At 41.2% G+C, this 72,089-nt stretch overlaps 1 long non-coding RNA gene across 1 annotated transcript; it reads right to left on the minus strand.

Annotated features, from left to right (window-relative positions):
- Nucleotides 1–31,348: 31,348 nt before the first annotated feature.
- Nucleotides 31,349–59,705, minus strand: LOC141118476 (uncharacterized). The gene is made up of 4 exons (XR_012237899.1): nt 59,350–59,705; nt 37,003–37,148; nt 36,822–36,909; nt 31,349–31,496 (listed from the first exon to the last, which is right to left on the minus strand). It is a non-coding gene; the product is annotated as an uncharacterized lncRNA (long non-coding RNA).
- Nucleotides 59,706–72,089: the final 12,384 nt, after the last annotated feature.

The following is a 72,089-nucleotide window of genomic DNA, read 5'->3' on the forward strand; positions in this document are numbered from 1 at the left end:
AAAAAAAATATAATGAATTCTTTAGTAATTAGTATTTTATTCACATTAAAATCTTCCCATTTAAAGAGATGCTGTCACCTTGCTCATTCAGGGCTACATGACAGAGTCAGGGTATAGCCCACCCTACAAGCATTTTATTTTAAACTTTCCAGCACCCCCCCCCATCCCCCCACTCTTTTTTTTGTCGCAAAATGCATGATGATTATTAGAATGAGTGAATCTGTGTGGGATTATTCCATTAACAGTTTTGCAAACCTTGCTATTCAGTACTGGTCGTTTACAGGGATTGTAAGCAAGCTATTGTCAAATAAAGTTATGGGAAGCTGGGCACTGCCATTAGGGACATGCACCAAAGCTAAAAAAAAAAAACACTATGAGGTCTATGTATCAAAAATTTACTTTGCAAATGTCTCTGCAATTACACAAAAGGCATAAATAATACGCTGAATATTTGTAATATGTATGTGATATCAGTTTCCATTTGTTGCCTTCCACTGGGAGAATGCAATATTGTTTTACATTTTATCCTTATCAAATATGTATTGCTGGGCCTGTTTTGATTGTTGTTCAGATGTGAAGGAGTTTTTCACCTCATCTTCTATGTCGAACACGCAGTGTTCCAGCTCAGAGTTCTGTTTGGTGTAATCTCACAGCTCTTTTCTAAGCTGTGTTATTCCCGCAGCTATAGCCCTTTCCACCGCCGCCGTTATAGTGGGGGAAAGTAAAGCAGAAACTGCCTGTGCCAGCCCTGCATACTGATCTTCGGGTAGGAGGGGGTGCCATGGCCGTATGGTGCACAGTGTCAGCAGCTGCAGTAGATGTGCTAGAGGCGTCTGATCAGTCCGCCATGTTGTCTGCGTGGGGGCCTGGCAGGGAGAGCTCTAATAGAGAGGCTGCTGAGGCGTCTCATGGGCCGTGGACCACAAATCTGTCCATTTGCTGCAATCACCAATCCGATGTGAGGGGGACTGAGGGTCGCTGACCGTTCTCGGGCGTGTAAGGCCGATTTTGTATAAGGGTAAGTCCCGGAGCCATCGTTCCTTGCTCCCTCACATGTGGCGCTGAAACCGGAAGTCCAGATGTAGCACTTTAAAGGAGAAGTACAGCCAAAGCTCGTTTGGCTGTACTTCTCCTGTGGATCACAGGAGTGCAGTTCGTTTTGCACTCCTGTGACCCATTTTCAGCAGAGAGTGGGCTGAAGTCCGCTCTCTACTGATGTCATAGAGTCGGTCCAGGCTCGGGCATCATCGGGACCACAGAGTCGGGATTCGCCCAGATCCCTGGACTGTCACCCGGCTCAGCCTCTCAGTGAGCCACTGAGAGGCTGAGCTGGCCGCTCCCCCCACTCCAAAAGCACTTTGTCCCTATGTTGATGGGAACAATAGCCTCTTCCTCACAACCCTGGGCTGTGGTTGTGGGGTCTGTTGGCAGGGGGCTTATCAGGTTCTGCCCCCTCATGTGAACGAGTATGGGGTACATTGTACCCCTACTCATTCACCAAAAAAGTGTCAAAAAGAAATAAAAATGCACACTGGGCCCCCATACCTGTTTTATAGCCAATAACTTGCATATATGTCTTCAAAATGGGGTCCCATTGACTTCAATGAGTTTGGGCCTGAACTTTTGCGATGTTCGAGAGTTCTGGCGTGAACCGGGGGTGTTCGGCCCATCTCTGTCTAGGACCAATGCTGCAACTTACATTCCAGACACTTCCGGATGTACAGCGTCATTTCTGAATATTAACATCGGGATGGAGTCACTTCCTGTAGCTCCGCACTGACACGTTTTGTTGTAATAACGTCTTCAGGAGGCATTACAGGAAGACTCAAGCCCACTTCTCATATGCTAGGCAACCAACTCTTACTTTACCAAGCAAGACCATACTGCTTTCTCTGTTAGTTATTCCAGGGGCATGTACACTTCATACATTCACCATTTTTCATACATTGCATGTCACCCATTTACCACCATAAGATGCACATTTAAACCCCCCAGCCAGTAATGGCTAGCTGATCTCATCACAGTTGAAACACGTGTCCCTATATCAAGATTTACTCTTAATTTCAGTTCCAGTGACAGCGTACCATTTTGAATTTTTCCATTGCTTTCTACCTCTGTGAAAATTGTCATCCATATAAATGGGGATCTTGAATCTCTACACTAGAGATGCAGACAACTATAAAAGCCTCACAGAGCTTCTAATCTTGCAAAAGGATGGGTATCAAATGAGCACCAATTAAGGAGAGCCCTTCTGAACCGGGTGATTTTCAATCAATGTATGACCAGCTTAACACCCAAGGCTACACAGCTATTATAGAAATCTACTTTTTATAAATTTCCAGTGGTTGCTGGAACTTGTAGAATTGTCATAATGAAAATGTTTTTGTTTTTATGCCATTGTTATCAGGCTGATCCATCCTCCATTATGTTAAAAGAATGCTCAGGGGTACAAGGTGGGTTCCTTAGTCTGACACTTTAGTTGGGGGTGTCAGGATCAGTTGCTGCCTGACCTTACACACTATACATCCCAAAGACAAGAGATGGTATGTGGCAAGCAGTTGTCTGACATCAGGTGACCTTTGACCTCTAGTTTTTCAAAGCAATTGCAGTTCTCAGCTATTCTGATATAGTGGAAGTATTTGGATACACTCAAGATATAAAACTCAGCCAACTTTGTTTAAAACACAAAAGGAGCCAGTGAACTGATGACACAATACAGCATTTCCGTGGACCTCTGACTCATCCTTTCTGTATGTTATTGTCTCCTTTGTACCACTCTAGTGATTGAACTTTTAGTTCTTTTTTAATTAAGATAATTGGATGTTTGTGTAAAGGATGTTTTGTCCAGTCAATGATGATCTCTAATTAGTTCTTCTGACAATTACATTTTACCATTATAGTGGATGTTATTGTTCCTTTATAAAGATGTGATAATTGTATTTGTTATGATAAGAAGGATACTGTGAAATCACTTGTTGCTTGTACTGTATTATTCATTACATGATGTGTTCTACTATTTTCTATACAGGTGTTTCATTTATTAGGGTGGATAACAAAGAAAAGGTGCAATATCAAGTAGTCAAAGTGGATGTCTGTCCAGGATATGTGTAGCTGACAATGAACTGTCCATGCAGCTAGCAAGCAAAACCAGAAACCTTTCCCACTAGGAAAAATCCAAATTGAGTTTTTAATCAAAATAACAAAAGGATCACCATTAACTGCAGTGAAAAGCATAGTAAGCATTCAAGGAGCAAGGCCCCTGGCTGACTACTAATAGAGTACATAACAGATGCAAATTTCACATAGTACTTTTAAAATGCAGAACCATAAAGCTAAAATAATTGCAAAATTATTTTTTTAAAAATAACAAACAGGTTTATTTTGACCTGCTCTGTGTAATGGAATTACACAGAGCGGCCCTGAACCTCCTCTTTTTGGGTCACCCTCAGCGCTCTTTGCGCTTCCTCTTCTGTGAGTGCCCATATAGCAAGCCACTCGCTATGGGGGCACTTGTGCAGGCACGGTCCTGAGCCGCACTGCGTGCCTCTATTGACACACATAATGTGGCTCAGCCCAGCCTTCTGCTCCCTCCTCAATAAATTTGAATGACAGCAGTGGGAGCCAATGGCTCCTGCCTGTTAGTCCCTGAGGTAAGTATAAGGAAGGGGGGGGGGGGTGATGGGGCCAATTCTGCTATCTAAACATTTTTACCTTAATGCAGGGAATGCATTGAGGTAAAATAAATTTAGGCTTCAGAACCACTTTATTGATATACAAACATGCTAGTCGTATGCTATTCGTAGACAGTATTATTCAGACAGGACAGTTGTATGAACAGATTGCCCAGGTACACACAGACATCCTGGATATTAAGGAAGATATTCAATAACATATTATATTAAGATTTACTAGAAGAGGATTCATGTCTGATAGTTAGTCATAAATACTGGACTCATATAATGCTGCATATAATGCTGTCAGTATCCACCCTCCTTTATACTTTGTAGGGCTACAAACCGCGGCCTGAATTTTACAGACCATTAATCAATGTGTGGAGTCTATGATGTCCCACAGAGTTCTCTCTGCTTAGCGCAGGAGAGAAAGCTCTGTGATTTGTGGAGACCCGGTCATGTGACTTTGACAGGTCATATGTCCAGGATCTCCTCCTGGCCTTTGTTTTTTTTTAACTAAAGCTAGATGAATGCAATGCACATTTGTAAAGCACATTGCTATACTTTTTAAACGTGCTGGTTTTTTTTTTTTTTTTTTTTTTTTTACAGCAATGTGGTACTACCATACTGTTGCTTTTGAAATCATTGAGTTTTAAATGGGCTATTGTCAGTTAGTAAACTGAGGCTTGCAGGGTGAGCTTTTCTTTTTTTTAAATGTAATGCTTTTTATTCATATTCATACAAAATACATCACAATATACAATATATATGTGTCATCATAGTAATAAAACCACCAATATTAGATGTATATATCTGACCTAGAAGGAGTGCTCTTCCACTTTTCTCCCATTTTTTACCCCGTATTACCCTACCCCTAACCCCAATATCAAACCCTCTCTATGTCATGGTTCCTTACACACACTTATGCTCTTATCTTGGAGCCTACACCTTTCCCCATCCTCCTTTTACACTATTCTTGCCTAGGATAGTCCGGCTTCTCAAGCCAGGGATTCCAGATTTTTTTAAATTCCTTTATATTCCCTCCCCTTACATATACTGTCTTTTCTTTCCCCACTGTTTCTGACACCGTTCTAAACCAATCCACTATGGAAGGGGGTTTCTCTGCCTGCCATCTCTTGGCTATTAACTTTCTTGCCTGATATAGGCATCTCCGCACCGCTTTTATTTTATCCCTCCCACTGCCTAGATTCCCCCCCACCCCCAAAATACACAACTTTGGATCTACTTTAAGATTCAGATTAAAGATGTTATTTATAGTCTCAACTACATCCGCCCAATATCGAAATAGCTTGGGGCATTTCCATAACATATGCAATAGGTCTCCTATGTTTTGACACCTAGGGCAGTTAGCATCCACCCTTCTCCCATACTTAAAGGGGTTGTAAAGATAAAAATTTTTTCACCTTAATGCATTCTATGCATTAAGGTGAAAAAACTTTTGACAGTACCGCCGCCCCCAGGCCCCCCGTTTTACTTACCTGACGCCTCGAATCTTCGCTGCTCGTCCTCATTGCAGCTCAGCCTGGTCGCTGATTGGCTGCAGTGGATGGATTGAAAGCAGCGCAGCCATTGGCTCTCGCTGCTGTCAATCACATCCGATGACGCGGCGCGCCGGGGGCGGGGCCGAGTGATACAGCGAGCGGCTGTAGCCGCCGGCTGTATCACGGGAGCGCGCCCGCAAGCACTCACCACCATGCGAGGGAGCTCGCATTAAGGTGGTAAATGCTTGCGGGGAGGAGCTGAAACAGCCGCCGAGGGACCCCAGAAGAGCAGGTTCGGGGCCACTCTGTGCAGAACGAGCTGCACAGTGAAGGTAAGTATGATATGTTTGTTATTTAAAAAAAAAAAAAAAAATTACCTGTACAACCCCTTTAAACGGTTTTTTAGGGGTATAGTATGCCCTGTGTAGGAGCAATAGATGTGAAAATTTCTGGGCCGGTGAGACCAAGACCTGGTGACCCCCCTCCAATATCTCCTTCCATTGCGTGTCCGATATAGCCCCCAGGTCCCTTTCCCACCCCCTTCTACACTTAAGTTTATCTGATCCCTTCCTGCTGTTTTTACAGATATGCTGATAGAGTTCTGTTATTAACCCCCTCGAACCCTCAGTACTTTCTATTTTTTGGGGAATGGGAGATTGGCTCCAATTCGGGCCTTGTTCTCCAAATTGAGCCTGCAGTGCGTGCCTGATCTGTATATAGTTAAAATATGACTGACTCTGAATCCCAAATTCCTCTTTCAAAGAAGCAAAGGTTTTTAACATATTACCATTATATAGTTGTTCTAATTTAACTATCCCTTTTAACTCCCAAGTCTTAATTTTACCTATCTGTGTCAGTTCTTGATAGTTCTTATTATCCCAAAGGGGGCTATACCTCGCTTCCCCCTCCATACCTTTCAGGCCCTTAATGGCGTTCCATACTTTTAATATTAATTTAATTGTGGGGGTCCTGTAAGCAAACGAGTTTGCCTCCAGTACCTCCAAAACCAGCCCATGGGGCGCTCCTGTAATCATTATTTCCGTGTTGTTATTACCCATGGGACCACTACCTGATCTCAAATGTTGCAGCTGGGCTGCCAAGAAATAGCTATGTGGATGTGGGACAGCCATGCCCCCCCCCACACGTTGCTAACTGTAGTGTTTGCAGACTTATCGTGGAGTTCCCCCCCTTCCATACCAGTCCTCTAAACAGCATATCTATCTTTTTAAACCATTTTCCGTAAATCCATACTGGTGAATTGTGTAGGATATACAATAACTGGGGTAGCCACAGCATTTTAATCAGGCTACACCTTCCAGCTACCGATAGTGGAAGTCTTCTCCATATGTCAGTCTTCTTTTTAAATTTCATCAACAGTGGGGCTAAGTTATTGTTTATAAAGTTATCCGGTTCTTTTGTTATATGGATACCAAGATATTTTGTTTTCTCCACTATCTTTAGTGGGGTTTCCTCCAGGAAGGTACCTTGCTTAAGCGGATCTATTGGCAGCAAAACCGACTTCTCCCAGTTTATGGAGAGACCCGAGATTCCCCCAAAATCTGTAAAGACCTCCTTCACCTGCCTAAGTGATCTCTCTGTATCTGCCAGGAAGATGAGTACATCATCCACGTATAACGCGATCCTCTCCTCCCTGGTCCTTCTCCGGAAACCCTCCATAATCCTATTTTGCCTTATAGCGGCGGCCACTGGTTCCATTGCCAAGGCAAAGATCAGGGGTGATAACGGACACCCCTGTCTTGTGCCTCTCTGCAGACAAAATTCACTAGAGAGCACATTATTAACTCTGATCCTTGCCTTAGGGTTATTGTATAGAATTTTTACCCATTTACTAAATGAAGGGCCAAAACCAAATACCTTCAATATCTGCCAGATAAATCTCCATTCTAGACTGTCAAATGCCTTTACTACGTCTAACATCACGACAGCTCTGGAGCCAGAGTTTTCTGTTGGAATTTGCGAGTTCAAAAAGAACCTCCTAATATTCTCACTTGTTGACCTCTGGGGAATAAACCCTGTTTGATCCGGGTGGACCAACCTATGAATTATTTTTTGCAACCTGGTGGCAAGAATCTTTGCTAAGATCTTGGCATCTGAACACAATAACGAGATAGGTCTATAAGATGCGGGTTCCAAGGGGTCCTTTCCTTCCTTAGGTAGCATTACTATTGTGGCCTCGGTCATTGAATCAGGTAGTTTCCCCTCCTGATATGCCCCTTCAAACACCCTAAGAAGCTCCGGTAGCAATATCTCCCCATAATTCTTATAAATCTCAGCAGGGAGACCATCCGGGCCCGTGGATTTCTGATTGGCCAGTTCCTTTACTGCAATTTTGATATCTTCTAATGTGATCGGGGCCTCCAGTATCTCGATGTCCAAACCTGACAGGGAGGGCAACTCTATTTTCTTAAAAAATCCATCCATTTCCACCCCTTCCACTGATCCCCGGGATTTATATAATTCCTCATAATATTTTTTAAACGTTACGTTAATACTATCTGGTTGAGATGTAATCTCACCATCCCTAGTTCTAATAGCGGGAATCGTCGGGGGGGAGAATCTGACTTGACAATATGGGCCAATATCTTCCCCACTTTCTCCCCTTCTCCAAATATTACTTGTTTTTGGAATAACCTCTTATTTTCTGATTTCCTAGATATTACTTCTTTATATGTTAACTGTTTATTCTCCCACTTCTGGTGATTTTCCGGGGCTGGTTCTCTCACAAGCTCCCTCTCTGCTGCTCGTAACTCTTCCCTGGCCTTCTCTTCTCCTGCCAATGAGGCTTTTTTTATTCTTGAAACCTGCTGAATCAATAGACCCCTCAGATAAGCCTTCAGGGCATCCCACATTACCCCTCTTCCTGTGGAGTCCTCATTTAAACATATAAACTCCCTCAACCTGGTTGTAATCTCATTAGGGTCCTCAAATAACTCGATCCATATCGGGTTCAGCTTCCATGTACCCCATTGTTTATTTGTCCCAATCTCCATCCTGGCTATCACCAATGAGTGGTCTGATACCCCCCTAGGTTGGTAAGTTATATCTCTAACTATATGTGCAGCCAGGTAATTGCCTAATACGAGGTCTATTCTTGAGAGTGAGGTGTGAGTGCCTGAATAACACGAGAACTGTTGTACTCCCGGATTACTCATTCTCCAGAGGTCAATCAACCCTGCCACTTCAAGAAACTGGCCAATTCTAATTCCATACAAACCCTGCCCCTCTTTTCCTGGGGGAAATCTATCTATTTCTTTATTTATTGCAACATTAAAATCCCCAACCGCAATGACAGGGATATTCGGTTTGTCCGCTATGAACTCCAGTAAGCAGTATAAAACATCTAGTTTAAAGGGTGGAGGGTTATAAATATTCGCTAATATGCATTCTTTATTCCCTATTATGCAATGCAAAAAAATATACCTACCCCCAGCATCTATATTGCATTGCCTGCAGGTAAACACAACCTCTTTCCCAATTAGCACTGCCACCTCCCTTGAGTATGAGGTGTGTACCGCATGAAATTGACACCAGTATTTTTTTTTTCTTATTTGCGCTTTAGTGTCCCTTGTCAGGTGCGTCTCCTGCAGACAAGCAATATCCACTTTAAAAATATCTAACATATCATAAACCAGTGCTCTTTTTGAGGGAGTACCCATCCCCCTAACATTCCATGAACCTATTTTTAATCCCATGAATTAATCTAGGGTAAAATTATCACAACCAGGAAGACGGGGAGCAAATAGTAACCCGGGGTGCACCCTATATACCTTAAAGAAAAACTTTTACCCAGGTGTCGGAATATTGTCCCATATACAAAAAATAATAATTCTATTTTCACCCATAACAAAAAAACGCTTTTTTTTCCCATATCATACATATCCCTGTGTTTAACCAAGTGTCAATTATCTCACTACAAATATTATCCCCATATTTATCTGTATCCTTTGTGTCTTTATATAATCCAATGTGTTATATATTATCTTAACATTTAGTGTGTGGCTTGATACCCTATATTGTATTCTGCTATACCCATACCCTGTCCCCCCACCCCCCTTGCCCCCCCTCCCCCATTTTCCCGCCCACCTTTCCCCCCTGCCTTCCCATACCACTCTAGGTTATCCCTAGGGGCTTTTTTAATGACCAGCCCATACTCTCCTACCCTTCCATTCCTCACCCCCCCTCCAACCTCCCCAACCCTCCCCTCCCCCCACCTCCCCCCTTCCCACCTTTTATTAAAAAAAAAAAAAAAAATTATTGTGATCACACCCCCTCTCAAATCTAATTCCATTTATCTACTCACAATACATCCCCACTCCATATATTGTCCCTATATACCAATAAAATTAAAATTGTGCCCTGTTTATGTGTACTATTTCCAACACCATTCCTTTACTATTTCCTGGGTAATTGGTCTCTCTTTTCCTCCAACCATGCCAACGCACTGTCTGGGGACTCAAAAATCTGACTTCCCCCCAGTGCGTTAATCCATAATTTAGCTTGATAGAGGAGAGCATACGTGACGCTGAATTTCTGGAGGCTACGCCTAACCCCCAGGAACCCAGCTCTACGCCTTTGTAGGTCCGGGGAGAAATCGGGGAATATTGATATCCTGACATCTTTATATAAGACCTTTCCCATTTCTCGAGCTTTCCGTAAAAGTCTTACTTTGTCCTTATAATTTAAGAATTTCACCATGAACGGTCTTGGGGGGTTTCCAGGAGAGGGGGTCTATACGGAACTCTATGCGCTCTTTCTATTGAAAACTGTTGAGTGAATGTCTCACCCCCAAACACCCCCACCAACCAGTTCTCCAAGAATGTGATCGAATCTGGGCCTTCGCTCCCCTCAGGAACCCCCACCACCCTCACATTATCCCTGCAAAGTCTGTTTTCCATCTCATCAAACTTCCCCGTCAGCTTATCAATTTTTTCTCTCCAGATCTTCACTTCTTGTTTCAAAGGGAGCAGCTCATCCTCTATCAGACTTATTCTATTTTCCGCTTCAGTCACCCTTTCTGCTGTTTTCTTAAGGTCATTCCGTACTAGGGTCAGCTCCTCTTTAATGTCTTTCATTTGGTCTCCCAGTACCTCTAAAGAGTGATTGCATGCGTTTATTGCCAAAAAAATGTCTTTAAGGGAGGGCTCTCCTTCTGCCGTACACACTGGGATAACTGAGGCCTCCTTTTCTTTACTAATGGCTCCTGGGCCTTTTATAGAGGGAGTTTTTGTACTAGATGTACCGATATGCAGGCCCGATTGACCTTGACTTTTCCTGTCTGCTGCTGACTTATTCTGGGCTTGCTGCCCTCCTTTATTTGGTGTATGCTCCGCTGCAAGGACCATTTTCTCTAACTTAGCAGAAGTTAGAGAAGTTCCAGGGTGAGATTTTCAGCTTGGCCATTGTCAGCTTATATATACAGTATCTCACAAAAGTGAGTACACCCCTCACATTTATGTAAATATTTTATTATATCTTTTCATGTTACTGCACTGAAGAAATTACACTTTGCTACAATGTAAAGTATTGAGTGTACAGCTTGTATAACATTGTAAATTTGCTGTCCCCTCAAAATAACTTAACACACAAAGTGTCCATATTTTGTGTGACCACCATTATTTTCCAGCACTTCCTTAACCCTCTTGGGCATGGAGTTCACCAGAGCTTCACAGGTTGCCACTGGAGTCCTCTTCTACTCCTCCATGATGACATCATGGAGCTGGTGGATGTTAGAGACCTTGCGCTCCTCCACCTTCCATTTGAGGATGTCCCACAGATGCTCAATAGGGTTTAGGTCTGGAGACATGCTTGGCCAGTCCATTACTTTTACCCTTAGCTTCTTTAGCAAGGCAGTGATCATCTTGGAGGTGTGTTTGGGGTTGTTATCATGTTGGAATACTGCCCTGTGGCTCAGTCTCTGAAGGGAGGGGTTCATGCTCTGTTTCAGGATGTCACAGTACATGCTGGCATTCATGGTTCCCTCAATGAACTGTGCTTGACTGTAGGCAAGACACACTTGTCTTTGTACTCCTCGCCTGGACATCAGACCACAGGACATGGTTCCAGTAATCCATGTCCTTAGTCTGCTTGTCTTCAGCAAATTGTTTGTGGGCTTTCTTGTGCATTATCTTTAGAAGAGGCTTCCTTCTGGGAGGACAGCCTTGCAGACCAATTTGATGCAGTGTGCGGCATATGATCTGAGCACTGACAGGCTGACCCCCACCCCTTCAACCTCTGCAGAAATGCTGGCAGCACTCATATGTCTATTTCCCAAAGACAATCTCTGGATATGAGCATGTGCACTCAACTCCTTTGGTCGACCATGGCGAGTGTAACCTGTCCTGTTAAACCACTGTATGGTCTTGGCCACCTTGCTGCAGCTCAGTTTCAGGATCTTGGCAATCTTCTTATAGCCTAGGCCATCTTTATGTACAGCAGCATTTTTTTTTCAGATCCTTAGAGAGTTCTTTGCCATGCGGTGCCATTTTGAACTTCCAGTGACTAGTATAAGAGAGTGAAAGTGATATCACCAAATTAACACACCTGCTCCCCTTTCACACCTGAGACCTAGTAACACTAATGAGTCACATGACACCAGGGAGGGAAAATGGCTAATTGGGCCCAATTTGGACATTTTCACTTAGGGGTATAGTCACTTTTGTTGCCAGTGGTTTAGACATTAATGGCTGTGTGTTGAGTTTTTTTGAGGGGACAGCAAAATTACACTGTCTGTCTATCTATCTATCTATCTATCTATCTATCTATCTATCTATCTATCTATCTATCTATATCTTCCTGTAATGTTTTTTCCAAGAAAATTCTACCATTCTAAAATTCTATCATTCTACCTATTTTATACATTTTTTATTTTCCTTTTATGCTGACCATTTTTGCACTGCAGATGGTATATATACACCCAGCGTTTCACACTGCTGATTCTGTATAGTGTCTGAAAATTGGATCCAATGGATGGACTTGCTGTATAGTTTTTTAGTATCTTTCCCCATCTCAGTCGTTACCCCTAACTGAACTTGAGCTCTAACCAGTTGCAGACGTCAAGTTCATCACTCTGCCAGAATTACATGATTGCTTAAACAGTTATTTACTCCCACCAGAGTTTAAATGTATTCATGTAAGCATTGGATTGATTTCGTAACCACCTTTGTGAGTCTAACAGACAAATGTCTGTCTGCCAGAAATGCTTTATTCCAGTGTATGTTTTCTATGTTTCCCAGTAGTGACTTGTATCATCATACTATTGGTGAGCTTTTATATCCAAATACTTTGCATTTAAACTTTTTGAAGCTTTGGCTAACATTTTTTGGATTTTCTTTAGCTGCACATGTCAGACTGAGATCAGTCTGATGTAAATTATTGGCCAGTTTGTATTTTCATCAGTCTTCTGAAAAAAAAAAAACAAAAGCTACTGAGTCATTCCGAACAGTTAATCAGTTACATTTTGATAATCTACTTGGTGTAACACTACACAGTACAAGAAACTGTTCAACAAGCCATCAAAAGCAAATTTAAAGATGGAGGCAGCCCATATATTAGTAATTTTTTTTGTTCAACTAACGGGTTGAAAAAAAAAAATTAAACACAATTCCGCCATCCACACATTCAATATGGATGGGGAAACCCTACCCTCTGAGATATGGTATTCTTACACTGGGGAGACCTCCCCATTATCAGAATACACTGATCAATGCTGCCATCTATTGCCAGTGGCACTGATCGATTGGGAAGAACCTGACAGGCTGTTTGTACAGATGTCATGCCTGTACAACCAGCCTGCCTGTACTTGTACTGAAATGCGGTTGGTCACTGGTGAGCCAGCTAAATTTTGATCCATGTATACCAGCTTTAGATGCAGTAATTAATAAAAGTAAAAATTTTTAGGCTATCATGTCTAAACTGATAAAAGCTTATATCTTACTGGTTGATATAACATGGATGTGGTACATAATTTTACTTAGCAGTCTGTTATTAAAAAATCCAGTATCTGTTTACATTATGTCATCATCTTTTTGGGGGAGTGGGGTTATGACAATTGGGCCTCACCATACTGAATATTGCACTAAATCTGTAACGAACCAAAACCTTTGCTAAGTAGAAGAGTGAGTGTGATAATAAAGTTGTCAGTGCCTCCACCAAGGAGAGGACCTCTTAGAACAGGAGTTATGCTTCCTGGGGAATTAAACAGTAATCTATTAAAAATAATTGGGAGCAGAGGAACTACTGCCACCCGTATATGCCATTAACCATAAGTATATAGATGCACACCAGCACGGAAATAATTTAAGCTTTATATAAAAAAATGAACGGCAGTATATTTATTCAGGGTACAATCATGTATTACCAGCAAAAGGCCAAACTAGATCTATTGAGAAAGCCCAATCAGAGGGCAATACACGTGTAGAGGGGAAAAGCCGAGCTTGTAAGGTCACGCAGCCACAGTGGTGAGCAGGACTATACAGAGCTGGTTTTAACTGAATATCTTGTAGTAATATCTTGTAGTGTTTTTTAATTGGGGTATTTTAATAAATGTTGCAAATAGAGAGCACTATGTATCCTCTATTTATTGTTGCATGAATGTGGAGCTATATCCTAGCAGGAATACCAAGTAATAACACTGGTGTGGAGAAAGGAGAAAAGCAGTGGGGCAGTATATATGAGAGATCTTTCTTGCGGTCCCCCTGGGAGATTACTGATTGAAAACTGGATACAGAGTAGCTGGTTGTATGTGAAAGAGATGAGACCATAGCTGAAAGAAAGAAAGAAAGGAATTGTTTTGAGTCTTTCTGACTTATGTATGAGGCGAGCAGGTATAACGGCTGGTGAAGGTGTGCACATAATCTGCTGAAGACACAATTTGCACAGTGGTGGATGATATATGAATTGAGAAGACACAATAGTTCAACGCAGAAAAGTTTCAGCATATGAACTTTAATTAAAGACCAGGCCTCTTTTTCAGACTCGGTGTTTACAATTTAAAAACAAGTTTTTTTGCTAGAAAATTACTTAGAACCCCCAAACATTACACATTTTTTTTCTAACACCCTAGAGAATAAAATGGCGGTCATTGCAATACTTTTTGTCACACCGTATTTGCGCAGCGGTCTTACAAGCGCACTTTTTTTGGAAAAAATTCACTTTTTTGAATAAAAAAATAAGACAACAGGAAAGTTAGCCCAATTTTTTTTATATTGTGAAAGACAATGTTACGCTGAGTAAATTGATACCCAACATGTCACGCTTCAAAATTGTGCCCGCTCATGGAATGGCGTCAAACTTTTACCCTTAAAAATCTCCATAGGCGATGTTTAAAAAATTCTACAGGTTGCATGTTTTGAGTTACAGAGTAGGTCTAGGGCTAGAATTATTGCTTTCACTCTAACGATTGCGGCGATACCTCACATGTGTGGTTTGACCACCGTTTTCATATGCGGGCGCTACTCACGTATGCGTTTCGCTTCTGTGTGCGAGCTTGTCGGGACGGGGGGCTTTAAAATGTTTTTTTTCTTATTTATTTTACTTGATTTTATTTATTTTTCACTGTTTTAAAAAAAAAAAAATGAGTCACTTGTAAACATCCCTTGTAATAGAAAAATAGCATGACAGGTCCTCTTAAATATGAGATCTGGGGTCAAAAAGACCTCAGATCTCATATTTGGACTTAAATGCAATGAAAAAAAAAAAATTGCCATTTGAAAAAATTACAACAGAAAAATGGCCCTTTAAGATGTATGGGCGGAAGTGCCATCTTCTCCTTACTCGTCTCCATACCCAGCCATGGACAGGTCCCGGTCGCCTCCGCCGCTGCCGACGGCTCCGGTAAGCTGCAGAGGGTGCGGGAGAGTGGCGGGAGGGGGGTGGACCCTCTCCCACCGCCGATAATGGTGATCTCGCGGCGAATCTGCCATAGAGACCACCATTATGATGAATAGAACTGCCGGCTCTAAAGATGGATACCTTGGTTGTGGCAGCAGCTGCTGCCGTTATCGAGATTTCCATCTTTAAACTGCCGAAGTATATGTACAGGAGCCAGTCGGCAAGTGGTTAATTGAACTCATTATTATATTATTTATTTATTTGAATATAATTTGATATCACTGGATATTTCACATGACAGATTAATAGCACTGCACTTATATTTTTCATTTTATTTTATATGTTGTATGGTGAGGTGAATTCACTGGAAGTGTACAGCAGCTGTGGAGTACTAATTAATATACTTTATAGTTTATTTATAGCACATAACACTTTAGGTAGGTGGCGCTAATTGTCTTTTATACACAATTCATCTCATCACTCTTCATAAGTGGAGTATATGCTAATTGCCATCAAAAAACAAAATTCAGCAGACTTTGCGAAAAATAATATATGTGTAATTCTCAAAATTTTTGGCTAGGACTGTAAGCTTCAAGTGAGCAAACATATCTTGATATACTAGATCTTATTTTAGGGTGGCATGAAGCAGCAAGACTTAAAGGTATTGTACACTTTCAAATGTTTATGTTGTTTTATTTAGGTATTAGTGTAGTTACAGTCCATGTGTAATTTCATTGCCTTTATTCACTAAAGGGACAAGAAAAAATCCTGTTCTGGGTCACACTACTCCCAATGCATGAATTGCCATCCTCTCTGTGTCGCATCACAAATGAGGGAGTGCTACTGTAATAAAAAAAATTTTCCTGCTGTACCAGTGAGCTCTCTGTGTGTCTGTGAATGCTCTGCCTGCTTGTGGCTGTTAAATGTAATTAATGTGTAGCTAGCTCTCACCTGCACCAGCACTAAACTGAGAGACCCAGGGGTTATGGGATATGTAATTTCTTTATAGAAGGGTCTGTTTCCATACTACAGACATACTGTTGGTCATGCATTATGTAGTGCCATGCGGCATTGAACACAAACAAAAATTGCTGGCAAAGGAATGTGAAGATTTACTCTACTGTGTAAACTGTTCAACAAATGAAGCCGTGAAACTAAATGATCAATGTACATCTTACGCAGGTGAAAAACACAAGGTCCAGGTAGGAAAGTTTATAATGCCTTCAAATATATTGGTTTTAAGTGAATACTGGTGGGCTCAATCTCCCATTGGGTTTCAAACATCTGGGATCCTGGAATTAGAGATTCCCTTTCAAAGATCTTTACAGTTACCCTTTTTCTTCCTCTACTTTGGTTAAAGCACATCCCACAGTTTTAGCATTTCTTGTGTGAGTGTGATGTGGTTACTGATAAATGTTGGATTGTCTATAGAAATACATAGAGTATGGGCCGCAACACTGCCAAGTAAAATATATCATGGATGCAGTGAGGGGAGTAATCTCCCCTTCAGGATTTCAGTGGATGACTGACATGCAGTTGTTTTCCCAAAATGAGATAGGAGTTCTTGCAGACTTAAACAAACACAAAGAATCTATTAGTTAGTGCCAAAGCACTTGATGGCTAAAATATAAAATATATTTTGTAAGATGGAAATTATAATATTTTATTGTAAATGTGTAATGTTTTTTTCATAGAAAGTAAATATTTATTACAGGATACATCCATAACAATCTGTTTGCACAGCATGTGGAGAATTTTCTAAGAGGAAATCCAAGCTCCACATGCATGCTTGATTAAATCCTGTGCAGAATGACTATTTAAGATATGCCATTCTCTGTTAAGAGGTTGGAGAATGATATGTCCCTCCTTTGACTCATGGAAATGTATGCCGCACCTATCCCTCCTTCAATACCCAATTTACCTTCAATAAATAAATACACTCACGACGTACTTGGAATATAATTGGCCGTGGCACGTTTATTGGTGTAAAAAGTAAATAACTTAAATCCATTCAATAATTTTATTAATTCATAAAATTCTCACTTGTAAATAATAAATATAAACAGCTCAGTCTTCAGGACTCGAGCAATACCGTATATCAAAAAACAAGTCCCCCCTTTTAACTTTGAAGGGTGACAAAACCACATAAAGTGCCCGCGACAAGGATGGGGAGCTTGTTGCTGTAATCTGACCAACTGTGAGGAGATTCCCACGGAGGAGCCTTTTATATAACCTTGCCCCACTTCCAGAATGTTCTCACTGGTCATGTGACCTTTTGAACCTTCCTGGTTGGATCAATTACATTCCCTACCTATACTCCAGTGTTACCTGACCCTATTTTCCCGCCTGACCTACTGTACATGTTTCTTAAAGTGACATGACTTTTTTTTTTTTTTTTTTATTAATATATAAAAATTATATCTGTCCAGGGGGCAGCCACATATCCATGCTGTTCGGGCCATATTCTTTAGCCCTCTCAGGCCATGGATTTGTATGCCGCACCTATCCCTCCTTCAATACCCAATTTACCTTTAATAAATAAATACACTCACTTGGAATATAATTGGCCGAGGCACGTCTATTGGTGTAAACTGTAAATAACTTAAATCCATTGAATAATTTTATTAATTCATAGAATTCTCACTTGTAAATAATAAATATAAACAGCTCAGTCTTCAGGACTCGAGCAATACCGTATATCAAAAAACAAGTCCCCACCAGCCGGGCTTGAATTATCAAGTCCGGCCTACCCCATCGCCACGGCCAATTTGATGCTATTCTGAAATCCCACATTGAAAATGCCTAAACCTATATTGCATAGATGAACTCCATCTGCCCTGTATAAGCTTTCATAACCTCCCTCTAAATCCCTATGTCTATATGAAAAACCACCGATAAGTGGCATGAATTTTTCCATGGATCTGTTTACCCGACACCTGATTTTTTCCATATTTTTAAATTAAGCGTCTTGAAGCCATATTAGTCTTGGGGCTATTTCTGAAAATATTATAGTTGTATTTGGGGAAGACAATTTAAATGTATGTAGATCCCATTTCATCGCAAACATAAGGTCTAGGGATTTAGCTCTACCCACATCATTTCCCCCCAAGTGGACGATTAGGATATCTGGGACTGGCCACAATTCCAACAATCTAGAGAGATAAAAAGACAAATTTAACCATTTCAGACCATTCCTCTCCATAAAACTTGAAATTTCTGAGGATCCATTGACAGATTATGTGTATAACAATGCAACCTGGATCTTTTGCTCAAAATATAAAGGAGTGGCCCAGAATCCAAATCATTCTTCTATCACCTATAAGAGAAATTAAAGAGAGAGATCAGGTGTAACATATATGTTAAATCGCCGTGAATCCCATCTTTCTATTCTTTTAATTATTGTTGCATCAAGGCCCATTTTTGCAGCTTCGGTTGCTGCACCAATCCTAAATGAATGGAATGTGAAATTAAATGCTTGTAACCATAACTTCAACATGCATTTTTTGAGAACCATGTTAAATTGATATCTTGTAAGGGGTGACCCATCCAAATGAACCAAAAAACGGCCTTCACCGGATGGTCTAATTGTGAGTTACTCCTTTACCATTCTTAATGGACAAATTTTCACTGCTCTGCAACTATAAAGAGTAATCCATACACCCTTTCCTGATCTGTCTGTTTTGGAATGTGCAATTAATATATTAAGTCCTGCCCTGCGAACCAATACGTGATGGGTTAACAGGCCAGACACAGATTTTTTGCTTCTGGGTAACAATTCTGATATTCTCATAGCGCCAAAAAATGCTAATACAAAAGCGGTTTTAAATAATATCGACTCAAATCCAGAGAAGCATACCATTTTTGTAACGCTACAAATGTCCTTAAGCAATGAGACAGAGATGGGCCTTCTAGTAACTGGGAGAGAATTCTTCTTTTTGTAACCATGGCTTTTTTTATAGAGAAGATTCGTTCATTCATTCATTCATTCATTCAGAAGAAGAAAGATGTACACTGAGGAAAACCTTGCAATTTAAAGAAAAATGACACCCCTGCCAGTATCTTAGGGATCTGGCTATAGGATAGCTCTGCCTGCATCAGTGTACATAAAAATATTTGAATGTTTGTTTCTGAAGGAGACTCGAACTGCACCTCAAATTCCCTGATGAATTTATTCCACCTCTGCCATGCAGCCATGTATTCGGCCCATGTACTGTTAGCCACCAAATTCTTAATTGACTGCATCAGAATTCCTAGATCAGGTTCCAAAGATGTTTGGGCATTACCTGTCCTTCCTTGTCCGCAGTTGGCAGTAGCTGCCGGAATTTTTGTATCTGCAATTGAGATAATGCTTCCGCAATTTGATTATCCTTACCTGGAATGTATTTTGCTTTTAGTCAGATATTAAAACGTAAACATAAAAATACCAGATACCTAAGTAATTTAACTACCAGAAGGGATTTTGTTGATAGGCAATTTACTGCGCATATTACTCTTTTATTATCGGATTTAACTAAAATAATTTTATTGGAAAATTTCACCCCATATTTCCAATGCTACAACCAATGGAAATAGTTCAAGTAGAACTATGCTCTTGCTGGCTTTTATTTGAATCCATCTTTCTGGCCATACACTACAGCACCAGTGATTGCCCCATATTGCAGCAAAACCGAAAGATCCAGCCGCATCCGTGTATAATTCCATCTCTGATGAGCATACAAGTTATGTTTGAAAAAACGAATGGCCGTTATACAAGTACAAAAATTTAATCCATACCAGGAGATCCTCCTTAAGATCTGATGTTAACCTAATGTGTGAAAACGGGCATTTAAGCCCTGACATAGCTATATATAACCTTCTAGAGAATATCCTGCCCACTGGCATAACTCTTGTTGCAAATGCTAACTTCTCTAATAAAGACTGAAGCTCTTTTAATAAAATCTTTTTTCTTCTTAACATCCAAGAAATGGTAATTTTAATATCGTTAATTTTATTTAATGGCAGCTGGAATTCCAATAATTCCATGTCTATTTTTATGCCTAGGAATTGGATGGATGTGGAGGGCAACACAGTTTTTTCTTCTGCAAGGGGAACCCATTTTTTGTGATTATGCTAAACAATTCCAGCAAAAATAGACAAATTGGAGATTGGGCAGGGCCAAAAAATAGGAAGTAATCAAAGTAGTGTAATATTTCCTTATGACCAGATTCTAATGAAACCACCCATTGAAAGAAAGATGCAAATTTTTCAAAATACGCACATGAAATTGAACATCCCATTGCAAGGCACATGCCCTAGTAAAATTTGTCTTCAAAAACCATGCCAAGTGAATTGTAAGAAGCTGGGCTAATCAGAAGCAATCTAAATGCTGCTTTAATAACTTTTGCGAGTAGCGCAACCTTCCTAAATTCCCTGATATGGCAAACGGCTTCTTCAAATGTACTGTATGAGACGGATGCTAGCTCTTCATTTATTTCATCATTTAATGATGCACCTATCGGGAAGGATAAATGATGTATTAGGCAAAATGCTTGAGTGATGAAATAAGTGATCTTTTTTGGGATAATTCCTAATGGAGATACTCTAAAATTTTTAAATGGAGGGAAATTGAATGGTCCCACTATTCTACCCTCATTAATTTCTTTATCCAACTTTTCTTTAACAATGTGTGGAAATTGTAATACTGATTTTAAATTATTAACCAATTTGCATCCTATACCTTTAAAAACTGGCAAAGGAAAACCTCTGGAGAAACCTTCAATTAAAAACTTGGCTATCTCCTGGTCTGGATACATTTCCAACCATTGCTGCATGTTTTGTAGGTTCACCGATGTGCAAGCTTTTAAAATGGTTATCTCTTTGCCCGTGTGTGTTGGTATTCCTTTTAAAACATTTGAGCAATGGGTGGGGGCCTGAGCAGTGCAAGCACTCATGCTTGTACTTGCATGACCCCCCGATTTGCACTGATTCTCATTAAATGCAAAACAGTAACCCCTTTTATAAGGGGACACTGAAACAGAGGGCTGTTGAATAGGGTAAGCCAATTTTTGCGGCGCTATAAGGTTTAACCATAAACCTATATCTTTATTACCCCATTTCAAAGAAGGATATATGGACAATTTTTGTCTAAACGACTTGTCGTACTGGTACCAACCTAAACCAGATTTTATATGCTTCAAGCACATGCTCAAGGTGTTGAAAAAGACTGCTACAGTATTCTAGGTGTTTTTCTCCTAGCACACTGGCATAAATGCTAAATGCTTGTACCCAATTATGAAAAGACCTTGCCACGGGTCTACACCTATCTTCCTCAGGTTTATCCTCAGATTTTTTGTCAGACTTGTTAATAAACTCTTTTGCTGAGGGCAGTAAGGACAAAATGTCAATGAACTGACAGACAAGTGATACCCGAGTGGTGACATTTCACATGGTAAAATCTCCTTTAGACAGGATTCAGGGACTGAAGAATTATTAATATTCATTTCAGCTGGGAAAGTATTAACGCTATTGGTGTTAATTGCTGAAATAGAAGAAGTACTATTAGTATTAGACACATTTCCACACCTATTCCCGGATTCATTAACCCATACATTAGAGTAATTAACATTATCATTGTTATGAGTGTTAATGCTCTCATTAAGCCTGTTAATAGAAACCATTATATTATTTAATACCTGAGCCAACTCACCCTGACCATTAGATGCCGCTGTTGCATTAGCTTGCCTAGGAGAACTCAGCAGCTGCTGCTCTTTTGAGCCTCCAGTGGTCACAGTCGGTATCACTTGCTCTTGTGTATGAGGTAATCTTGAACGACTGTCGCTCTATGTGGAAGCAGTTGCCACCTCAGCCATCACAGTGGATGCTGATACCTAAGCCTGCCTTCCTCTGTTCCTGGGAGGCGACGGCGATAGTGTTCTCCCCCTCTTCTCTCTGAGGCTGGTTCTTCTGGTCCCCGCACTGGAAGCCGCCTCTTCTGGCGGTGCCGTGTCTGGTTCCCTTAGGTTTGAGGGGGGGAACCCTGTGGTGGGCAGCGCTGATTTTGCTGCCGAAGACACAGGCTGCGACAGACAGGTCTACCTCTCCTATTAATTAAGTCAGGTACCTCTGCCACTGCCGGTCCTTCCTCTTCAGGTACTTGCTCCCACCGCACGTCCTCTTCTTCCCCAAACTCCAGGCATCCTTCCAACCATTCTTCACCTCCTCTGTTCCCTGCCCGCTCCAGCACTCGGTGCATTAGTGTCTTAATGGTCAGGACAGCCCTCACACAAAATATAATAGCTCTATTGAGCTGAGCTTGTTGCTGTAATCTGACCAGCTGTGAGGATATTCCCATGGAGGACCCCTTTATACAACCTTGCCCCACTTCCAGAATGTTCCCACTGGTTATGTGACCTTTTGAACCTTCCTGGTTGGATCAATGACATTCCCTACCTATACTCCAGTGTTACCTGACCCTATTTTCCCATCTGACCTACTGTACATTTTTCTTAAAGTGACATGACTTTTTATTTATTTATTTTTTTTTATTAATAAATAAATATTATATCTGTCCGGGGGGCAGCCACATGTCCATGCTGTTCAGGCCATATTCTTTAGTCCTCTCAGGCCATTCTGCCATTTTTAGTGCAGGAGCTGAAAGAAGGAGCTTTCAGAATGCTTAGAGCTTGTACAGTGCCTAGTGACTACAAAGGGTAAATATAAAATATTAATAGAAAGTGTTTCAAAAGCACCTACATAAAACTAGATTTTTTTCTGTTTAATTTTTTGAAAACATTAAATAAATAAAATGTATTAAAAATACTATATTTTCATTCAATGTTTATCCGTTTTATGAATTTGGTATACACATACTTGGTCAACTTGCACAGGACATTAAAAGTGCACAAAACTTCAGATAAAATATGTTTCAGAAAAAATATAAGTATTAAAGACATTATAAGCACCTATACATCAAATAACATTTGCATTTCATTTAAAATATACTTAGAATCAATTAGAGAAAAAAAGTGGTAATCAATATAAAAGACACACACAGAAGCACCATGCAGAGGTCAAATTCTCTCCCGTGAGAGCAAAGTAGGGATGAACATTTCCTGATCATTGTTAAGCCAGCACATTATTAAATGTATTTGCTAGCATTGTTCTTTTGGATCGTTATTCTACTTTTCTTTATTGCCACATGTGATGGAAACATTCCAAGCTAAAAGTTCTCTCCAGTGCATGCTACAAGACACATGATTTGTCTCTATAATCAGTCAACGGGATGCAGTTGTATGCTTTATATTCAAGTTCAAAGATCTCACTGTGGCTTTTCTGTCACTGGGAGAACATACAAACTTCTGAGCATCACTGATTCATATATCAGGGTTTAATTTTGCAAATGCCAGTCACCCTGGCTGACAGTGTACAAATAACAGGGTAATTCTTGGATCAAGTCGCCTCTCTTCAGAACTTTGAAATTTTAACGACAGTCTGCCAGCTTGAGACCTTGTTTTAATCACATCAACCACATAAAAGACTAGATTTGTTTATCACAGGTCATTCCAAATACCAGTGATAAGCATGCTTAGGAAAATTCTGTCTTATCCAAGACTCCATAAGGACCTTTTTGTTCCACTCTTAAATTTTCCTTTGAATCAAAATAGTTTTTGTTTGCTTTAAACCAATACTATATCTGAGCTTATTTTTCTTTTTTGTGGAAAATATGTTTGATGAACTAAATTGAAGATCTAGGCTAAAAGTTATTGTAAACGATCACCTTGTAAAACAACCCATTCAGTTTAAAATAGAAATGAAAAGCAAATCCTTTTTGTATAATATATATATTAAAAAAAAAAACTTTTTTTATAAGCGATCACGCTCCCTTTGTTCTCAGCTGCATAAGAGCTGGGGGAAGGAGAAGCTGCAGAACACTGAGCTTCCCAGTGAATGGCTGTGCAGCGGAGGCATATCAGGACAAGTCTGATCATCGGAAGAGAGCAGGCTGAGTTCCCAACATAGCTGAAGAACTGACCATGGTGTGTTCTCCTGCTTAATGTGGTCAGTTTTTAATAGGAAAGCTGAGGGACCGGCAAGAACACCAGGGATTTCACATGAAGGAAGTAATGCAAGGAGAAAAAGATACTTTTTCATACAAGTACATGGTACAGCAGGGACATATCAGGAATATGAAGTGTTGGGGTAACAAAAGCTTTATGTTATATCAATTATAAACAAATACAAAAAATGTATTTACATACATAAAAAATAAAAAAGAATGGTAGCCATGTCATTGGCCATAAGCTTGGCATTAATTAATACGGTATATCGGCAAACTATAGTAAAGGAATTACACACTGTTCTATTGAAGGTAAGTGACAAAGGCAACACTGTAATATAATACAAAGAAGGATAGTGCAATGTGTGGAGTAAAAATATTCCCAACATATCCTGTAATATATTGGAAAGTTGTTGAAGTTACTTGAAAAAAATAGTCTGATTTGTCCTTGTTCTCAAAACAAAATAAGTCAAGGCATAAACACCGTGAAGTAAAAGAAATCACCATTATAGGGTCTACGTGGTCCACAGTAAACGTACAGTAATCACATATTACCAAAAATTTTACTTTCATTTCTCACATTAAATCCACAAGCATCATAAATACATTGGAAAGTTAGAAGTTAAAGTGACTCATTGCATCCTTAGTTTAAACAGTGACATGCCTCCATCCCTAAAAATATTGTAACAAAGTGTAGGAAGGGAAAATTGGACTTTAAATGAGGCATGGCATTGTGATTGGTAGAAATATATATGTAGATCTGAGAATTATTTTTAATAAATTTAATTTGTTTTGTGCCATAATCCCCTAAGGGTGGTCCATGATATTTGTAGGCATAATGAATAAATGAATAAATAATGTATCATTTTAAATATAATCATAAGAAAATTATTAACATGATAATTGTAATAATAGATTTAATGCAAACAATCAATCAATGGACATAATACAATAGATACAAATAAATATATAAATAAAATTACAGATCATAAATGCAGAAATCACATAATAAATATTTAAACAGTAGATGATGATAATATTGAAATTCATGATTAAAATAGACTTGTCTGGGCACCCTTAGTTATATACCCAACATGTTTCATGGCTGATTGACAATCATCAGGGGTAAGATGCACATGTATACTGGAAAATCAAATAAATAAAATAACTATTAATATAAAAAGCCCTCAAATGAGAGGGAAATGTCAAATACACCCCCTTTCCTAAAAATACTTACAGAAAGATCTGCAAGTAAGACCTGGCTCCAGTAAGGGAATGGCATGGTGGTCTGGAAGTGATTGTCCCAACCGGGGTTGAGGCAGGACAATACCCACCCCCCAAAAAAAATTGGAGAAAGGGCCAGGAAGAACAGCAGCCATGGAACAAACCAGACAGTCACGCCACATATCCAAAAGATATCATGTGTACATATTTAACCCAAATCTGTGAAAAGAAAGGGTGAATGAAAACTAAAACTATGAGTAAACTGAAAATATGTTACTCAGGTCAAACGTGTAGATGTTTAAATGAAGGATTGTATGTGTGTGAAAGAGGTGTGTGTATAGTGATCCCATATGTGGGACCAAAGTGTAGGTGTGATGAAATGTGTATGGATATTTTGAGAGTAGATAGCACACCTAGAAAGAGTGTGCAAGTAAACAACAAATGTAACAAAGAAAAATGTGTGTGTGGGTAAATGAGGAAATTGACCCATCCATGATGGTATGTAAGTGAGCATCAAGTGCATTGCAAATGGTATATATGTATGAGAACGTGAATAAACCTAACATTTCCTGTGTGATATGAGTGTGGCTCAAAGTGATTCCTTCCTTGAGATAAATTTTGGAGGAGTGAACTGCCAGCTGGCCACAGCTGATATACCCCAGGTCCTGTGCGGGTCCCCATCAACGTCATGTGACACCACCTAAGCAGCGTATAGGAGGTGAGGGAACCCACCACATGGGGTATAAAGCACCCCAGTAGATGCCCGCCCACCTCTGCTGTGGCGAGAGATGGAAACATGCCACCACCCTGCGGCGCCAATTGGCGCCGCTGGTGGGGCATGTTTGAACATGAAGCCGATGCACTGAGGTTACTAAGACACATGGTAGGTGAGGTTGAAAAAAGATACAAGTCCATCACATCCAACCTATGTGTGTGATTACATGTCAGTATTACATATGTTGCGGTCGTTCAGATGCTTATGTAATAGTTTTTTTAAACTATCGATGCCCTCTGCTGAGACCACCGCCTGTGGAAGAGAATTCCACATCCGTACTGCCTCCATCAGACCCTGCCTCCATCATGCAGCTGGGATGAACGGAGGGGAGAGAGCTGAGCACATCGCAACCCCGGAAGTGAGACGATCGAGTATCCAGCTCCACCGCCTATAGTCTGGACTGGCTTGGAGATGGTGAAAGAGAGTTTCCTTACGAGACCACATATCTCTATAGGTGGTTGGAAAAATAATAAATTGATTGTTAGCAGACAAATATAAACTAAACATATTTGAAGTATACAAATACCAAATAATACCAAGTAAAACATGAACTAGGGGTCATGAATATTATATACCAATAAACATATGGAAATTATAAATATGTATATTATGTGCGTGGGGTCACTAAAAAGTGGGTGGCTTCCACTCATAAACATTTGGAAAGTTTAAAGCAAACCTTAATTTGAACAGTGGCATGCCTCTATCCTAATGTATCCTAATATATTGTAACAAAGTATGGGAAGGGAAAATGGGACTTTAAATGAGGCATGACATTATGATTGGTAGAAATATATATGTAGATCTGAGAATTATTTTTAATAAATTGAATTTGTTTTGTGTCATAATCCCCTAAGGGTGGCCCATGATATTTGTAGGCATAATGAATAAACAAATAAATAATATATCATTTTAAATATAATCATAAGATAATTGTAATAGTAGATTCAACCACTTCAGCCCCGGAAGATTTGGCTGCTCAATGACCAGGCCATTTTTTGCGATACCACACTGCGTCGCTTAAACTGACAATTGTGTGACACTGTAGCCAAACAAAATTGACATATTTTTTTTTCCCACAAATAGAGCTTTCTTTTGGTGGTATTTGATCACCTCTGCGGTTTTTATTGTTTGCGCTATAAACAAAAGAAGAGTGACAATTTTGAAAAAAACACAATGGAGGTTATTTACGAAAGGCAAATCCACTTTGCACTACAAGTGCAAACTACTACTGAAAGTGCACTTGGAAGTGCAGTCGCTGTAGATCCGAGGAGGACATGCAAGGAAAATAAAAAACAGAATTTTAGCTTGCACATGATTGGATGATAAAATCAGCAGAGCTTCCCCTCATTTCAGATCTACCCCTCAGATTTACAGCGACTGCACTTCCAAGTGCACTTTCAGTGCAATTTCAAGTGCACTTTGCATTTGTAGTTTGCACTTGTAGTGCAACGTGGATTTTCCTTTCGTAAATAACCCCCACTATCTTTTACTTTTTGCTATAACAAATATCCCACATTTTGTTTTCAAAAAAACTATTTTTTTCCTCAGTTTAGGCTGATATGTATTCTTCTACATATTTTTGGTAAAAAAAAAACGCAATAAGCGTATATTGATTGGTTCGCACAAACATTATAGCGTCTACAAAATAGGGGATAGATTTATGGCATTTTTATTATTATTTTTTTTTTTTTTACTAGTAATGGTGGTGATCTGTGATTTTTATCGGGACTACGATATTGCGGTGGACAAATTGGGTACTTTTGACATATTTTTGGGACCATTGATAATTATACAGCGATCAGTGCTATAAAAATGCACTGATTATTGTATATATGTCCCTGGCAGGGAAGGGGTTAACACTAGGGGGCGATCAAGGGGTTAACTGTGTTTCCTAGTGTGTGTTCTAACTGTGGGGGGGGTGGGACTGTCTAGGAGGAGAGAGAGATCAGTGTTCATGCTTACACCTCAAAATAACTCACCACACAGCCATTAATGTCTAAACTGCTGGCAACAAAAGTGAGTACACCCCTAAGTGAAAATGTCCAAAATGGGCCCAATTAGCCATTTTCCCTCCCCGGTGTCATGTGACTCGTTAGTGTTACAAGGTCTCAGGTGTGAATGGGGAGCATTATTTTCCAGCACTGCCTTAACCCTCTTAGACATGGAGTTCCCCAGAGCTTCACAGGTTGCCACTGGAGTCCTCCACCACTCCTCCATGACCACATCACAGAGCTGGTGGATGTTTGAGACCTTGCGCTCCTCCACCTTCCATTTGAGGTAGCTTCCTTTCTGAAGAACCCGGAGAGTAAAATTCAGGAATTACGGGAGTCTCACTTCTAGCGCTGCACAGCTATCGTTATATCTATCCTGTATAGGAAGGTGTCACTGCACATCACCAATCATAAGTGGCCGACCACAAATACATTTTGACAGACATGTGAGCACTATTGGGAGCAGAGAGAAAATTGCCAGAGCCATGGTTATTGGATGAGAAACATTTGGGCCCCATTCCGATGCTGTACACAGATTTACAACTGGGTGTCAATTAGTGATGCTTGCTTTAACATACATATAAGGTGAGAGTTCTGAGAGACCGGGGTCATTAAGAGACCATCTGTGAAGACATCTATGAACTTTTGCCGGCTTGTTTATTGCTACACTTAGCCACCTTATATTTATCCACCGTTTGAACTTTGCCCCTCAGAAATCATCATTCTAGATCTTCTCAATCTCAATTCACGGATAGAGAGAACTTTACAGAGCACTTTTATTTATCATTATTTTTACTGTTCCTTTTTAAATAACACTATGCACTTTATTTTGATGCACTTTTTACTTATGCACTTTATACACATTTGAAGAATCATTATTGTGTGTGATGGTGTGAGATTATATATGATTGCGCGAGAGCACCTCTATTCTTTATTGCCAATTTGTGTAGTGTGAACACTTTCAGATTTTGCTGCTTTCTTTATAGATATCATCACGCATTTTTTCACCTTGTAGACATTCACTGTTATTACTCATAGTAGCGCGATGGACACTTCCACTCCTACTGTACGGTTTTGCACACCGTGCTGCAGCTCAGTTTCAGGGTCTTGGCAAACTTCTTATAGCCTAGGCCATCTTTATGCAGAGCAACCAGGGGCGGACTGATAACTCATGGGGCCCCCGGGCAATAGGAGATTATGGGGCCCCCAGGCAATCATAGATTATGGGGCCACACAGTATACACACACACAGTATACAATCACACAGTATACACATACATGTACACACAGTATACACAGACAGATGTAAAAAAAAACACAGATTTATGCCTCCTGTCCCTGGTTTTACTGAGGCTGGCAACCCTGATGGGGCCCCCTAGTGGCCCAGGGCCCTCGGGCAGTGCCCGAGTGGCTCAATGGTCAGTCCGCCCCTGAGAGCAACATTTCTTTTTTTCAGATCCTCAGAGAGTTTTTTGCCATGAGGTGCCATGTTGAACTTCCAGTAACCAATATGAGAGAGTGAGAGCGATAACACCAAATTTTAATACACCTGCTCCCCATTCACACCTGAGACCTTGTAGCACTAATGAGTCACATATGACACCGGGGAGGGAAACTAGCTAATTGGGCCCAATTTGGACATTTTCACTTAGGGGTGTACTCACTTTTGTTGCCAGCGGTTTAGACATTAATGGCTGTGTGTTGAGTTATTTTGAGGGGACAGCAAATTTACACTATTATACAAGCTGTACACTCACTACTTTACATTGTATCAAAGTGTAATTAATTCAGTGTTGTCACATGAAAAGATAGAATAAAATATGTACAAAAATGTGAGGGATGTACTCACTTTTGTGAGATACTATATATATATGTACACTTTTTTTATTGTTTAATTTTTTTTATACTGGTAATGACGGTAATCAGGGACTTATAGCAGGACTGCGATATTACGGCGGACACTAACTGATGCTTTGTGGGAACCAGTGACACTAATACAGATACCAGCGCTTAAAATATGCACTGTCACTGTACTTATGATACTGGCTGGGAAGGGGTTAATATGTAGGGTGATCAAAGGGTTAAATGTCTACCTAACCAGTGTTTATGTGCTTACTGTAAGGTGCTTTTACTAAAGGATGTAACAGTTTTTATTTCCTGCTTTGCAGGGAAAAAACAATTGCCACATACTCACTGACAGGACAGAGCTCTGCATTGTTTACATATGCAGAGCTCTGTCCTGTCTTCCTTCTCGCTGATCAGGGGGTGCCGGAAGACATCTATTGGCCGGCACCTGCTGATCAGTTTGTGCTGTGCTCCCACCCTGGAAGTGCCCAGGTATGTGATCCAGCACAAGAGAGACACTTTTCCGCCTTAAAACAGCGTTATGCAGTCCACAAATGGATAATAAGTATTGATGAAGATAATGCAAAAGGAATTTATGTATTGTTTTCCAGATTTTGAGCTCTTCATAGCCTATATCTATAGTCGCACACATAGGGGGTTATTTACGAAAGGCAAATCCACTTTGCACTACAAGTGCAAACTACAAGTGCAAAGTGCACTTGAAATTGCACTGAAAGTGCACTTGGAAGTACAGTCGCTGTAAATCTAAGTGGTAGATCTGACATGAGGGGAAGCTCTGCTGATTTTATTATCCAATCATGTGCAAGTTAAAATGCTGTTTTTTATTTTCCTTGCATGTCCCCTGCAGATCTACAACGACTTTACTTCCAAGTGCATTTGCATTTTGCACTCGTAGTTTGCGTTTGAAGTACAAAGTGGATTTGCCTTTCGTAAATAACCCCCTAGTCTCTTATAACGCAGCATGCTTTTGTTTTGATAAGTTTTGGAAGATTGAGAAGTCAAGTATGCATATAGGAAAGACAGTTTAGATGAAGCCAAATAGGCAACATGTCCTGTCTTCAAAATAGAATACAACCCTGGTGGTCTTTTCTCAAAACCTATTGTAGTAAACAGTTTTATCAGCAGATGAATGCAACTGAGACAAACTCAAAAACTTACAAGGTGTCTCCAATTTCTAGCTTCTAGGCAACAATGAAAAATATTTTTCTTTGTATAAAACAAACATAATCTAATTTATTATATGGAACACTTAGATCATCCAAGTAGCAAAATCTATTGTTTATTTCTAGCTTATAGTACAATGATAGTATTAGATAGAATATCCAGTCAGAAGCCTTCTTTAACTGTTTGACCCTAGCCACACTGTGTAGAGCCTTTCCAATAACAAGTATCTAAACCTAAAAGTAGAAATGTAATATATTACAGATTACCAGTCCTTAGATGATGTCTCTGCATTAGTTTTCATTTCACACATCTTGTTTCTGTGTGGCTTTACTCCTCCACTATACAGACACGATTTCCACACAGGCAGGACTTCAAATATATCTGTCTTTGTTCTTCTCCAATACATGGAAGTTGATGGCTCTAGCAGTACAGAAAACAAAACAACATTGTTTTTGTTGTTTTTTTGCTCTCAGGAAGCGACAAGGACATTTGTGGAAGACCAATAGGCATTTTCTCTACTTGCTGAAAATTTTCTTAGCTACCTCAGCCACTGCACCCAAAGGCTGGTAAGCTGTAACATATTACGATTTTGTTTTTGGATTTACACTTTGCTCACTCTTCTGCCACGGGACATGTTATGCATGTTAAGCATCAGACTTGCCTAGATTTTAGATGCATTTCTTGGAATTTAAAGATACATTAAAGCTCCATTTAAAAAAAAACTATTAAAATAACAAACATGTTATACTTACCTGCTTTGTGCAATGGTTTTGCACAGAGCAGCCCCAATCCTCTTCTTCTTGGGTCCTCCGATGGTGCTGCAGACCCCTCCTCTTCGTCAAGTGCCTCCCTGGAAAGCTGCTTTGCATGCCATTGGCTCCCGCTGCCATCAATCTGCCCAGAGAGGAGGGAGACAGCCCTTGCTCTCGTGCATATTGCTGGATCTGATTGGGCACAGGTAAGGGGGGGCTGAGGGGGATTTTGCACCATAGAAGGTTTTTCACCTTAATCCATAGAATGGGGGTTATTTACAAAAGGCAAATCCACTTTGCACTGCAAGTGCACCTAAAAAGTTCCCTGAAAGTGCACTTGGAAGTGCAGTCGCTCTAAATCTAAGGGGTAGATCTGAAATGAGGGGAAGCTCTTCTGATTTTTTCATCCAATTATGTGCAAGCTAAAATGCTGTTTTTTATTTTCCTTGAATGTCCCCCTCGGATCTACAGCGACTTTACTTCCAAGTGCATTTTCAGTGCACTTTCAAGTGCACTTGCAGTGCAAAGTGGATTTTGCTTTAGTAAATAACCCCCAATGTCTCAACCGATCCGATCCTGCCCACAAAATCCAGACGGATAGTGGTCCTATTTTCCATCCATCTGGCGGATCGGATGAAAATGGACAGGCGGTCTATTTCCACCCAATTTCCCCATAGAAAGAACGGAACTGTGTCTGTGTCCACTCTGCACAGTGAGTGGAGACACAGACCTGTCATCCGCCTGCTCAGAGGAATCCACAAGTCACAGGCATCTGTGTGAAAGGGGCCTTACTGTTCTGGGGACAACCCAAAATTTGAAATTTTCTCTTCTTTTCAATTATGGAAAATAAAAAGGCATTCGAATCCCTCTCTGCTCTATCCAAAACTAGAAAAAATACCTAAGTTTACTTCAAATTGCTTACCCCATTTCATTGTACACTGAGATTTTTACAGTTAGCTCACTGCTTGCATCAGGGCTAAGGGCTCTAGTGGAGAACTGAGGACAGATGCTGTGAGGTTTTTAGGAAGCTCTATACAGCACCCTGCCAACTCCTCTCATCAACCATTATCTGCCTGCAGATGCATTGAGAAGCATAACAATGACCTCTTTGGGTTAAAAATAGAGTATGTAATTGTAGCACCCTCCCAGTTAGGTGCTAGCTAGGTTAGGTAAATTTAGTTTTCTAGCTCCACTGTAATCGGTTGAGCAAAATGTGATTATTTAGAGCTGTTCTGTGTCTCACTGGCTACAGGTTTCGCTGCTTCTCCCTGCCATCTGGATAGTTCTGGAAAGTAGTGTCCTGGATGAAGCAAATCAGGAGCTGAATATTTATGTTGTCCCAGCCAATCCCTGGGGGAGCGTGCCCAGATGGTAACTGGGAGTGAGCATAAAAAGTCTGAGGCTGGAGCTGCCCTGTTCTTATCCAGGAGGAGAAGTTGTCAGCCTGAAGGGCTGCTGTCCTTCTGGGACATCCAGCTGTGCTTCTACACTTGTTGATTGAGGTCCCAGCTGCGGCAGAGCTGGGGGGCCTAATGTACTGAATTTTTCTGGAGCTGAACGAGGAACTTTTCTGGGGATCTGGTCTGAAGAGCCCACAGGAGACATGTCTGGCTGAAAAGGAGGCATCAAAATAGCCTGGGACATTTGTGAGTACAAAGCAGTGTGTGAGATCCCACTGACAACATGTGGCTGCTATATCTCTAGAATCAGCCTGTGCTTAAAAGTGTACATTACTTATGGTGTCCCAGTGTAGCCCAGTTCTTTACTGCTGCAAGGACTGTGCTAGGAAGTTTAAGGAAGTCAGAGGTGTCTTCAAGTGGTTACTTTGTTCTTTAGGAGTATTCCACAGTTACTCTGCAGTCTGCACCCATCCAAGCTCAAGTTTAAGACCCCTTTCACACCGAGCCGCCCATAGCGTCGGCGGTAAAAATAGTGGCGTTTTACCGTCGGATTTGCAGCGCATTTCGGCCGCTAGCGGGGAGCTTTTTCCCCCACTAGTGGCCGACAAGGGGTTAAAACCGCCCGCAATAGAGACGTTTTGCCGGCGGTATCGCAGCGCTGCCCCATTGATTTGTAAACCCACCGCTCCTTCACCGCTCCAAAGAAGCTGCTGACAGGAATTTTCCTGACGTCCTGCCAGCGCACCGCTCCAGTGTGAAACCCCTCGGGCTTTCACACTGTAGACAATGGAGCAGCTGTTTGAGGGTGGATTGCAGGTGCTATTTTTAACGCTATAGTGCCTGCAAAATGCCCTCAGTGTGAAAGGGGTCTAATTAATCATCAGAAAAAGGTACCCTAACAACCAACCTGAGTGAGAAACTGTCACATTTAGCAGTGGTGAAAAAAAATGCTGCTACATTTTTAGATTCCTGCTGCACCTAGAGCTTTGGCTTGGCCAAACACCCATTTAGTTGTGCAGTTCACCGAACCTCTGAACAAGCAAAATTTAGCCAAAACATGGGTTTGTACGGGCACTTGTATTTAAGTAATAATAATCAATTTACACAATGACTTCACATTCATGTTTTCTACTTCTGTTAAATCTACAGGACAGGAGGTTAAGTGAAATCTCCCTAATAAGACACACATGAAAAAAGCAAAAAAAAAGAAATGAAAAGGGCAGTGGTTTTAATGGTGGTTCAAACTGACAGTTTTAAATCTTACCTTTCCTTAGAAAGCCAAAAAAAGTTGTGTGCTGATTGCTATTTGAATCAGGATACCGTATGGCCAAACCTGTTAACGATTGGCCCTTGATGTTGTGGAAACCAATTCTTTATAATTAAGAGCACTTTGGCATTTTTGAATTAATAAAAATATAGCCAGCTTGATGCGCTTCGTCATTTATGTGCGACGTTATCAAAAGCCTGCTGTCAGGTCACCTTGAGGCTAGGTGACAGATGCACACCATTGGGATCGGGAGTGCACCGCAAGGTAGTGGACCCTACCCCTGACTGCTGCGGATGGGAGTCAGGGTGGTAAGGAACACAGGGCCACTGGAACACCAGCACGGATCCCACCGGGGTTAGAGCGTAAGATCCCCTGGGGCGCGGAGTCTAAGAGCCAGCAGGTGTTCACCAGAGCCTCTAGTGGTGAGGATAGACTGCGCTGCAACTGGCTCCAGGTTGCGACCCCCAGGGTCCCCCAGCTCACACCCACAGTAGGCAACAGGAGGATAGGGATAGTAAGGGAATAAGCCAAGGTCGGGGCCACAAGCAGACAAGGACAACAGAGTTCACGTCAAGCTTCAGGGTCATGGGCAAACAGGGATAGTCGGGGACACGCCAAAGGTCAGGGTCACGAGCAGAAGGGAATAGTCAAGAACAGACCAAAGTCACTAACTGGAATCAGATGTAGGAAACACAGCAAGTACACACAAAAGCTAACACACAATGGTTGATCAGCACTGCTGGCTTGCAGTGGACAGGTTAATATAGGGTTCCCTGATAGGGCCTGGGGTGGGGCCATGCTTAGAGGAGAGGTTATAAAACCAGCCAGGTGTGAGTGGCTGGCCTCTTAGTCTGAACACATGAGGAGAAGGTAAGCTGACAGAGAAAGATTACTGCATAACCATGACACCTGCACTATAATTGTCACTTTAAAATTCTTATATCATAGAATTCTTTGCACATTTTTGATAAACTGTCACAATACCATAATTCTCAGTACAGATTGGTTACAGCACATACCATAACAGTAGTGGCACTATTAACTGGTTTAAGGTGAAGCAGGTGCTGTCTGTATATTTATTCATTTACATTGATTCACCAAAGGGGACAACATAGATAGCAGCGGCTCACCCATATTATTTATAATTCAGTTTATATACCTAGGCACAGGTGTTTAATATACACTTTGGCATTTTTATTTAATTGATAACAATGTACTGTATGTACAGTATTTACACAATGGGGGTTATTTACGAAAGGCAAATCCACTTTGTACTGCAAGTGCACTTGAAAGTGCAGTCGGTCAAAATCTAAGGGGTAGATCTGAAATGAGGGGAAGCTCTGCTGATTTTATCATCTGATCATGTGCAAGCTAAAATGCTGTTTTTTATTTTCCTTGCATGTCTCCCTTCGATCTACAGCGACTTTACTTCCAAGTGCACTTGCAGTGCAAAGTGGATTTTCCTTTAGTAAATCACCCCCAATGACTTCATGGTTATGTTTTTGAATTATTTAACCAATAGGGAAAAGGAAGCAATAGTGTATATATTAAAAAGGTACAAAAAAATCCAGCAAGCAGCTGATCCCACAATACTGTATGTCAATAAACAGAAAAAATAATGAAGCGACAGGCAGAGACAAGGAATATCACAGTTATATTTCCTGTAACATTTGTGGGAGAAAATGATCTTTTAAGCCATTGCTGTGTTCATGGAAATGTTTGACACCTGATGTCATGTAATATGTGTTTTAAATTGCTTGCTTCTATTACCCTAGAAAGCTGAACATGGAAAAGCTTTGGTAACATCACACCATATGATCCAAAACTATAAAGAAATGTATAATTGTGAAGTAAGCTACATACACATCTGTTGATGGAAATATTTCACACATGAAAAGCAGACATAAATTTTTGTTTCTCTGGTTACAGCTAACTGCTAACATCCTCATAGAATATTCAAACAGAAATCAGATTCATTTAACAGATAAAGTCCTTTTAGAAGTGAAGTTAACTATCCTGGAACCTTACACAGAAATAAAAGAAAAGATAGATGTAGATCCTTCTTTATAATGAGGTGCGTGTTGCTTACTTATGCATTTGTGGGTAAAATATATACATCACTAATTTACCCTTTTGTGCACGCAAAATCTTTATTTTTTTAAGACAGCTATTGCATAACAATAGAAAGCAGATGGACAAAGTAAGGGGAAACACATAAAAATATATTAAATCCCAACTCCAGCCCAAAGTTTTGGTTAGTTTTGGGTACAGTGTTTCAAAGGTTAGTAGTATTATTCAAGTTTTTTATTGTTGTTGGTGTACTCACAGAGCAGAATATGCTCACTTCATGTCCCCGAAGTTATCATGATGTGCGAGATTTGAGGAGTTGTTTGTTTCCATGTGATAATTTACATCTGAGCAGAGACAAAAATAGTCCAAAAGACCAAATAATGCATTATAAGATTTACAAAGCAGAGACTCAATATGAGAGAAATTACAATGCAAACCTTCTTCTAAAAATGCTTCTTCCTCCAGATGCAGACTCACAGAAAAGATGTCGTAAGAGAAGTACGGAAGTTGCCATTGTAGGTTTCTAACTAAGAATATTAGTTACCTAGCTGTCCCTTGCTTCACATTTTTCAGAATTTTTGACCTGGATAAGGTATGCAAAAAACATAGTTAGTTCTCGGGACTGTTGTCACTGACCAATTTGTATGAAGCTGGGGGCTTTAGCTTTATTTTTTTTAAAGAGTACACTTTCCTATATAGCTTTTAGGCCGTCTGTGACTACTACTGGTCAATTCAGATTGGTGTCACAACCAAAACAACCTAAAAAAATCTTGGTTTTCAAGTTGAAATGAGCATAAAAGTTAAACAAATAAATTAGGCACCCAAAATATGTGATACTGGCATATGGTGTTGCTGACATCTATGAAAATTAGAGTTCCATAATACCATATTCAGCTTAAAGGCACCCCCCAAGCATGTCATTTTAATTTAGGACTGAGTATTTTTTCCCTGTTGCATTAAAGGAACCCTTCCTCTGCTATCTTCTCTGAAGATAATCTTTATTGATATCCCACTTACTTCTTCACAGTGCAATTCACATGCATTAATGTGAGTTTTGGTCACAAAATGCATTGGGGTTGATTTACTAAAACTGGAGCACTCAGAATATGGTGCAGCTGTGCATGGTAGCCAATCAGCTTTTAACTTCAGCTTGTTCAATTAAGCTTTGGCAATAAAACCTGGAAGCTGATTGGTTTCTATGCAGAGCTGCACCAGATTTTGCACTCTCCAGGTTTAGTAAATCAACCCCATTGTGTAAGGGCAGCCCATTACCATGCTAAAAATTGGACCTGATCGTTCTTTTGTAATATGTGTTACTGTGCATTGCAGAGCTACAATGCAGGTGTGTTGCCTTAGCATGTTAATGAACCATTTAAAATGAATGGTACAGCAACAAGCTATTGCATGTTAAATGCATTACCACAACATATTAGTGTAAATGGGCCTTCGTAAATGGGCCTTCGATAAATTATAGCTGTGTTCAATTTAAATTCCCAGTTGTGTCAAAGAAATAAAAAACAGGAATTTGCTTTTCACATTATATTATTCAAATTAACCATTTGCCGACCAGCTGCCATCATTATACTGCGGCAGGTTGGCACGGCTGCGCAAATCATTGTAGGTGTACGTCGGCCGCTTTAAGAGCAATAGGAGGCACAGCGCGACACCGGAGCCCATGCGTGTGGTCGGTGGCCGCTCTGTCCGCTGACCACCCACGATCGCTTCACAGAGAGCCAGAACGGGGATCTGTCAATGTAAACAAACAGATCCCTGTTCCGTCAGTAGAGAGAGATTGTCTATTGCTAGTGATCAGGAACAGCGATTTCTCGCTATTCCCAGTCAGTCCACTCACCCCATAGTTAGAAACACCTCCCTAGGGAACACTTAACCCCTTGATCGCCCCCTAGTGTTAACCCCTTCCCTGCCAGTGTCATTTATACAGTAATCAGTGGCTATTTTTAGCACCGCTCACTGTATAAATGTCACTGGTGCCAAAAAAGTGTCAAAAGTGTCCGATCTGTCTGCCACAATGTCCGAGTCCCACTACAAATCACTGATCACCACCATTACTAGTAAAAATGCCATAAATATATCCCCTATTTTGTAGACGCTATAACTTTTGCGTAAACCAATTAATATATGCTTATTGCAATTTTTTTTACCAAAAATATGTAGAAGAATACATATTGGCCTAAACTGATGAAGAAATTTGTTTATTTTTTATTTTTTGGGGATATTTATTATAGCAAAAAGTAAAAAATATTGTTTTTTTTTTTTTTTCAAAATTGTCAGCTTTTTTTGTTTGTAGCGCAAAAAATAAAAACCGCAGAGGTGATCAAATACCACCAAAAGAAAGCTCTATTTGTGGGAAAAAAAGGTCATAAATGTTGTTTGTGTACAATGTCACATGACCACGCAATTGTCAGTTAAAGTGACGCAGTACCGTATCGCAAAAAATGGCCTGGTCATTAAGGGGGTAAATTGTTCTGAGGGCTGAAGTGGTTAAGATGATTAAAAATAGCTATGCTAAGTTCAAACTTACATACACACAGCTACAAAATACACTAACCTCACAAGACAACATCACACTGCTTTTACCTGGATTTAATACAGATCACATGCAACCTTACAACATTATTTCACACAGTGAAGTTTGTGCACTTTTTTTTTTTCTCATTAAACGTGTGTTTGAAATTGCCAGTGAAAACTGAGAGGACTTATTGACATCAATGGTCTAGAAGCTGCAGGTGGTAAAACACAATCACCTTCAAGATTATCCCTTTAATCTGCTGACTTAGGATAGACATTTACTCTTTGAGCAGCCAATAACTCTGCTTCTGTTTTTATATGACTTTCAGACTATCAGAAAAAAAGGTCACTTTAATAAAAATCTATTTATTCTGAAAGATTATATCAAAACTTATTTCTTTTCTAAGGAAAAGAAAGCACAAAGGTTTTTAAGCAGTGGGATAAAATGGTTGTTTGCATAACATGAATAAAGAGCAGGGCAGTGAATCGACTCTTAGAAAACCATGATCCCGTCAGTATTACAGGCTCTTCTTTACCTCTACAGCTCCTAATGCTGGAGAAAGTTTGGCTGCATGAAGGCGATTTGGGCCTTCTTGCTCTCAATCCAGAAAACTCTTAATTTCTGTCTCCTGGCTACCCTTTTTCTAATAAATGAGGGCTTGGTGCATAATAGAAACCAGCTGAGCGTCTCTCTAGGTACAGATGCCTTCTTTTTTTTCTTACAATTCCTACCCAGTCTGTTCCTACTCTTTCTAATGTCTCACAGCTGCCAAAAATCCATCTTATCTTTGCATGAGGTGAAGTTTCCATTAACAGCTATTATGGTAGCAGGGGTCAGATGCCCAGTGTCAAATGCTAAAAGGAAACACTAGGAACCACTGCCTAGTATGGAAATCATATGCTTGGCTGGTAACCAGGAACATTATACAAAAAGGACCTAGCTTTATTGCTATGAGAACATTTCTTGGATCTCTGAATGTGGAGACCATGGAGTAAGCACACAGCCAAAAACCTATATATGTTTAGGAGGTCTAAAAATAGTGTAATTGGTCCAACTGTTAAGTGTATCCATCTGACTGAAATTTTCTTATCTGTGAAATCCAACCTTTACATGTAACTGTGCTTCAAGGCCTTACCTTATTGGCAGCAGTTTTAGGTAATATGTCGGCAGTGTTGACAAGGCTTAGTATGCTTGGACTGAAGAAAATGATTTAATATTGTTTAAGAAGTACTCCTGTCAATGTAGACACTTAGATAAATGTCGGTTAGGCACTGCTGAACTGAAAAGTTTAAAGGGTAAGCCCATTTCTGTGGGAAAAAATGATTGCAAATAAAAAAATAAAATAATATTGCAGATACAATTGCGACACAAGCCATACTGTAATATAACATTATTGAAATGGCCTTTTCTTTTCAATCTACAGCACTATAATTTTATGTAAAATGCAATATGGCAACCTGGAGGCATTCCGTACATAGATAGTGTATGGAACGCTCCCTAGAAATGTAATTTCCTGCTTGTGTGATTAGCTCACTGATTTTACCAGAAGTCTTCACTAAGATACTAATCCGATTTTGGGCATCCTCACATTCTCTGCAACAAACATTTCAGTTTTGGTGGGATACTAAAGGGTTAATCACTTCTGAACTAATGCAGATGCTGGCACCTTCCTCATTAGAACCCCGCAAGTGCAGCAGCTGATCAATAATAAAAAAGTCACTCCCATTCAAATTCACTTTGCACATGGACACAAACAAATAACGGTCCTTTCACACGGGCTTATTTGCTTGATGGACTCCGTTTGCTCAGCGGGGGATTGATCCACTGATCCTCCAGACGGATGGCAAAATAGGGTCACTATCCATCTGGATTTCACAGACAGGATCGGAGAGCAGCGCGTATCAGCGGACATGTCACTGCTCACATCTGCCGCTCCATAGGAGTAAATGGAGGCTCCAATCAGGTCCGCCTGAAAAACTGACAGGCGGACCTGATCGGAAAGCCGTGTGAAAGGGGACATAAACAGCTTTCTTCGGAATAACAAAATGTAGGAATTTGCAATAACGTTTGTTAAAATCCCTTCAATGTACATAGATAATCCAGTGGGGAATGTTTTCTTCTCCATGTAGCAATGTAGTGCTTACCCCCGGAGGGGCCACTTAGAATATACCCAGGTCTCCCAACATAGCACAGAGGCTGCTCTGCTCCCATGTAATCATGTATCCTGCTCCTATATAAATCACTTAAAAGAATGTATGTGTTCAATTGCTTGTTATGTAAAATGTGTCATTGTTTATTATGTATCAACATAACTATTCTTGCCAGTGAAAAGAGACCTTTCCTCCTGAACTAGCCATTATTGACAGGGTCACATCTGAAAATGGACCTCTCTGCACTTATAATTTAAAGTACAACAAAGTCTGTGAATAATGTTCATGCTGATCCAATAAGATTTTCAGATGTAGCAAGATGTTTAATTGACACTAACAGGAAAGCCTGAAGAGGGATTCTTGGTCCTGACTTTCCTAGCTAAAGTATTTGCTTTTTATTACATACATCAAAAAATAAAACAGATATTATGCAATGGCAAAATTGTTAGTAATCTGTAAACCGAAACCAGATTTTCTATAGGAAAACCCTCACTAGTTAAATCGATGATCCATAAGTCTAAAATGAATGTTAATCAACTGAATACATTGGTCCTACCCTAAAAGTGTCGCTATTCTCAACCTTTTAAGTGTTCATATTAATGTTATCCTGGAGTGCAAACATTTTGGGAGCAACAATTTCTTTTTTAATTTCTTTATTTAATTCAGCAGTTCATAAGCATCCTTAAAAATCACACAGAGCCTTTCTCTAATGCATATGATACCTCATATTTTTTATCGTATGCAGTTCCTTTTACGTCTATATTACATGCAACAGCTTATAAATCTGTATTACATACAGTACCTCCTAACTTTTATTTCACCAGATGCCAAAAGCCTTAGCATTGCTTATAGTGCCTTATACCTCTCTAATGCACATAGAACCTAGTGCCTTTTCATTATAATGCTTCATATGTTTTTTGTTTTTTTTTTACACACAGTGCCTCATTCCTTTCTATTATTCATAGTGACTCTTCTGTAGGTAGGAGCAGTTACCTAACAATTCATTAAATGAAATGTATTTAGCCTTGAGGTGTGTGTTAAGCTGGCCTACATAGCACAATCTAAAAAAGTCCACTTAAATTTGCAGAATTCTACAAAAGAAAATACATTCCAGTCAGATTGCAAGCTATTTGCTTGAACCGCCAGATTGTGTGTGGGCTGCTCGGTGCAGTGGTTTTGCACAGACTGGTCCAGATCCTCCACTTCTCGGGTCCCACGCCAGCACTCCTGGCTCCTCCCTCATGCTGGGTGCCCCCACGGCAAGAAGTTTGCTGTGGGGGCACCCGAGCTGAGCCGCTGCTCTGTGTGTTCATTCAAACACAGAGACGCAGTTTGGCCCTGCCCCCTCTGTCTCTAGATTGGCTCACTGGCTGGGATTGACGGTAGCAGGAGCCAATGGCTCCCACTGCTACTAATAGCCAATCAGGAGTGCAAGTCCCCAGAGAGACAAGGCTCTCGTGGACATCGCTGGATCGAGAGGGGGCTCGGGTAAGTATTAGTAATTTTTAAGGCGTAAACATTAGGGCAGTTGTTAAAAATTCATTTTTATGGTTAACCACTTAAGGGCCACCCTATAACAGTATATACATGATCCGTCTCTTCTGGGTAGGGGGCGCGCATGCATCACACACAGCAGGATCCGATCACTCTTCTGGTACGGCGGACTTGATGTCTTCCGGCAGCCGCCGATAATCCAGCAGAGAGGCAGAATGGCAGTCTGCTTATGTAAACAAGGGAAGGCACAGATCCTGTGTTCCTGCAAAGCAGGGACATGGATCCGTGCCTTCCCTTAGTAAAAACACCCCCCACACTGTGGAAAAAAAAACTTACTAGAAACATAATTAAACCTTTGATCACCCCTGATGGTAACCCTTTCCCAGCCAGTGTCATTAACACTGATCACTACATTAGTGTCACTGGTCCCCAAAAAGTGTCAAAAGTGTCAGTTAGTGTCTGAATGCCCCCCACAATATCGCAGTCCTGCTATAATCACTAGTAAAAAAATAAGTAAATAAATAAAATTGAATCAAAATGTCCCATAGTTTGTAGACACTACAACTTTTGCGCAAACCAATCAATATACGCTTATTAGGATTTTTTAACCAAAAATATGTAGCAAAATACATATTTGCTTAAATTCATGAAGAAATTTGATTTTTTCAATTTTTTTTTATTGGATATATTTTATAGCAGAAAGTTATATATATATATATATATATATATATATATATATATATATATATATATATTATATATATATATATATATATATATATATATATATATATATTATATATATTATATATATAGTGCATAAAAATATAAAATGCAGAAGTGACCAAATGCCACCAAAAGAAAGTTCTATTTCTGGGGAAAAAAGGACAGACATTTTTTATTTGGGTACAGAGTCGCACGACCACGCAATTGTAGGTTCAATAACACAGTGCCGTATCACAAAAAAAATGGCCTGTTATGAAAGGGGGTAAATCTTCTGGAGCTGAAGTGGTTAATTTTAATTTTTAAGGTGTAAACATTAGGGCAGGTGTTAAGAATTAATTTTCATGGCCAGGATTTAGGTTAAACTTTATTGTTAGTTGACACCATTAATTTAGTTTGAGGGGGTAGGTTAAGTGATAAGATTAGGGGAAGTGTAAGTTTAACCCCCCTAGCAGTATTCCCGACTCGGGATCGCATCGCAGGATCCAGGAAGAGTTTACTTACCTTGTCCCCTGGTTCCTGCGATGTCTCTCCGCTGTGATTGGCGAGCCGCTGTGTCTCGCTCGATTCACAGTGCCGAGCTCCGTTCCCTGCGAGCGTTGCGACGCACGGGGATGGAGTTCGGCGCCAAATTCAAAAAGTGAAACACACAGTATAGATACAGTATACTGTAATCTTACAGATTACAGTACTGTATCAAATAATTACACATCCCCTTTGTCCCTAGTGGTCTGTCCAGTGTCCTGCATGCAGTTTTATATTATAAATACTGTTCTTTCTGCCTGGAAACTGGAGATTGTCCATAGCAACCAAAACTGTCCCTTTACATCAAAAGTGGCTTAGAGCAGCTAGAAAACAGCGATAATAAATTAGAATCACTCGCAGAATTGAGTGATAGTGATTTGTGGGAAAATCCATCACCAAACACTAAAAGTATCGAAAGTGACAATTCTGCAACTGAGCAAATTTCAGTGTTTTTGATTTGATTACATTATTGAATAATTTTTATTATTATTATATTATTATTTGTTATAATTATTTATAGTTATTTATTATATTATAATTTTTTATTTCGTTTTTCAAAATTTATCATACCCGGGATGTCTAATAGACTATGGTTTGGACAGATTTAAGTGAATTATTCCTAAGAATTACAGGCCTACAATATAAAACGCCAAATTTCTGTGCAAAATAATGGTACCGCTTTCAGCACCTAAAATCTGAAATAATCATACCGCCAGGGAGGTTAAAGCCTGATTAAACACTCTTAATTTATTACTGTGATGCAGCCAAGCTGCATATACAGTAATAAACATGCCTCTTTTCTATTTCTTTAATCTGCTTAGTGCTGCAGAAAGAGTTAAAAAATGTCAGGACAAAAGAAAATTCCAAACTCAATAAATATCCCAGATCATTGTAGTGCCCCATTGAACATTGCCCAACCAACAGCAGTGCACAAGGAGCAAGAGCTTTATAAAATTTCTGTGGGGCATGTCAGAACACAGGAAAGTTGGATATGTGAGAGCCTCAGTCTGATATTTTTATGTGCTGGCAGTACAGTTTTCTTCTTTCTTTTCATTTTTTTTTTTACCCCTGCGGAAGCATTTGGCTAATAAAGAGTGTAAAAAGAAACATTTATTACTGTGTATAGAGACTGACTGCATTACAAAAATAAAATAGGTGGGTTCCGTTGAGCTTTATGTGTCTGGGTGATGATGAGGGTACATTCACATTGGGCCGATTTAACATGCGATTTGTGAAATTGCAAGCTAAATCTGAGCATATTGCCGACAATGGCACAGACAAAATCGTAGCTGACTTTGCGGTGCTGCCCCGATTCCCAAAAGTAGTTTCTGCACTACTTTTGGTGACTTTGCTGGCAATTTCAATAGACATCCGGGTATGAACCCGCATAGATGTCTGTCAAATCGCACCCGAAGTCGGACTGAAATGCTGGTTTGAAATCGTGCGATTTAAAACCTGCCCTCAGTGTGAATGTGGGCTTAGGCACAGGTAATATTGGTGATATCATTGTTAATTAAGATGCTCTCAGCCACTTCCAAATGTCCAGTGCTAGGTTTCAGGTAAAACTTCTCAAAGTTCTGTTCTAGGGTCAAACCTCAAGCAAATGTAGGATTTTTCATGACTGTAAAAATCTTTATTTTCAGCGCGTTTTGTATGTTACAAACACTAAACACAACCCCCCAAAAAATAAAAAAAATAAATAAATAAACAATAGCCAGCATTTTTTGGAGATTGGCTGCACTTTGGAAAAGTAAGAAAATAATGCCATCATGTGTGTATTCAACATCTATTCATTACAATGTGAAGGTTAATTGCAATCAGTGATAAGATGGCACTCAGAATGCAATATAGAATTTCATCTGGAGCCTGGGATAAACTCCAAAACATACAGAGATAATATTTTTGGTAATATTCTTAAAAGTCTAAACTGAGACTGTGAAGACATGTAATAACAAAAAAAGATACCCAATTTGCATGATTATGAAAAATTCACATTCAGCAAAACATCAATTCCTGTGATAATGATACAGTGTAAATGTAATAAGTAATTCAGTTATATACTCAAGATGCAAGATACTCTTCCTACTCTTAACACTGTTTATATTTGATGCTTTGTACACATTTATTTAACCAGCTGACCCTGTGGTTTGTTGCTCTACTTTCCTTGGCACCATTCATAGGCCTGTGATTTCTGGTTGTCTGCCTTACTATTGGCAATGGTCACTTTACATTTTTCAGACATTATTTATTCTTTATTAAAACACATTTCCAAATGTGACATTTCTCCTTTGTTTACAATAAATGTTTCAAAGATATACTGAAAACAAGCTTAACATGTATCCAAACCCAAGAACAAAAATGTAATAGATTGTAGCTTACTATTCTTTAGATGTGGTGGATACATTTGTTTTTTTTTCACATGGTAATTCTACCAGTAACACATTTCCTGTCCTAGGTTGTCAACACTCACTCATGAACTGTAATGCCCCATACACACGATCGGACATTCCGACAACAAAATCCAGGTTTTTTTTCCGACAGATGTTGGCTCAAACTTGTCTTGCATACACACGGTCACACAAATCTTGTCGGAAATTCCGAACGTCTGAAATTCCATCACTCAAATTTTGTGTGACGGAAATTCCGATGGAAAATGTCTGATGGAGCCTACACACGGTCTGAATTTCTGACAACAAGCTCCCATCGAACATTTTCCATTGGAAAATCTGACCGTGTGTACGGGGCATATGTATGGAACAGCAGCATTGTCACCCTAGGACAGAAAATGTATTGCGACGACAGAATACCTACCCCCCTTCTCCAAAACACAAAGGAATACATAAGGGAATGTTTCTATAGTCCTTCTTCAAAACATAAGGGAATGTTTCTATAGTCCTTCTCCAAAACATAAGGGAATTTTTCTACAGTCCACAGAGAGAACTGGAAACAATGCTAACTAATAAAGAGACATTTTTTGAACAGATATAACAAAACTATTTCAATGTGTCAAAAAAAGAAATGGAGGAAAAAATACCATCAATGTTGAGGGAATTTTAAGACACTGTCCTAATAGAACAACACAATGAATAAAACAATACATTTATTGGATCACATTAAAAGGATTGGTGGATGAATATATTATCACTTATTAAAATTCATGCATAAATTGCATTTATAAAAATGGATATATGGTGTTCGTTGATGTAAGTGCAATCTTATACTTTTTAAATAAAGCAACTAAATGGGGGTTTACACTAGGGGTGCGCATCTTCACTGGCCTCACGATTCGATTACGATTATCAGGTCCACGATTCACGATGCATCACGATTACTGCGCACGGTTTTCATCCAAAAAAATTAAGTAGTCAGAAGAACTCCATTTTTTTAAATTTTATCTGTTCTTAAAAAAAAGACAACACTCCTTGCATGTAGCAACATGTAAACAGTGCAGACAACTTAAAGAGGAGCTCCAGACTGCCCCCAAATGACTACAGAAGATGGTCAGAGACTGCAGACATGATACAGGAGATGGTCAGAGACTGCAGACATGATACAGGAGATGGTCAGAGACTGCAGAAATGGTACAGGAGATGATCAGAGACTGCAGACATGGTACAGGAGATGATCAGAGACTGCAGAAATAGTACAGGACATGGTCAGAGACTGCAGACATGGTACAGGAGATGATCAGAGACTGCAGACATAGTACAGGAGATGGTCAGAGACTGCAGACATGGTACAGGAGATGATCAGAGACTGCAGACATAGTACAGGAGATGATCAGAGACTGCAGAAATAGTACAGGACATGGTCAGAGACTGCAGAAATAGTACAGGACATGGTCAGAGACTGCAGACATGGTACAGGAGATGATCAGAGACTGCAGACATAGTACAGGAGATGGTCAGAGACTGCAGACCTGCTGGACATCGTAAGGGAGGTGCCAGACTGTCCTATCCAAGATGAATAATACCCCGCCCCCCTCACCACTAACCTGTCCCCATATAATACAATTACCATAGCGCTCCCCTGCCCAGTGTCACCACAGACCAATTCCCATCCTTCTTCCCCCACCTCTACACAGTGAACATGCAAATAGGGCAATAAATCAAAAAATTGTGTGCAGAGCTTTGTGGTGATAATAAATGCACAAAAAAGTCTTACTTATTCAAAGTAATTCCAGTGCTGAGTGTTCTCTGCTGTGTTCAAATCATTCACCAGAAATCAGGAATGGCACAGCAGAGAACACTCAACACTGGAATTACTTTGAATAAGTAAGACTTTTTTGTGCATTTATTATCACCACAAAGCTCTGCACACAATTTTTTGATTTATTGCCCTATTTGCATGTTCACTGTGTAGAGGTGGGGGAAGAGCAGAGGTGTCCTCCATGCGGCCCCCTTACCTGGCTTGACATGCCGCGGCTCCACTCTCCTTCTCGGAGCTCCGTGCTCCACAAGCTGGCCACCGCCACTCTTAGCAGCAGCAGCTCCATGTCCCTGCGAACATGCATACAGCGTCGCTCCTCGCAGGGCAGCAGGGGGATGACGTAAGTCAGAGGCAGCATGAAGGAAAAGCCGGCGCGGCTTACTTCCGTGGCTCTTTGGCGGCTTTCGGCTCCCTTCGGTTGCGGAGGCGGGGCATAATGCGGCGCGAGGATGACGTCATCCTCAATCGATGCCTTAAAGCTATAGCATCGATGCCGCATCGTGGAAGGTCGGATGCCGATGCATCGATTCGGCGATTAATTTCAGCAGCCCTAGTTTACACTATGTGGAGTTTTCCCTTTTTATGTCCATATCATGTTATTAATGGGATACTATTGAGATGACCAACAGAGTCCATACTCATGTCCATGAGTGGATCCTGTAGGAGAGTCCGGGAATACCCTGGCCAGGGTCTTTGGCCACATGCTCTATTGACCTCTCTTACAATAGAGGGTGCTCTAAATTTTGTAAGCCTGCATTCCATATTGAGGTAGTGGTGTCATGGCTAGGACCTTTTAATGGTTGTGAATCTTCACTACCTACACTGCTATTTTTTGAACATTTCTGAAGAGGATTACATTTTTTATATTTATTTTGCACATTTATTTTGTAATTTTTTGCACTTTATTTTTAATATTGCTCTATTTGCATTAGGACTATATTTTGCTGTTATTTCATATAGAAAGAAAACTTATGGAAGCTTATTATTATTGTATTATTTAACTAATATTGTAAAATTATTTTTAGTATCATTATCTTTAGTACCACTGTTCTTTTTAGCGCAGCTCTTTTTGATATCCTATGCATATAATTACATATCAACTTCCACAGAATCAAACAAGTACAAGACTAATGTTATGTCCCGCTGATAGATGCCGACATGTTTCGTAGTTCGCAGCTGCTGCATCAGGGACATCACGGGGGACATGTCTGGAAAGTTGAAGAGACTTATAACAGTATACAAAATACATTACATTTAACAATTGCATTCCAAAGATACTATACAAAAATAAAAATGAACTGCTTACCACAACATATATTATATATGAAACTTAGGTAATCACTGACTCTTGAGAGGGTGTCATATGTGATCTAGGAGCCCAACCCCCCTAAGGAGAAGAGGGAGAGGGTAGAATCAGATATTGGGCCAAATAGAGAGAGGGAAAGGCGAAGGCCATGACTGGCCATACAATTTCAGCTAGAGTGTAATAAAAGAGAGGGCACACTATTCTAAAGATCACATTACAAAACTTTGTTTTTCTCCTTCTCTCTTTTTTTTTTTTTCTTTGGCATTTTGATCTATATAAAGTAGCGACAGTTGGTGGGAGTCCACCATGCTGAATCATTGCAGCTTATGAGGCTAATTTATAAAGCAGTGGTGTGGTCTTACCATATGAAAATGGTGTGAAAGCCCACGCTATGGTGTCATGTAAATACAATGAGTAATAAACGATAGCAATTGGTAATGAATACATTTAATTAAGTTGTGGAGCTGCTGCTTTTGTGTAAGTTATGAAACCTCAAAATGATAATACAAAAAATTTAACTTTGCACTGCTCCTGTACATCAAATATACAATAACTGTGAATGAATTAAAGTGCCAGTGCAAACATATAATTCATAATAGTGCAATCATAGATAAATAAAGTCCATCCGTGCAAATAAAGTGCCAAAACGTGTTCAGTTCCTGCTATTGAGGATTCCAGTGCCACTCAGTGCTCCGCTCCGGGGTCCCCACTCACCAACAGTAAGCTTTAAAACCGCAAGTTCTTTATCCCACATCAAAAGCTTGGATATCTCCTTCCAACAGTAAACTTTCAAAAGCCTCAAGATTTGTATCCTACATCTATGGCTTGGATATCTCCTTCCTGTTCATTCGGTAATCAGATCTCCATTGTAATGATATGGATTTATAATTATACCAATGAAGAGAGAGAGAGATATAGTGTAATATTGCTAAGTTTGATTATAAAATAACAAATGCACTTACATCAAAGAAAGTGCATATAGGTATAAAATTGCCGCCTTGGCATGCTGTTAGCCATCACTGTTTCTCGTGCAGCTAGTCCCCGCTTGACACGTTTCCCCCATCCCACTGGGCATCTTCAGAAGCTTCTACCCCCCCCCCCCCTTAAGCTGCAATAGACAGTGGATAGTAATGTTTCCATTCTATGGCTACAATGCTTTGCTTCTCACCCGCGGCAAAATAGACATGATTAGCAGGTGTCAAGCCCGCTGAACGCTACACATTCAAGCCAATGGGGTAGCGCCACAAACGCTCTGCAACTGCGTGCAAAAATGGGCTTCAAACAGGTGGGGAGGAGGCATTGCATCTCTTCCTCACCACCTGTCAGTAGTCTCTGGAGAATGATCCAAATGCAGGCTTCAGAAGTAAGGGAGATTCAGACACATGTCTAATTCTTCCCTAAATGTGGTGGATGCATTTGTCTTGTTTTTTATTCTCCTTGATTTTCACCTGGTGATCCCGCAGTAACACACTTCCTGTCTTAGGGTGTTATCCACTCTGTATGGAAGAGGAACTGAGACAATTTTGGACAGCAGCATTGTCAGTCTGGGGAGAGGGGAGTGATGTACTAACAGATTTAGATGGACTCCACTAACAAATTAAAGCTAAAATCCAGCTAACATTTTTTAGGCTGGGTTCACACTATTGTGAATTGGATGCAGAATCTTTGCATCCAATTCACAAAAGCAGGAGATTTTGACCGGCTCTCTATGGAGCCGGTTCACATATCTCCGCAGTGGGTCCATTGCATTTTTCACGAAAACTTGCATCTTTTGGTCCGTTTCAAGTCCAAATTCAGCCAAAATTCAGGCTGAAATCGGACCTGAAATGGACCCGCATGCAGCTCATATGTGAACCGAGCCTTAAGCAGTTACAGCAACATTTTTTTTCCTTTGGGATAAATATTTTACATAGAGGAATAAAAGCAGACCATTGTAAGCACCTTTCAATGTGAAATGATTTGTCTCAACCCTCTAACTCCCTGGCACCCAATCTGCCACCCGCTGGCCACATGTGGCTCTCATGTGCGGCCCTGCTGAATGTTGGACACCAGGTGATAAAAAACTCTCTGCCCCCCCATCGTAGCATTAGTTGCATACAGTATGCAGATTATGTGCCGCTGATGTGATAACATTACGGCCACAGTAATAAATATTCCTGGAGTCAGGCTTTGCACTGGTGCACTGGTTGCCTGTCACTAGCTGAATAGCTGATAGCAACAGTTTTCTGTGTCCTGTGCTGAGCTGCATTCCTTTTGCACAGTAACCACAGGGGTTGCTCACTCAGCACTGGCATCATTCATTGAGCATCCTGCATTTTCCCAATAAATACAAGGCATTCTCTGATTGGGTGAGGTCGAGTTGTGGGGCAATGAGCTCACAGTCTCCACCTCATCCAATGATAGAATTGAAGGTATTTATTTAAAAAAAAAATACAAGGCGCTCTGTGAATGGAAGCAGGGCTTGAACAAGCAACCCCCTGCAGTTAATATGTTGAAGGCCACCCCTGTGGCACAAGACACAGAATATGGCCTAGTTCACATGGGGCACACTATACTAGGGTTGCAGTGTTACCAATACCGGTATTAGTGGTGATACCGAGTATTTGCACGAGTACTTGTACTAATGCTCCAATACCTGAAACCGATACCTTTGTGGTGCGATTTGAGCCCATGGTGACATGGTGACTTCAGCCTGGGTTCACACAGAAGCAGTGAGGGAAGGAAACACACAATATTCCTGTTCAAATTGCATGTGATTCTTTGCAGTGTGATTTGAGCCCATTCATTTTGTACAGGCTCAAATCTCACCGCAAAGGTATCGGTACTCGGTATCAGTGAGTATTTGGCCAAAATTATCGGTACTTGTACCTTGCTGGTAAAAAACAGTACTGGTGCAACCCTACACTATATCGTATGCATGCGCAGGGCCGTATTTACCTGCACAGGGATGCACAGGTGTGTTCCGTGCATCTTGGTGCAGGAAAGTCCCATTCATTATAATTGGGACACATCAGGTTCACAGACACACCACTGTTTCCCAATATGACATCTGTGTGGCTGCAGGTGTTTGTGTGTCCCTAAACTCACACTGTCTGCTTTCAGGAAAAAGCATCTGCAGCCACACAAATGTCATACTGGGACACAGTGACCATGCCTGTTCAGCTCTGTCCCAATTGACATCAATGGGACTTACCTGCACGGGGATGCATGGAACACCTGTGAATCCTTGTGCAGGTAAACATGGCCCTGAAAGGGAGTACAGTATACTATGCTCCATGTGAATGAGGCCTACCACATTGATCACTGTAGTAGCACTAACTACTACTATGATTTGCACAATTCTATTGTGCGACCCTTGGGACATTTCGGGGGGCCACACTTAAGGCCCTTTGTATTTACTAGGTTGACCACCACTGCTCTAACTGCTACTTTGTCTAAACAGCTTCAGCTGTTACAGAAAGTTGAAAAAAATAACAGATCTCCTGCCAAGAACACCAGGTGAAAATAAATACAAAAAAAAAGCCCAAAAAAGGGAATCAGTACAGCCACTACATTTAAAATGGTTAAGCCACAATATATTTTTGTTTTTGGGTTTAATACAGCTTTAAGGTGACTAACTAGTACAGCGATGGTGAGCCTTGGCACCTCAGTTGTTTGCTCATGCATTCTGCAGTGTAGTTGATGGGAAATGTAGTTCCAAAACATCTGGGGTGCCAAGGTTTGCCATCACTGACCTAGTACATAGGACATTTTACTTCTACTACTAGCCAAAGTCTAGGTTCCCATGGATGTCTACAAACCTATATTCTCAGTGTTAGGAAAAGAGTGTAAAGCCTCGTACATGGTACGATTGTTGGCCAACCGAGTGGCTGATTTTTGTCAAAGGGAGTGTGCCAGGATCTTGTCTTGCATACTAACGGTACACAATTGTTGTGCCACAAACACAAACGCAGTGACGTACTACGAAGAATTTCAGCTCTTGAGTGCCACCCTTTGGGCCCCTTCTGCTAATTTTGTGTTTGGTGAGCATTGATTCTGAGCATATGTATTTGTACTTTCGACTTTTGTGTGACGGATTTGTGTACTGACCAAACGAAAATCTGACATCAAAACGTTGTCCGCCAAAAATTTACTTACTGAAATCCAACATTTGCTGGCAGAAAATTGGACAACAATTGTTTAAAGGAGCGTACTAACAGTAAGATTTTAGGACAACAGTCTGTCAACAGACAATCCCCTGCCAACAATCATACCGTGTGTACGAGGCTTTAGAAGCAGGAGGAAGACTGATAGCATAATAGTACACGTACAAAAATTCTTTATAATTATTTTGTAATTATTTCTAAAACAACATTTGACTTATATGCATTTTGACTGAGTTCTAATGTTTATGGCCAGCTGGCGTCACAATAATACTATCAATTATTTACTAGAGGAAGTACCAGTACTGCGATAAAACTAATTCCATATGAATCACAAAATATTTGGAAAATGTTGAAAGCTTTTTTTTTAAAACTGAACTCTGGGCAGATATGAAAGGCACAATTTAATTCAGCTCTGTAATCATTAATACATCATTAAAATGCAAGGAGCTTAAGAACCTGAATTGACCTTGTATCATCCTCTTGTAATCCACAGTCATCTGAGCTCAAACTAGGAGAGAGAAAAAAGAATGGGGAGCTAATCAGCTGTGCTGCACTGCTAACAAGGCAATGCTGATAGGAGGAGAGTGCAGAGTTATAGAGTGATGAGCTAATACATCTGCTTCCTTTTCACAGTTCAATCACAGAGGGGCAAGAACTGTAAGAGCTAGTTTACACTAGTTTTAGCCCTCTGAATAGCAGTCTGTGGTGGTCTCTTAGAGGGCGTTCGACAGGTGGGTAGGAGGCGTGCTGCAACTGCTTGCATTGCATGTGTTTGTTCCATGGCTCCATTCTGGCGAATGGGTCGCAATCATTGAGCAGTACTGAGGATTGGGGGGGGGGGGATTTGCAAAGCAAAGCATAGTGGCCACAGCATGTGTACATCGCCATCTGCCACCTTTACAGATTAAGGGGGAGCTGTTTGCTGCAAGCTTTAAAGGGATTGTACACCCCTCTGTGTTTTTTCACCTTAATGCATCCTATGCATTAAGGTGAAAAAACACTCGGCAGTGACCGGCCTCCCAGCCCCCCCATTTTACTTACCTAAGCCCTGGAACTTGACCCAGCAGTGGCACGTTGTCTCTCTACCCGGGGCTCTCGGCTCTTGATTGGATAGATTGATAGCAGCACAGCCATTGGATTCTGCTGCTGTCAATCAAATCCAATTATGCGGGCGCCGGGGGGCGGGGCCAAGTCATACATTTGGTGGCTATGGGCACCAAAAGCTGGACTCGGGAGCACGCCCGCAAGGTAACCCCCTCAGGAAAGCGCTTCTCCTAGGGTGTTATCTGATGGGGAGGAGCCGCAAGAGCCGACGGAGATCCCAGAAGAGGAGGGTCGGGGCCACTCTATGCAAAACGAGCTGCACGGTGGAGGTAAGTATGATATGTTTGTTATTTAAAAAAAAAAAAAAAACCCTTACAATCAGAAAGATTTACCCCCTTAATGACCATGCCATTTTTTGCAATACGGCACTGAGTCGCTTTAACTGACAATTGCGCTGTCATGCGACGTTGTGCACAAACAAAATCAATGTCCTTTTTTTCTCACAAATAGAGCTTTCTTTTGGGGTATATGATCACCTCTGTGGTTTTTATTTTTTGCACTATAAACAAAAAAAGAGAGACAATTTTGAAAAAAAAAACAATTTTTTTTACTTTTTGCTATAAAAAATATCCCCCCAAAAAATGTAAAAAAAAATATGTCTTCATCAGTTTAGGCCAATATGTATTCTTCTACATATTTTTGGTTAAAAAAATTGCAATGAGCGTATATGAATTGGTTTGCGCAAAAGTTATAGCATCTACAAAATAGGGGATATATTTATGGCATTTTTATTATTCATTTTTTTTTTTTTACTAGTAATGGCGGTGAGCAGTGATTTTTATCAGGACTACGACATTGCAGCGGACAGATCGGACACGTTTGACGCTTTTTTGGGACCATTGTCATTTATACAGCGCTCAGTGCTAAAAATAGCCACTGATTACTGTATAAATGTCACTGACAGGGAAGGGGTTAACACTAGGGGGCGATCAAGGGGTTAAGTGTCCCCTAGGGAGGTGTTTCTAACTGTAGGGGAAGTGTACTGACAAGGAGTAGAGAGAGATCGCTGTTCCTCGTTACTAGGAACAGCAGATCACACTTTACTTCCCTAACAGAATGGGGATCTGTTTGTTTACATTGCCAGATCTCTGCTCTGGCTCTCTGAGGGGCGATCGCAGGTCGCCGGTGGACATTGCGGCCACCGGCCACGTGCATTGGCATAGAGCTCTTAAAGCAGCTGACGTACACCTACGGCGATTTGCGTAGCGGTGCCAACCTGCCGCAGTATAATAACAGTGGCTGATCAGCAAGCGTGTAAATGTTGATAACTGCAGCGGAAACAAAGTCATGTTTTCTGCCCTTTTAGACAGGGCTATGCTTTGTGGCAGATCACACAGATGTATGGTAAATCACATGACTGGATGGACATACATGCAAATCTATTTCATTTGTGTATTTAGCTGTTTTTCTGGCGTTTAGCTTTTACTATCTACACACCTCAGAATAACCTGTCACTTACTCATTTTTCTGTACCCAGGCTGACAGTCATTGCTCAGCCTTTATATTTCCAATTATCTTTACAAAAAATTCCACTACATTCATAAAAAAGTCATGAAAATAGTTGGCCATATTTCTTTCTATGATATGGCAGCTCACTTACACACATGCTTTGGGATTATTCCAAAAAGATAAAAAAATGTGATACGAGCGAGTGCAGAGTCGCGTTCCCATCAGTTACCATCAGTATTTTGGAACCTTTTGAGTGTTTTGATACATTTGTAGATTGTGTTATGGCTCCCAGGCCTGTTTGAGCCAATTTCATGTAAGACATCAGCTCCAGAACAGTTTTCTGAGGTGACAGAAAAGCATTTTAATCCCTGCTGGCATGCGCCATGTGCTGCTTCCACATGTGCTACATCTGTTAAACATACACATCGGGATTTGTGAAGCACAGCCTTCCTAAGCAGTATTTACTCATCCTTTGCAGAAGAAGTGAGTCTTAGATATGGCAAGCTCCCCCAGTGATGCAGGCTATTTCTGCATGATTTATCATTGCTTACCGTTATTTTCTTTTCATGGCTTTATGAATTCAGGTTGCCTGTCTCGCCATTGGTGGTGGTCAGTTTACATTCTTTGAGCATTTACTTGTTCTTTGTTACAATACATTCCTTCCAAAAGAGCTAATACTGCATGTGATTGTGTAGCTATTTCTCAGCTTGTGGTAGGAAAAAAAGAGAACGTGGCACATGAAAGAACATAGAGATTATCACTGGGAGGATGATGAAAGAGCTTACTGTTCACCGTGACTCAGAATTAAAAAAGGAATATGTTTTTTTTTTTTTTTTTTTTTTGTGTGTGTGCTTGTTTACCTAAACCATTTACGTATCTCATAAAATGCCCTGTATTATTGTTTAATCTAGAAACTGGCCAGATTTGACTTGACTGGTAAAGTCACCCTTATTCCTATTCCTACACAACCAGGCAGCATGCATTTTTCACTTGCAGCCAGACACAGGAAGTCAGTCCCGTAACTTGTTTCTTTTGTTTTTTATTATTATTTTATGGGATTTATGGGATGCCCAGCGGTTGATGAACACAGCAAAACTTGGGGGCAATCTTCCTATCTCTATACAGTCCTGAGCTGCTTCCTTCTGTACAAACTCACAGTCCTTTGTAGATTAATAACAAAAGTCCATTACAGACTAAGGGCCCTGGGCCCTTATGGAAAGCAGCACAAACTTGAGGTAACTGCTTGCAGGAGTGTATACCCTCCCTTGTGGATCTAGTCTGAGCTGCACTACTCAGAAAGTTCTACTAGCCCTCCTGGCTGCTCCGGAGATCTCTCAGGGCAAGGTTGAAGGGATGAAGCACACCACTGTCCCTCCAGAAAGCTGACTACATATGGCAGACTTTCCCCTTGTAGTGTCCCTCAGTGTGCTGTCTGATGTAGTCACTGTCCTTTCCATGCTCCCATTGTTCCCAGGTGGTGGCCACACCACACTGCAGAATGGATCCTTCCTGAGCCAGCCCAAGCCTTCGGCCTGTAGGGGGCCCCCTAGACCCAGAGGGCCCCTCAAAGCCACCAACAGATTCCTTAGCACTCCATCTCCATCTTCCACCTGACTCCCCCTGCCAGAATGACTCACCCATATTTAAGGGCTGGCCTACAGCCTGGGAATTGGTGAAGCTCCCCTGAGTATGCAGAAGGACCCTCCTAGCCACCGCCCTCCAGTTTACAGAATGTTCTTCAACTTTCCAGAACCAGGGGGAGGCACCAAAAACCTGCCTGTATGAGTCATCCAGCCCCAAACTCAAATAAACCCTGGTTCCATGACTCAAACTTAACCATGAGCCAAACTTTGTTTTGCCTGCTCTAACACTAGTAGCATGCTAGAGGGTGCTACACATATATTTGCACGTGCAGTAAGCTGAGGGATCTCTGTTTAGTAGGCACCTTGTAAACAGTGACTGCACACACCCAATGTAGTGTTACTGTACTGGAAGGAATACAGTGGGCTATAGCAACTCACTATCACTTCTGCTCCATGATCAGAAAGTGCTGGGAATAGAAAGAAGTACAAGCAGCAGAGCAGCATAGTGCTCACCGCTGCCTACTTCCACTGGTGAATGTCTGGACACTCGTCATATGAAACCTGCAGTTCCTTTCTCCCCCCTGCTCAGCTAGACTGAGGGGGAGGGATGGAGGAAGCAGCTTGTCCCGGTACAGTCCCCTTCTGGTAAGTGTCTACACAGATGCATACCTCCCAACTTTTAAACTTCAAAATGAGGGACACTTGAGGGAGGACGACACGCTACATGCACTGTAGCAAAAGTGGGTGTGGTCAAACTCTTAACAGTGGGATGGACGTGGTTAAACAAAACTCAGGTTTCCTTGTACCTATAAAATATGCTTTGATTGCTGTGCCACAAGAAAGAGTCTCACGGACACATACAAACCCCAGCACAATTATTTTTAAAAAAAGAATAAAAGCTTCCAATACAAATGGTTTTGCATAAGCTCTGCAAGTGTACATTACACAAAGTGTGGAAGGATTTAGGAATGCATTACGTACAGAGTGCAGGGTTCAGGAGTGTGCTATGTACAGAGTGCAGGGTTCAGGAGCATGTTATGTACACAGTGCAGAGTTCAGGAGTGTGTTATGTACAAGGTGCTGGGTTCTGGAGTGCGTTATGTACAGAGTACAGGGGAGTGCTAGACACAGTGTATGGATGTGGAGAGCGTTATGTACAGAGTGCAGCAGAGTGCTAGGCACAGTGTATGGCTATGGAGAGCATTACGTACAGAGTGCAGGAGGGTGCTAGGCACAGTGTATGGTTCTGGAGTGCGTTACGTACAGAGTACAGGAGAGTGCTAGGCACAGTGTATGGTTCTGGAATGAGTTACGTACAGAGTGCAGGAGAGTGCTAGGCACTGTGTATGGTTCTGGAGTGCATTATGAACAGAGTACAGGGCACAGTGTGTGGTTCTGGAGTGCATTACGTGCAGGGTTCTGGAGTATGTTATGCACAGGGTTCAGGGTTCAAGAGCACTAGGTACAAAGTGCAGTCATCCATCCACATCTCACTATTGCCCCTCTCCTCAGCTATAACCTCTGCACCCCTCCTCCCCAAAGCTCCACCATCTTCCACATGGTTACCTTTGTAAAAGCAACACCTTTCTGTAGCTGGTTCTTCTATCCACTGCAGCCACAGCTTCCTCCTCCCTTTCAGTGCACTGGGTGCACACTCAATTTCAGCTCCTGGACTCCCCAAGCAGGAAGGAGATAACGATTAGGGTGCAGCTCACCCCCTCCTCCCCTTGAACAAACTGCAGTCAGCCAGTCCAGCACTTGTCCCGACTAAGTGCAGAGCAGAGAGGCTGTTAAAAGAGCCAAGCTGTTACTTTCACTTTCAACTTCTGTTTTTTAAAGTGAAAGTAGCGAGCTGTGAGTGTAGGTCTACCACAAAGCAGAAAATCCTGGGGAGGGGAACAGACAACTGATCCTGACCCTCTGCAACTTTGTCCCGGCCAGCAATGTATGACTTTTTGGTTATGCACTGGTTGTTTGACAGGAGGGCGGGTCTGGGTAGTAGTCCCGCCCATACCCGACATCACACTCTCGATTTGATAGTTTAAGACTCTCTTCCTGACTGTACAGTGCACATCCAGCCAGTTTGTACACCAATCCCTGGCTTTGCTGGATGATCACACTTCTGCCTGGTCTTATTGAGCCAGAACTTAACATACAATCAACAAAATTATGCGGGACAGAGCTGTGAATGCGGGAAAGTCCCATCAAATCCGGGACTGTTGGGAGGTATGCAAATGCTCAGCAAAGGGAGTCAGTCCGATGTGTAGATCTGCCCCTAGTCAAATCAAGCAGAGATCTGCAGCTACTGTTTGTGCCACATTGTAGTTCAGATATCAGTTTAGGGGTCCATAAACTGTAACATTCCTGTGATAAATTGTGATTTGCGATTAGTCAATTTTTTGTGAACATGTCACAAATCCTAATCAATATAGGTGTACTGTACTATGTTGTGTACTTGGAGTATGTTAAAGCGTTACCCCAACACTTCATATTCCTGATATGTGTCTGCTGTACCATGTACTTGTATGAAGAAAGTATCCTGTTCTCTTTGTATTACTTCCTTTGTGTGAAATCTCTGGTGTTCCTACCAGTCCCTCTTCTTTCCCATTAAAAAACTGAGCACACTAAGCAGGAGAGCACACAGTGGTCAGTTCTCTAGCTATGCTAGGAACTCGGTGTACTCTCCTTCAGTGATCAGACTTGTCTTGACATGCCCCTGCTGCACAGCCATTCACTGGGAAGCTCAGTGTGCTGCTGTCTCTCTTCCACCCCTGCTCTTATGCAGCTGAAAACAGAGGGAATGTGATCAAAAAGGGGGGAAAAAATATTTTATAATGCATTTTTCAATAATAGCGTGATGATGTTGCGCTGTCAAGTATTAATACATCAAGAAAGGTGAATAAAGTAAATATGTATAAATAAACATCCAATAACATATAATATAAATACACTTAAAATTGTATAAGTGCAGAAAATAAATAGCAACAATGTGCAAAGTGACCACACTCATGCCATCCAAATAAATGTGCGGTGATTGATATATAACACAATATAGTCCAAGCGCAGACACAGCAGTGTCAAACGAGGTGAAGGGATAGATAAACCATCTCTTCCAACCAATAAATAAGGTGACTGGTGTCTATGCCTTATAGTTGTTTTGACACCTCAGTGCTCTCTAGCAGCTCAACTTACTGCTGTAAGGTAACAGCATTAGATGAATGGATCTTTCTCTAAGGGTCCGGGTATCTCTGCCTACCTCCAGGGGTGTTTTCAGTAATCTATTGCTGTTCACAGCCTAGGGCAGGGGTCTCCAAACTATGGCCCTCCAGTGGTTCAGGAACTAAAATTCCCATCATGCCTAGTCATGTCTGTGAATGTCAGAGTTTTACAATGCCTCATGGGACATATAGTTCTGCAACAGCTGGTGGGCATTCGTTTGGATATCCTTGGGTTAGGGGGAGGAAAGAGACCCGGTTGTGTTGTTTTGCTGGGCTGTATAAATCTCAGGACAGGGTAGACATAAATTCATATTCTTTGGTAGGTAAGACAATTTCTGTATATGAATTTAATATACTCATATATTCATACATATCGCTACCCCCGTATAGGGCCGCTGGATAATTGGGCCTTCCCTTATGCACACAGCCAGGCAACAGGAATTTTGCAACTCTCGCACAGGCTCAATGATCAGTTCATGGCATTTTTTTCTTATTTGTTTATTTAGCACATGAACTTGGATAGGGTTTGGGATGGCATGATATGCCCAAATCTGTAAAACTTGAATGAAATCTTAAGGACTGGTTGATGTAACTGGCTGCTAGATATTAACATAAACAATGCTGTCCTTCCAGGGGTATGATGAAAATAAGTTACTCACTTAGTCTCTTTTTGGTGAATCCTGAGATCCAAGAAGCTGCTGCACAGGCTTCCTGCTATACAGGCCCAAATCTTCACTGTCAGAGTAGCTTCTCCTAAGCCTAGCTGAGGCTGGAAAGGGTGTGAGACTTCAGCTGCTCCTTCTCTCTTCCACTGGCTCAATCCTGTCTTTCCTTCTTCGCTGGGGCAGAGCCCCCCAGCACAGGGGTCCCCGCTGGGCCCCAGGACCTTGGAATCTGCTTCCAAACTGCCAGGCTCCTGAACAGTTATGGCCTATCTGCCCACCTTCTGGGCTTTTCCTACCCATGGATTGGTGGAGATTCTATAAATATTCAGGCTTTAGCCTCCATCCTCTAAGTTCCAGAACTATCCAGCAAGTTCGAGAAGCCAGGGGGAGGCAACAGAGGCCTAGCCCTTGGAGCTCTGCACTGCTAAACACAAACAAATTAACTCCACTTCTCTGCCTACAGTGGAGCCAAACTAAATTTACCTACTCTGTACACATAGTGCTACACACATTTTTATTGCTTAGAGTTTTGCTTTAAATTGTATTTCCACATATGGAAGCAAATCGGAATAATACCTACTTTAAGTTTGTTGCATGTTCTCATTCACAAAGCAAAACTTAACAAAAAAATGTTAACAACTGCTGATTACCAGTTCCTTTTTGATAGCTCAAGTAGGGAAAAATCCTACTTAGTTCTTGTACCTGAAGAAGCTGAGGAACAGTGTTTGCCATAATTAACCTTGTCTGTACTATGCTGGCAGTATTGAATACAAAGAATTACGAAAAAAATGGGGGAATTTAAAGGTGCAAGTAGACACAAATATTTCAAAAAAATCAACATTTATTTTACATCATTAAAATTCATCTGATAAAACTAATGGATTCAACAATCACATATATCACATTTCATGTGAAAATTGATGCTTCCACTCGACATGTTTTGCCAAATTTTTTACACAGCTTCTTCAGGAGCATCAATCTAAATAGAACAGTAAAAAAAATCATAAGAAATAATGTACTTATTGTACATGAGTTTCTGTGCCAATAAAGTGCTTCAATAATGTACAGATTTAGTCTCAGTGTCTTGCTATGTGTGACCACATGTGACCACATTGTTGAACACCTCACTCACCAGAGCTCCTTGACCCCTTATATGTGGTAGGTGGGTCAGTAGCACTTTAAACACTTCCCTGCGCAGCTCTCCAGTTCTGGGAGGGCATCCCTAAATGTGCACCATGCATCGAAAAGTGTCTGTGATGGCTGTGTGCCTTGGACACAGAGGATCACAGATCGGGGTAAGGGCCAATCACAGTGGCCCTTTACCATATGATCAGCTGTGCCCCATGTCCAATCACAGCTCACACAGATGTACACAGACTTGCTTGTTATTGGCTCTCCTTTCCTGTCTGTAACACACATGGGAACTTCCTGTAATGCTCCTACGCTCTAGCGAAATATAAAATAAAAAATAAGCGGAAGTAATATAAGAAGCCCTAGCAGGGCCGTCTTTAATTCAGGGCAAAAGGGGCAGCTGCCCTGGGCCCTGTCATTGCTGTGGGGCCCAAAGCAGCCGCCTACTTAAGCCCTGTGCTGCCTGCAGTTTTTCCGGAGTAGCGGGGGAGCCGATCCCCCCTGCTCTCCCATGCGGCGGCCACATTAATTATACAGGGGAGCGGGACAGCTGCAGGCTTCATGTGTTTGAGCCCGCTCGTCCCGCTTCTCCCTCTGTCAGGAGCTGCGGACCCTAGTCAATTACAGAACGAGAGCTGCGTTTCGTGTTCCTTCCACCCCCACCTGGCAGACCTGTGTAGCACACAGCCGAGTGAAGTTTTCTGGCTGTGTGCTGGGTCTGATAGGCTGGGACTGTGTTGCACCGCCGTGTGATCAGGTAAGAAAGAACAAGGTGGAGAGAAGGGGAAGAGGATTCATTTGTACAGACTGCAGAGAATTGCTGGTACAGAGGTGGACATGGGGGGGTACAGAAGTGAGAAGACATGGGGGTACAGAGGTGGACATGGGGGGGTACAGAGATGGACATGGGGGTACAGAGATGGACATGGGGGGTACAGAGGTGGACATGGGGGGTACAGAGATGGACATGGGGGGGTACAGATGTGGAAGGGGTACAGAGGTGGACATGGGGGGTACAGAGGTGGACATGGGGGGTACAGAGATGGACATGGGGGTACAGAGATGGACATGGGGGGTACAGAGGTGGACATGGGGGGTACAGAGATGGACATGGGGGGTACAGATGTGGAAGGGGTACAGAGGTGGACATGGGGGGTACAGAGGTGGACATGGGGGGTACAGAGATGGACATGGAGGTACAGAGATGGACATCGGGGGTACAGAGGTGGAAGGGGTACAGAGATGGACATGGGGGGTACAGAGGTGGACATGGGGGGTACAGAGGTGGAAGGGGTACAGAGATGAACATGGGGGGGTACAGAGATGGACATGGGGGGTACAGAGATGGACATGGGGGGTACAGAGATGGACATGGGGGGTACAGAGGTGAACAGAGGTGGTGGGGGGGTACAGAGGTGAACACAGAGGTGGACGGGGGTACAAAGGTGGAGGGGGGGTACAGAGGTGGACGGAAGGATATAGAGGTGAACATGGATGGGGGAGATACAGAGGTGGATAGGGGATACAGAAGTGAGCTGTAGACGGGGGGTACAGAGGTGTACACAGTGGTGGAGGGGGGTACAAAGGTGGAGGGGGGTACAGAGGTGGAAATTAGGGGGTGCAGAGGTGAACACAGGTGGACGGGAGGTACAAAGGTGGACATGGGGGGGTATAGAGGTGGACATGGGGGTATACAGAGGTGGTGGGGGGTTACAGAGATTAACCCAGAGGTGGACGGGGGTACAAATGTGGACATGGGGATGTACAGAGGGGGACATGGGGGGCTACAGAGGTGGACGGAAGGATATAGAGATGAACGTGGATGGGGGATACAGAGGTGGATGTAGGATACAGAAGTGAGCTGTGGATGGGGGGATGCAGAGGTGAACATGGATGGGGGGTAATACAGAGGTGGATAGGGGGTACAAAGGTGGACATGGGTGGGTACAAAGGTGGACGGAGAGATATAGAGGTGGACATGGGGGGGTACAGAGGTGGATGGGGGATACAGAAGTGAGCTGTGGATGGGGGGGTGGGCAGAGGTAGACAGGGGATACAGAAGTGAGCTGTGAATAGAGGGGTACAGAGGTGAGCTGTGGATAGAGGGGTACAGAGGTGAGCTGTGTATGGGGGGGGACAGAGGTAGACAGGGGATACAGAAGTGAGCTGTGGATAGAGGGGTACAGAGGTGAGCTGTGGATAGAGGGGTACAGAGATGAGCTGTGTATGGGGGGGGACAGAGATAGACAGGGAATACAGAAGTGAGCTGTGGATGAGGGAGCAGAGGTAAGCAAAGTGATGTGCAGAGGTGACCAATAGATAGTTACTTTGCGGGAGGGAGGAGGATATGCAAGTACTGCCCCTTGTGCTGATTTTTTTCTGTGCCCTGTATGATACAAACACCTCAAAGTACACACACCCAATCCCTGTGTGTCATCCTGGACTCCTATCTCCCCCCCTTCCCCCATTATCTTGAACTCCCCATCTCTCCCCCCTCCAATCATCTTGGACTCCCATATCCCCCCCCCAACAGTTTGTGCAGCGCTTTACAACATGAGGGCAGACAGTACAGTTACAATACAATGCAATACATAAGTTTACGTGTGTGTTTTGTTTTTTCGAATGTTGGGGTGGAGAGACAATTTGCATGGGGGGGCCAAGAATTTTTTTTACCAAGGGCCCAATCAATAGTAAAGACGGCCCTGAGCCCCAGGGCACTGTGTCCAGTGTGGATACTCCTTCATCAGTGCAGACACAGACAGATTTATGAACCTGTCTCTGAGAGGCACAGGAATCATATGCAAGCACCAACACTTTTGGTGCTGCAGCCCAACAGAATTCTAAAGGCTATCAATGACACTCTTTATGAATTCCTTCATTTGTGTCCTAACAAAGAGTTAGAGACTTAGAAGCTTGACTTCTGCATTGTATGTTAATAAAAGGAACGTAGCTGTCTTTAGTATTCTACATTAGGACAGACTCATCATGAAATTGCTCAAAACATGCCGGCAGTCTGTCAGTCCTTCTCCCTAGAAACATCTAAAAGGTAAGATATATTTATTTTTCTTTTTTTTGTATGCAGTGGGAATGGAAACACATAATAAACATATAGGTGGGTTTTGACTGAAAATACACCTTAAAGACCATTATCCTATGAGTATGCTAAAAAAAGAGAATAGCAAGGTTTTTCCCTATGGAGAAAACTATTGACTTCGGGAGGGGTTGTGCATGAACAGCAATCTTTTCCACCCCTTTTTTGAATATATCTGCTTTATTTAGCAGGATGTCCTCAGCACAACAATTTCCGGGCCATTGGAATAAAATATGGAGCCAAATAAGGAATGTGGTGACTAAAACAGATGCAAAGAAATAACACTGTTGCCATGCTGGCGTCTAATATAAAACGCTGGTTTCTGTAAAAAGTGTCATGTCAGGTCTCATGTTAGTAAATATATAATGTCATCCTCTGATGCCAGTAAAATAGGACACTGTAGGATTAATAGGTGTTTAACTCCAGACCAGGTGCCAGTATAAACCTAAACTCATATATGGAAAATCCAGTGACAGGATCCGATGTCGCCAAATATATATATATGCCAGCTTCTAACATCTGAATACACATAACGCCAAAGTTTGATGCTTGAAAAAAAACATTAGCCACTGGTGTCTGCATATTTAATACCCAAACCTCTGCAGACAATCTCTGTGCCAGTATTTATTTTAATCTAAGGATGGATATGAACAAGCTTTCAAAATCCTGCTTTGTTCTCAGTTCTAGCTAGCTAGCTAGCAACTTCATATTTTTTTATATCTAGTATGTACTTAATTTTAATCAAGTACTATTTATAGTTCATAGCTACATTCAATCACAGTTGGAAAGTGACTGACTGCTTACAAATACATAATTCAGTATTGGCTTGCTTTAATCCTCTGTGCCTGTCCTGCTTGTTCTAAGATAACTTTCGAGTTATTACATTTCTCAATGACAAAGATACTGTGCTACCACTATGTGACTAAACACATGCCAAAGAGGTTTTCTAGGTCAAGGACACCACCCAGTAATTACATGTTCTTGTGCTTTTATTACTTCCTTAAAAAGGTAAAAAAAAATGAGTAACTCAAATCATTCTGTTTTCAGGATTACATTATATTGCTTAAGTTTTGCAAGGCAGGACATTCTAATGCTCTTTAAGATAACCAAGCCAAGCTGTATTTAAATAAATGAGACAATCATTTTTACTGACAGGCCCAGACTCATTAACTAATATGTCCGTGGCTACTAAATACCATATATGGCCACAGAACACCCTGCCAATGGTACTAACATCTGGAGTAGATTTCAGTTGGTTACAAAGGGCATGCACAATGACTGATGCAGGCTTAGACTGGTGTAGATGTAATCTACTTAAAATGATACAGCTGTAATATGCTCAACTGTCTATAGTCAGGGTATAAAAAACTCTCCAGATGCCATGATGTCAACTGGTCTACTGTCTGTGCTCAGGGCACAAACAAACTCTCCAAATGCCATGATGTCAACTGGTGTACTGTCTGTGCTCAGGGCACAACAAAACTCTCCAGATGCCATGATGTAGCTGTCAACTGGTCTACTGCCTGTGGTCAGGTCACTTGAAAATAGTATACATGCTATGCTGTAGGGCCTCTCTTTATTTCACAGATAAACAGAACCAAGGACTATCTTAAAAAGTTCATTGACACAAGACAGCAGTTACTTAGAAGACACGTGAGAACTGTATGTAGAAGTAGCTTGGTGCTTTGGTGTGATACAAAGATATCATGTTACTTTTACATACCAATAGAGGAAAGGTAACTATAATTACTTGAGACATATGTCACATTACATCACAAATAACTAACCCAGTTTAAGGGTTTTAGACTGGGCTTGACCATTTAAAAATTTCCCGGGTACACACTACAGTTTTGCATGAAAAAAAACTGTCAGCTCCGGTCTGAGCCGCTATACTAACCATGCAAGGTTAGTCCAGCGATCTCCCCCACTGAGCTGTTGTATTCTGACAGGGGGACAGCCTGCATGCCAGAACGCTCCGATCAGTGCTGTCTGCCATTGGCTGAGAGTGCTGATCAGGAGCCGGTTGGCTGCTAGTATTGCAGCATGCTCATCTGTGCATGCTGGATCGGCTTCAGTCGGACAGACCGAAGTACCCACAAGGCAGAATGTTAGCCTTTTTTTTTGAACAGGCAAATGTCTCCTGACATTGTTCCCGTGTGTTCGGGGGCTTAAACCTTAGAGCAAACCTTTTACTAAATATGCTATTAACCCAGCTGTCTGTGGCTTTCTGACCTATTGCCCAAGTAATTCAAGTAACTCATTTAAGTATGAAGCAAGTAAAGCCAAGTTGAAGTTATACAGTGCTGTGAAAAAGTATTTGCCCCTTCCTGATTTTTTTTTTGCATATTTCTCACACTTAAATGATTCAGATCATCAAACAAATTTTAATATTACACAGATAACCCGAGCAAATCCAAGATGCAGTTTTTAAATTGTTATTCATTTATTAAGATAAAAAAGCTGTTCAAACCTGCCTGGCCCTATGTGAAAAAGTGATTGCCCCCTCCAATGCTGTATCATGAATGAACTGTGATTAACCACAATTTTTTGGAAAGCTGAGTTAAATTTCACTTGCCACACCCAGGCCTGATTACTGCCAGAACCCTCGAATCAAGAAATCATATAAATAGAAGCTGTCTGACAAAGTGAAGCATGCTAACAGATCACAAAAAGCCACACATCATGCCACAATCTAAAAAAAATCAAAAACAGATTAGAAACAAAGTAATGTTCATGTATCAGTCTAGGAAGGGTTTCAAAGACATTTCTAATGCCCTGTACACACGACCGTTTTTCCCATTGGAAGGTTTTTCCGAAGGTGTACCGACGGAATTCCGCTCAAGCTGTCTTGCATACACACGGTCACACCAAATTCCGACCGTCCAGAACGCGGTGACGTACATCACGTACGAGGGGACTAGAAAAAGGAAGTTCAATAGCCAGTAGCCAATAGCTTCCGTCTCGTACTTGCTTTAGAGCATGCGTCGTTTTTGGTATGTCGGAACAGCATACAGATGAGCGGTTTTCCCGATAGGAATTGGTTCCATCGGAAAAATTTAGAACATGTTGTCTTTCTAGGTCCGTCAGAATTTTCGACCTAAAAAGTCTGATGGTGCATACACACGATTGGAATATACGATGAAAAGCTCCGTTGGACTTTTTCTGTCCTGACATTCCGCTCGTGTGTACACGGCATAAGGCTTTGGAACTCCAGTGAACCACGGGGAGAACCATTATCCACAAATGAAGATAACTTGGAACACTGGTGAACCTCCCCAGGAGTGGCCAGCTATCAGCATGAAGCACTTCTGACAAGTTTTCCTGGTGACAGGGGAGGGAGCTCCAGCAGGTTGACAGTCTCAACTCTGTTCCTGTGTGAAGAGAAGTGTGTCTCTTCCCTCCAATCAGCTCTCAGAGCTATCCTCACCGAGATCTGCAGAGTGTAATTTTAACTCTCCGTCCCCTTTTTGTCTGAACTCTCAGACAAGCTTTATACATTCTGGACTTTGAACGGATGTAGAGAAGAGAAGACTGCAGATAAACAGGTACAACTTATGTAGGGGGATTTGTTTCATCTCTGTGTATCACCTGAAGCCAGTCACTCTACTAGGTATACTGTACGTAAGGGCTTACAACCACTTGTACAACTATTACATAGATACATAACATTAAAAAAGATAATGGTCTGAACAAAAAGTAATTTTTTTTTCTCCTGATAAATGTGTTTTACTCATGCTGGTCATTTATCGCTGCAGTGAGACCTGTTTTGAAAAACTATAGCACAGAAAGCTTTCAAACATGTCCACTTAATTTTCCAGAAAATACAGTACTTGTGGCCCACACCATCTTTCACAATTATTATATTATTAACCTACCTGACGGTATTCCTGAGTGTGGCTCGGGGTTAAATTTCAGCACCATTAGTGATAACCCCGAGCCACACTCGGGATTGCATTGCAGGATCCTGAAAGAGGTTACTTACCTTGTCCCCAGAATCCTGCGATGTCCCCCCGCTGTGTCCGTGGGCTCTGTCCTCTGCTCCGATGTCCTGTGTGCCGACTCCGTTCCCTGCGAGCGTCGTGACGCACGGGGGGCGGAGCCTGGCAGCAAATTCAAAAAAGTGAAAATTCATAACACATACAGTACACTGTAATCTTACAGATTACATTACTGTATGAAATCATTTCACCTCCCTTTTGTCCCCAGTGCTTTGTCCAATGCCCTGCATGCAGTTTTATATGATATATACTGTTCTTTCTGCCTGGAAACTGGAGATTGTCCATATTTATTATATTATAATTTATGATTATGTGTTTCAAACTTCATCATACCTGGGATATCTACTAGACTCTTGGACAGATATAAGTGTGTTATTGCTAAGAATTACAGGCCTACAATATGAAACGCCAAATTTCTATGCAAAATAATTGTACTGCTTTGAGACGCAAAAATCTGAAATAATCATACCGCCAGGGAGGTTAAAGTGGTTGTAAAGGCATAAGTTTTTATATCTTAATGCATTCTATGCATGAAGATGAAAAGTCTTTTGTGTGCAGCAGCCCCCTTCAGCCCCCTAATACTTAACTGAGCTCCATCTCGCTTGCACAAGAGACTCGGCTGTCCTGGACTCTCCCTTCTTATTGGTTGAGACAGCAGCGAAGCGCCATTGGCATCCGCTGCTGTCAGTTAGACATGTGCATTACGTTTCGTTCCGAAACGAAATACGGACACATTTTTCATTATTCGGATATTTGTATGCATCCGAAACAAATTTGAATCAAATTCAAAAACATATTTGAATCGAATTTGAAAACAATAGAAATAATTTTTCTAAAAAATACAATAACATAAAATATAAAATAATAAAGCAATAGAATACATTAGGGTTGTCCCGATACCACTTTTTTAGGACCGAGTACAAGTACCGATACTTTTTTTCAAGTACTCGCCGATACCGATTACCGATACTTTTTTTTTAATGTCACGTGACAGTGTTTTTTTTTTGTTTTTTTTTAACAGTGTTTTCTTTCTTTCTTTATTTTTTTTTGGGGGGGGGGGGGGTGAACGGTGTATGTGTGTGTGTTTTTTTTTATTTTTTACAATTTTTATTTTTTACAATAATATTTTTTTTATTCTTTATATGGTTTTTTTTTTTTTTTTTTAATCAGCCCTGTTGGGGGGCTTTGGTGAGATATCAGGGGTCTTAACAGACCTCTGATATCTCCCCCTTGAGACAGAGAAAGAGACAGAGGATAGAGATTCCCCAGTCCCTTTCTCTGCAGCCTCAGCTGCACTGAGAATTAATGGAGAGAAGACAGCGGCTCCTCTCCATTCATAAACTGACACATCGTAATCACAAGAGATTACAATGTTTCAGTTATGTGAATGGACAGAGTCAGCTGACTCTGTCCATTCACACAGCGGAGAGAGACAGCAGAACGGAGGGGACAGAGAAGGAGAGGGGAACGGAGGGGACAGCGGAGAGGCACAGGGAAGGAGAGAGTAACGGAGGGGGACAGCGGAGAGACACAGCAGAACGGAGGGGACAGCGGAGAGACACAGGGAAGGAGAGAGGAACAGAGGGGGACAGCGGAGGGGGACAGAGGAAAGGAGGGGGCATGGAGGAGGATGCAGTGACATACAGCTGCTGAAAGCCGCTGGGGGAGAATCTTTTAACTCCCCCACGCGCCGATCACAGCTGTCCTCTAGGTATCGGGGGAAGCATCGGGAGCATTTGCCCAAGTACAAGTTCTTGGGCAAATGCTCGGTATCTGTGCCGATACCGATACTAGTATCGGTATCGGGACAACCCTAGAATACATATATAATATATTTTTTATTCTGTTCTATTGTTTTTCTATGCTATAATAGTCTTTTCTATTCAAATTCGAATTCATTCTATACGAAATTCGAATTTTGGAACATGGCTTTTGAAGATCGAATTTCGTATAGAATGAATTTGAATTTAAATAGAAAAGATTGCAATAGAAAAGAATAGAAAAGAATAGACTAGAAATTCGAATATCATATAGAATGAAATCAAATTTGAATAGAAAAGATTAGAATAGAAAAGAAAATAATAGAAAAGAATAAAAATTAGAATTTCGGAAAATGGTTATATATATATATATATATATATATATATATATATATATATACATATTATACATATAGAATGAAATCGAATTGGAATAGAAGAAA

This window comes from Aquarana catesbeiana, linkage group LG01, assembly GCF_042186555.1.
Source record: "Aquarana catesbeiana isolate 2022-GZ linkage group LG01, ASM4218655v1, whole genome shotgun sequence".
NCBI lineage: Eukaryota > Metazoa > Chordata > Amphibia > Anura > Ranidae > Aquarana > Aquarana catesbeiana.